The 72,089-nt window shown below is 41.0% G+C and overlaps 1 long non-coding RNA gene and 1 pseudogene across 1 annotated transcript; both read right to left on the bottom strand.

Annotated features, from left to right (window-relative positions):
• Window positions 1-42,689: 42,689 nt before the first annotated feature.
• LOC148189852 (uncharacterized) lies at window positions 42,690-45,649 on the bottom strand (annotated as a pseudogene).
• Window positions 45,650-51,644: 5,995 nt separating this feature from the next.
• LOC148189851 (uncharacterized) lies at window positions 51,645-55,607 on the bottom strand. The gene is made up of 5 exons (XR_015776123.1): window positions 55,590-55,607; window positions 55,085-55,234; window positions 53,180-53,229; window positions 52,932-53,006; window positions 51,645-52,835 (listed from the first exon to the last, which is right to left on the bottom strand). It is a non-coding gene; the product is annotated as an uncharacterized LOC148189851 (long non-coding RNA).
• Window positions 55,608-72,089: the final 16,482 nt, after the last annotated feature.

Below are 72,089 nucleotides of genomic sequence, written 5' to 3'. Positions count from 1 at the left end.
GGAGTCAAAGGCAGGTTCACCCACTTCAGCAGTGCATGTCGATGTCTTTCCACATGATGGGGAGGAGAATATGAAATATACAACCACATAAAAGTCTTTTCTTAAGCAGTAGATTTTTTTAATGCAGTAATACCTACAATAATTGCAAAATGTGTTGTTATTAAGGTCTGTAATTTATGCGTTCATTTTGTAAAATCGCGTCAATAGCCAACCAATAATCCTGTATTCAAGAGGCTGTATGTAGTTTTAAAGCTAGAATGATGATAGTGGTATCATATTAAGCTAGAGGACTAGAGGGGAGGTGTCAAACACATCATGCTCTCTTCTCATTAAGGGGCAGAATAACGGTCCAACTTTAGACTGAACTATTTCACAGAGGTCCTTTGACCTCTGACCTCCAGATATCAGAATAAAAATAGGTTTTATCAGTACCCATGAGTCCCCCCTTTACAGACTTGCTCACTTTATGCTAGTTTCATGCAGTTTTTTTTTGCTGTCATTTTGTTCCTTATGAAGATAATTTGGTAAAAATTGCATTACCTTGTTAATATGGACTTCAAAACTGTTTTGAAATGTGAAATCTCTTGCCTAGAGTTAGTTAGAAAAGACTGACAGGGCATTAAATATAAAGCAGCAGCCAGTTACCTGAATTCACAACATAGTATAATATAAAGTAAAAATAAACACAGTACAATATTAGCAGCAGTGTAATTGAAGACACTTGCTCTCTTTTGCTGACGAGATTAAGTTATCTATGTTATTTCTGTGTGAAATGTATTGGCCTGCAAATTTCTGCTTAATGGAAAGGGTTCAGTGATGGTACGCACAGTGTGAAGGACTTTTCCCTTATTGAGTAAGCTGATGACCCCAGTACAGAATGACTGATTAACTGTACAAATAACTCAAAGAGTGAATGCAAGTTCTGTAAAATGATCAATCTGGATGAGTCTTGATCAAATTTCCTGCAATGAGTTTTCATGATAGTTTGATGAATTTTGTTCACATTTTACTGTCTGTATCACGGTTTTTGCAGCATCTGTAGAGATCGTTTGTCAGCATTTGCTTGGATGCCAAGAGGCACAAGCAATGATTGTTTTCAATTACTCCCTCAGTATGAGACAACTTCAAATACTGTAGGTCAACAACACCTGTTGCAGGGAACTCTGCTGGAATGAGTGACCTTCTGTGTCATGGTATTCATGGATGCATCCCTGATGATGTGGGGAACCTGCCGAGGTCAAACACATCAACTTCCTTGAGCTACAGGGAGTGTTTTTGGTTCATCAACACATCAGGCACTTGACACCTGGAAAGCACATGTTGGGAGGACTGACAACTATACTACAGTGGCCTACATCAACAGGCAGGGCAGAGTTCAGTCTGCTGCTGAGTTGAGGATGGAGGAGAGCCTGTGGTTGTGGGCCTCAGAGCACCTGTTGTCTCTGAAGGCTCCTCACGTTTAAGGGATTTGAAAACACCACACCAGATGTGTGGAGGCTTGACCCTGAGGTGGTGAGGCAGATCTGGATTTGGGTTATCAACTGATGCAACACCCACTGCCTGCTATGGTGCTACAATCCCCCCTGGGACATGTGCCATGGCTAAAAAAGTTGCTCCATGCTTTTTTTGCCCAGACATCTCATTCCTTCCCTGTTGGACAGAGTGAGCAGTTGTTGGTCATTCTGGTAGCCCAGAGTTGCTGCTCAGTGCCAGGGTATGCAGGAATGACTCCACTGGTGGCAGCCCAGTTCTGGACCATCCAACGGTGGTCAGAGTGGTTGGGGTTCTAACCCAATCATGCTAGCTTCTCAGGTTAGGTAGCTAAATAACAGGCTAAATAATGCTCCAAAGTTAACTATATATAACTAACTCTAGAGTGTTATTTAAGCTAGCATGATTATGGAGACAGACTTACAGACATATTGACTGACTGTTCTGTGCATACCCAATGGTTAAAAATGGTGCCTCAGGTATTTTAAATTGAAGTGGCGGACGGCTGTAGTGTGTAATGATCATAAATTCCAGTGGACCAGCATAATGCTGGAATAAACAACTGCTCCATGCAGACCCCTTACAAAAACAGTATGTGCCATTACTATTGCCTAAACCTTATCATCACTGCTCTGCAACATCATTCTGGTAACCACTGCAGTATCAGCCATGCACCTGCTGCGATGCACCAGAACACCAGGAAAGCGGTCATCACTCATTATCACATGCTTTAGTGTTGTTTTTGTTGGCTCAGCTGAATTATGTATTCCATTGTTTTAATATGTTTTTTTAATCTCCCATGACCCTTTCAGCATATCAAGTAACCCTGTAAGGAGTCCAAACCCCAAAGCTTACAAACTCTGACATAACTGTTAAGCATCATCCAGCTCTCACTGACAGTGTTAATGAAAAGAGAGAGAGAGAGCAGCATCCAGTTTCTGTCTTTGTTTCCTCTCACCAGGGTGACACACAGACTCGCACACAGATACCAACCAACAATACTACTGATCCAGACAGTAATTAGAAGTGTTCATGCCTCCCTGAAATGCTGCTGGCCCACCTGCTGTGCCTTCCAGTCTGGTATCAGCGAAGCAGACAAATACACACACACACACACACACACACACACACACAAACTGTGATGCTCCAGTCTGATGCCAAACTAGTCTTTCCTATAGCTTGTGATCAAACTGAGGCAATGATAACCTGCCCATGTTTTTTACTGTGCAGCAAATCTTATGTTAACTAGATAACATATTATAATGAGGCATCATGTGTACACACATAAAAACACACAAACACTGATGACCACAATGACCACTGCAGCCAAATATGTCAACATCTAATTATATTCATCAGTCATTCAGGATTGCCATTTTACGTGTGTGTGTGTGTCTATGCATGTTTATGCAGTGAGGGGTTGTCTCAGGCTGTGATGTGAACCACAGCGGAAGTCAGACTCTGTCAATCACTGCCTCCTGCTGTGGTAAAGACTCACAAGTAAACTTCAATATAACCAGAACTGAATGACATTTAACACACAAGTGTGTGTGTGTGTGCGTGTGCGCGCGTGTGCGTGTATGTGCGTGTTATCATCTTTTCATTTCCGCCTCTCGCCTGCTTTGAAAGTCATATAGATACCAGGCCATGGCCCTAAATCATTACTGGTGTGTGTGTGTGTGTGTGTGTGTGTGTGTGTGTGTGTGTGTGCACGCACACTCACACTGTAATTCTCTTATTCTAAACATGGCCTATCTTTTCCTCCCATCACTCTCGACTCTATTTCCTGTTTTTCTCCATATATCAGCTATTTACAGAGTTGAAAAGCCAGAGCTGCAGATATGCTTGGAATGTTATTATTGTCCTCATATTCCAGCTGCGTTATTCCTACCTCTATCTTCACTCCATCATCTGCTTCACTTTGCTTCAAGGCTTGTTATATTAGAATAAGTGTAAATATGTCAGCAATATGTGTTGTTGTCGCATGAAAGTACATAAGTGGGAGTTGGGGGGGGAGTTGTCCACTGTTGTTGACCTGACCCTTGGAGGGCACGTTAAGTCAGGGTGGACAGGAGGAGAGGAATGGGGACAGCTCTGGTGTTAATGTGGATTTCAAAGGAGATTTGGTAATCAAGGGTTAGGTGACTCAAAGACCTGAGCCTGTGAGATGGATGTGGGTTAAAAAATGGTTAAAAGGAAGAAGTGAAACGGGGTGTGTATGAACCCAGAAGCAGTACGCCAACACTCAAAGTCAGTTGGTATGTTTTTATTATCGCCTAACACAAAATAAAGATCAGCTCACAAATGTTCAGTCCGTTCTTCGGGTGAATTACCCAATTAATGTCTCTGGTAATCCAACGAGGTGAAGACACGAAGCTGGAACTCACTGTGGCTGGAGAGTAGAAACCCCAGAAGCTCGAAGAACCGACAACACGCGGTGGAAACGCTGCCGGGGAAAACGCTGGGTCGTGGTCGGGACAGGCAGGAGATCCAGCCGAGGAAACAGTCCGAGGATGCAACGGTACCGCCGAGGAGCAGGGCTGAAGGATCGCCGTGGTCGAAAGCGGGAGGTCTTTGCCAGTGAAGCCGTCAGAGATGCGGAACGCCAAGCACGTGGTCAGGGACAGAAGGCAGGTAGGTACACCGGGTGGCAGGCACGGAGGGTTGGTCGGGAACAGGCTGAGTCGGCAACAGGAAATCTGGCAAAGGAACGCTGGAAAGTCATGCATGGCAGAGGAACAATCTGGCAAAGAGTGAGTGAACTGGAGAGTCTTAAATACTGCACTGATTGGAGATGAGCTGCAGCTGAGGGGAGAGCAGGCTGCAGCAGTGGGCGTGGCTAGCAGGTAGAGCAGAGCAGAGTGAGGTGAGTGGAAAAGTACTGGCAGTGAAGGAGAGGAGGAGAATGCAGGAATCATGACAGAACCCCCAAGGGACGGCCCACGACGCCCCAAACCCAAAGTCACAGAAGCCGGGCGGGCGGCGGGGCCGGAAGGAGGGTCAAACCTCGGACATGGCGAAGCCCGTCATCGACGCCATCATATCGCCGCCACGTCGCCACCGCCACTGCCGTCGTCACCGTCGTCGTTGCCAGCAGGAGGATCCCTCCCTGGTGGCGGCACGGAACCCTGGAACAGGTCCCCAAACCAGAAGGGCCAGGGGAAACGGAGGATCGGCAGGAACGGACGACTCCACGCATCAGCAGCAGCACGGGACGGCTCATCCGGATGACGCCTATGGAAGTCCTCGATGAGGCGGTGGTCAGGACCTGTCGAGCGGAACCCAGGACCGTTCCCGGACCGCACTCCTCCCAGTCGACAGGTACTGAGACCCTTGCCGCGCGCTTCTGGACCGAAGGAGGCGACGGATCCGTAAGCCGGGTGCCCGTCAATGATCCTAGGTGGAGGAGGCGGCTGAGCGCAGGTTGCAGAGGACTCTCCGGACCGGGTTTGATCCTGGAGACGGAACGGGATGAATTCTCATGGCACGGGTAAAGGCCAGACGGACAGCCACTGGGTTGATGACCTTTTTCAATGGGGAACGGACCGATGAACTTAGGAGCCAGCTTGCGGGAGTCCACCCCTCAGTGGAAGGTCCTTGATGGCCAACCAAACCCGTTGACCCACCTGGTAGGGGGAGAGGTTTGATCGGCGCCGACAGTCAGAAGCGAGAAGTACGCGGGCCCGCAACAACGTGGTCCGGGCTCGGTTCCAGGTCTGGCGGCAACGACGAATGAAGTCCTCCACCGAGGGGTAGGCCGTCTCCCTCTCTTGGGCAGGAAACAGAGGAGGCTGGTACCCATACGCACACTGGAAGGGGGAAAGCCCCGTGGCAGAGCTCCGCAGGGTGTTGTGGGCAAATTCCACCCACAGGAGCTGCGTGATGACCAGGAGGCGGGGTGAGTCGAGGCCATGCAGCGCAGTGCCGCTCTCCATCTCCTGGTTCATCCGCCAGTCTGTCCGTTGGATTGGGGGTGGTAACCGGAGGACAGGCTGGCGGATGCCCCAAAAAGACGTGCAGAACTCCTTCCAAAATGCTGAAGCGAACTGGGGCCCCTCGATCGAGACCACATCAGAAGGGATGCCGTGTAGTCGGATGACATGCTGGAGGAGCAATCCGCTGTCTCCTTGGCAGAGGGAGCTTGGGTAAGGGTACCAGGTGCGCCATCTGTTGAACGAACCGATCTACCACTGTCAGGGATCGTGGTGTTGCCTCCTGACAGTGGCAGACCGGTGACGTAAGTCCAGGGCGATGTGGGACCATGGGCGATGAGGAACAGGAAGTGGATGCAGATGACCGGCAGGAGCCTGGCGAGAGGTCTTACACTGATTACAGACCGGACAGGAGTTCACAAAGTCTTTGGTGTCGGTGATCAATGTGGGCCACCAGAACCGTGCTGCTGCAGGACCTCTCTTGTTCGGTTAATTCCAGGATGGCAGGTGAGGCGAGATGAATGGGCCCACTGCAGCACCTCCGATCTGAACCCCTCCGGGACGAACAGCCGGTTCTGGGGACAGGAACTGGGGCCCGGCTGTTGTTCCAAGGTCGACAGGATTCGCTCCTCAATCCCCATGTGAGGGATCCTAGGAGTTGGGGAGGCAGGAAGGATGCTGTCAGGGAGGCGACCTCCTCCTCCTCCAGGAACTGGCGGGAAAGGGCGCCAGGTTTGACGTTACGGGAACCTGGGCGGTATGAGAGGTGAAGGAAAAGCGGTGAAGAACAGGGCCCAACGGGCCTGGAGAATTGAGTCTCTTTGGCAGTGCGGATGTATTCCAGATTCTTATGATCAGTCCAAACGAGAAATGGGACCCTGGCACCCTCCAGCCAGTGTCGCCACTCCTCCAGCGCCAACTTAACCGCCAGGAGTTCACGGTTGCCGATGTCGTAGTTGCGCCTCCTCGGGCCGGGACAGTCGGGAGAAGAAAGCGCAGGGATGCAGCTTCCCATCCTCACCAGAGCGTTGCGAGAGGACTGCTCCCACTCCCACATCCGAGGCGTCGACCTCCACCACGAACTGCCCATCAGGATCGGGGATGAGGAGAATGGGAGCAGAGCTAGCGCCTTGAGGTGTTCAAGGCTGGCCAGCTTCAGAGGACCAGCGGAACCAAACCTTGAGGAGGTGTAAGGGCTGTGAGGGGGCTGCCACTGTGCTGTAACCCCGGATGAATCTCCTGTAGAAATTACAACCCGAGGAACCGTTGCAGCTGCTTGTGGGAATCAGGTACTGGCCATGAGGTAACGGTAGGGAGACCTTAGCAGGATCCATTTCCATGCTATTGTGACCGATGGTGTAGCCAAGGAAGGAGACTGAGGATGCGTGAAAGTCACACTTCTCCGCCTTTTACATACAGGGAGTTCTTGAGGAGGAGCTGCAACACAGTTTGCACATGATGGACGTGTTCCTGTCTGAACGGAAAATATCAGGATGTCGTCCAGATAGACAAACACAAACTTGTTAAGATAGTCTCTCAGAACGTCGTTAATCAGGGCCTGGAAGACTGCAGGAGCATTGGTGAGCCCGAAAGGCATCACCAAATACCGTAGTGTCCTGTGGGGGGTATTGAAGGCCGCCTTCCACTCATCCCCTCACGGATGCGCACTAAGTGGTAGGCGCTATGCAGATCGAGCCAGAAGATGGTCGCCCCTGAAGTAGCTCAAACGCTGATGCCATGAGAGGGAGGGGTAACGATTCTTGACCGTGATCTCATTCAACCCCTATAGTCGATGCAGGGCCGCAGGAGCCGCCCTTCTTCCCCACAAAGAAGAACCTGCTCCAGCAGGGGATGAGGACGGTCGGATAAGACCGCCAGCCAGGAGTCCCTGATGTAGGTGTCCATGGCCTCCCTCTCTGGTGCGGAGAGAGAGTAGAGCCGACTCCTTGGGAGGAGCCGCTCCAGGAAGAAGGTCGATGGCACAGTGTAGGAGCGGTGAGGCGGAAGAGAGGTGGCCCTGGCTTTTGTTAAACACCTCTCTGTAGTCGTGTGTACTCTGTGGGAACCCCTGAGATCTGGAGTGGTGCAGGAACGGGTGACCCCCTTAGACGAATCATGCCACTGTAGACAGGTCTGTTGGCATGACGGGCTCCATGCCACAATCGAGCCGGTGGACCAGTCAATGTGGGGATTGTGACAACGCAGCCAGGGGTATCCGAGGATCAAAGGCAGTCTAGGGGACTTCAGAACATGGAATTGGATGGTTCCATGATGTTTACCGGACAGGAGCATGGAGACGGGAGTAGTCTGATGGGTCACGGTGCCCAGGGAGATGACCATCCAGAGCGCTTGCCGGAACGGACGTAGGGAGACCAGGGTTAATCCCAGCTGATTTGCAGCCAGTTCCTCGTCGATCAGGTTCACATCGGCACCAGAGTCAATAAACGGGCCAGGTGTGAGTTTTTCACTCAACCGAAGCTGCACGTAACAAGGGGCGGAGACTGTAAGCAGATTTCTGGGATCGGCTCAGCAGTATGCCCCTCTCTACTGCTGAGCCCCCCCTTTTACTGGACAACCGGAAACGAAATGTCCAGCCTGTCCACAGTACAGGCAGAGTCTCGACGCCGCCTCTCTCACGCCTCCTCAGCAGATAATCTGGTGCGGTTAACCTGCATAGGCTCCGGCCCCTCCCAGACTCGAAGTCCGCTTGGAGCGTTGCCGGGGGTGGTGATGCCCGCTGGTGACCTGGGAACCGGTGGGAACCTCCCTCCAGACGCTGCTCCTTCCTCCTCGCCTGAATCCGCCTGTCCAATCTTGTGGTCAATTCGATGAGACCATCGAGGGAATGAGGGAGCTCAAAAGAGACCAGTTCGTCTTTGATGTATGGTGCTAGCCCGCTGAGGAAGGCATCGCACTGGGCCGAGTTCCAGTTACTCTGCCGGGCCTGAGTCCTGAAATCGATGGCGAAGTCGGCGACATCGTCCGACTTCCTTGGCGTTGACTCAGTAGGGCTCCGGAGGCGCCAGGACCCAAGGACACGGGACCAAACACTTTCCGTAGTTCATCGTGAAGGCTTGAAATGAAACGCAGGCTGGTGTACCTCTCCCATTCCGCTGTTCCCCATAATCGTGCTCGGCCAGTGAGATGGTTGATAGAAGGCTACTTTGGCTCCCTCAGTGGCCCGAATGTGCGTGGCTGAAGAGCCGTAACAGGATGGAGCAGTTCGTCAAAAAGCGGATTGCAGCCCTCTGGATCTCCAGCGAAGCGTTTCAGGTGTCCCCACCGGGGTTCGGGTGAACTGGGAGGTGGCGCCCAAGTTGGGAGCCGTCGCAGCAGGACTTCGAACCAGGAACAGCGTGTTGAGTCAACGTGGTGGCCATCTGTTGAACCTGGTTAGCCAGCAGAGTCAAAGCTCGCCCAACGCCGAGGCGGAATGGCGAGCCTCAGCCGCGTTGGAGGAAAGCTGAGCCTCGTGTTGCTGGAGCATTCCTTCAACACGGGCTAGGCGAGACTGCAGAGTGCTAGGGTCTGCTGGGTCCATTGTTGGCCAGATTGTACTGAAACGGGGTGTGTATGAACCCAGAAGCAGTACGCCAACACTCAAAGTCAGTTGGTAATAAGCTTTATTATCGCCAACACAAATAAAGATCAGCTCACAAATGTTCAGTCCGTTCTTCGGGTGAATTACCCAATTAATGTCTCTGGTAATCCAACGAGGTGAAGACACGAAGCTGGAACTCACTGTGGCTGGAGAGTAGGAAACCCTGTAGCTCGAAGAACCGACAACACGTGTGGAAACGTCGTCGGGGAAAACGCTGGGTCGTGGTCGGGGACAGGCAGGAGATCCAGAGTCGGTGAAACAGTCCGAGGATGCAACGGTACCGCCGAGGAGCAGGCTGAAGGATCGCCGTGGTCGCCGGGAGAGGTCTTTTGCCAGTGAAGTCAGAGATGCGGAACGCCGGGCACGTGGTCAGGGACAGAAGGCAGGTAGGTACACCGGGTGGCAGGCACGGAGGGTTGGTCGGGAACAGGCTGAGTCGGCAACAGGAAATCTGGCAAAGGAACGCTGGAAAGTCATGCATGGCAGAGGAACAATCTGGCAAAGAGTGAGTGAACTGGAGAGTCTTAAATACTGCACTGATTGGAGATGAGCTGCAGCTGAGGGGAGAGCAGGCTGCAGCAGTGGGCGTGGCTAGCAGGTAGAGCAGAGCAGAGTGAGGTGAGTGGAAAAGTACTGGCAGTGAAGGAGAGGAGGAGAATGCAGGAATCATGACAAGAAGGAGACAGGATGGATTTTTATGAGGTATGAGGCTGGAGAAAACATACAAATTAAAAGCCCCCTTTGCACCTGCCATTAGCAGTATTCTTGTTTCAAGACCAGATGTAGATGGATGATATTTACAACTCAGATTTAAATCCAATATCTCACAAAAGCACAAATGCCCCGCAAGTCACCTCCACTCAGTGTTATATGTTAGTGCTTTGGAATCTACATTAATACCACATTTCGGCTGCATTATAAGAGTGTTCTTGAAATCCATTGTTCACTGTGTGTAACACTTCTTGTTTCTATTTATGTATACCCCAGTGTGTAGATCTGGGGTGCAGTGGAGTTACTTTGTTCATGAATTTGCCTAATGTGTCTCTGATCATCTCCACAGAAGGTATGAAAAAATGGATCTGAAATTTCTTACGGTGAGTGCACTAACACCAGGGATTTCATTTATAAAGTTGTTCATGGCTTTATGTGAATTTCCCATGATATCTTTAAGTCATGTCAATTTTATTTAAAAGGTCCATTATCACAAAATACAGTTTGCCTCAGATCGCTTTAGAGAATACGGCATCCCTCTGCCCTTAGACCCTCACATCACCTAAGGAAAAACTCCAGAAAAAGAACCCCTGTAACAGGGAAAAAAAAAAAAAAAAAGGAAGAAACCTCAGGAAGAGTGGCAGAGGATGATGAGGGATCCCTCTTCCAGGACGGACAGACGTGCAATAGATGTCGTAAATAACAACTGAATTACAATTATGACAAAAAGGAAAGAGAAAGAGAGAGGGGAAGAGAGGGGGAGAGAGGGGGAGAGATGTATAGCAATAATGGAAACAGATGCATGTTATAATACAACAACAATAGGTGTAACATTTCTAAATGCGCTCTGTCATAATATTGTGGGTGTTGATAAGAGTCCCATGCGTTTATTGATAGTGTGGCTCATAATAATGGCAATAGAAGGCTGCGTCAAGCACTGTGACGACCCCAGAGTTGGGGCCTGGGGTTGTAGAGGGTGTGGTATTCTGGGCATGTATACTGTGTGTGTGCTTTGTGTCTCCAGGTCCTGGGGCCTCCACGTGGAGCCGACTAGGCGCACCTGGCCAGCACTCCTGCTTATTTAAGCCGTGCTGCTGTGGGGCCCATTGTCGTTCCTGCTTTGCTGTTGGCCAGCCACGCCGCCCTATGTTACTTTTCCTTTTGTTACTTTTACACTCTACAACACGCACCACACATGATCATCGCAACCATACACCCGCACTCACTACTGATATTCATGTCCACATCCCACCATCTTTTGCCTCATCTATTTTAATAAATATTGGTTGTTTGCTTTACATCTGCGCGCATCCTTGTTATTTGTTGCGCTGTGCGAACCGGCCGTAACAGCACTAACACAGGCTTAGCTTCAGACAGGACCACAGCAATGGCAAAACCAAGACCACGATCAGGGTGAGCCAGGGGTGCAGTATCAGTGCAGCCACAGCACGAGCACGCCCAAAGGAAGGGTCACAGCACCAGCACAGCTATCACCACAATCAGGTGCAGCCAAGATTGCAGCCAGGATCTGGGAAAACTAGGAAACAAGTGAGCAGGAATGCTCTGGAGAGGCAACGGAGCTAGAATAATGCAGTAAACACACATGAGCGTTTTCAAAAAAAAAAAAAAGGCGCTCAGTGTATTATAGAAAGTCCCCCGACAGATTAACCTGTGTCAGCCTAACTAGGGACTGGGGAAGGCAACCTGAGCCAGCCCTAATTATAAGCTTTATCAAAGAGGAAGGTCTTAAGTCTACCCTTAAAAGTTGAAATGGTGTCTGCCTCCCTGACCAAAACTGGAAGATGGTTCCATAAAGGAGAAGCATGGTAGTTGAAGGCTCTGGCTCCCATCCTACTTTTGGAGACTTTAGGAACCCCAAGTAACCCTGCGTTTTCAGAGCACAGTGATCTTGAGGTTTGTTAAGGAACTATGAACTGCAACTGACAGTATGGAGCCTGACCATTTAGAGCTTTGTAAGTAAGGAGGAGGATTTTAATTCCAATCTTGGATTTTACAGGGAGCCAGTGCAAAGAAGCTAAAACAGGAGAAAAATGAACCCTTTTATTGGTTCCTGTTAGAACACGTGCAGCAGAGTTTTGCACCAGTTGGAGGGACCTAAGAGATTTGTTGGGGCAACTAAATAATAGGGAGTTACAATATTCCAGCCTAGAAGTAACAAATGTGTGTATTAATTTTTCGGCATCTGTTTGGGACAGGATGTGTCTAATTTTTGCGATGTTACACAAGTGAAAGAAAGCAGTCCTAGAAGTTTGTTTTATATGGGAGGCAAAAGATAGATCTTGATCGAATAAAAGTCCAAGGTTCCTTACTGATGTGCTAGAGGCCAAGGTAATGCCATCTAGAAAAATTACATCCTAAGAAAAGGAGTTTCTGAGGTGTTTGGGGCCAAGAACAATAACTTCAGTTTTGTCTAAATTCACCATCAAGAAATTATGGCTCATCCAGGCTTTTATGTCCTTAAGACATGTTTGAAGTCTAGATAACTGATCAGTTTCATCTGGTTTCATAGATAGATACAGTTGCGTTTCATCAGCACAACAATGGATATTTACAGAGTGATTTCTAATTGTGTTGCCTAAGGGAAGCATAGATAAAGTAAAAAGGATTGGTCCAAGCACAGAACCTTGTGGCACTCCGAAGCAGATGTTAGTATGCATGGAGGATTAATCATTGATGTGAACAAACTGGGAACGATCTGATAAGTATGATTTAAACCAGCTTAGTGTCGTTCCTTTAAGGCCAATCAAGTGTTCCAGTCTGTGCAGTAAGATTTGATGGTCAGTGGTGTCAAATGCGGCACTGAGATCTAAAAGGATTAAGACAGAGACCAGACCTTTATCAGAGGCAATCAATAAGTCGTTAGTCATTTTTACTAGTGCCGTCTCTGTACTATAATGAACTCCAAAACCTGTCTGAAAGTCCTCAAATAAACTATTATCTTGGATAAAGTCACAAAGTTGATGAGCAATGACTTTCTCAAGGATTTTAGAAATAAAGGGTATATTAGATATCGGTCTATTGTTAGCTAAAACCTCTGGATCGAGAGTGGGCTTCTGTAGAAGGGGTTTAATGAAAGCTACTTTAAAGGACTGTGGTACATAGCCCATTAATAAAAACACATTGGATTGTATCTAATAAAGAATTGTCTGTTAAGGGTAAAACTTCCTTAAGTAGCCTAGTTGGAATGGGGTCTAACAGGCATGTTGATGGCTTAGAGGCTTAGATGCGGAAATCAAATTAGGGAGTCAGTGAGGTCAATGGGGGAAAAACGGTCCAAATAAATTCCAGGCCATGTTGCCTTATCCAAGCTACCTGTGTCCGAGGTCAGGTCAGTTAAGGGCAAGAGGTGATGCATTTTATCTCGACTAGTTGTAATTTTATCATTACAGAACTAAGAAAGCCTCAGAAAGATTAGGAAAAAGGCTTTCAAATGAACTATAATTTAGCTTAGCTGAAGGATGAATTGCTAAGCTTGAATCAAAAATAGCAGTGACTCCCCCTCTCAGCCAGTGTCTTGAGCAACGTGACTATTTATATGACCAGGAGAAGTGGATTGATTCAGGCTAATGTACTCATCAGGACAAAACCTGGTCTCCATGAGGCAAAATAAATCAAAATGGTTATCCAATATTAAGTCATTGACTAAAAGAGCTTTAATTGATAGGGATCTAATGTTCAAAAGTCTGCAATTAATTCTCCTGTTATCATGCTCTTTGTCAGTAGATGTATTAATTTTATGAGATTTTCTTGTACAACTCCCCTTTTGTTTATTTTAGATCGGGGGACAGACACTGTTTTTATAACATTATGGGTGTGTGACTGTGCTATAGGAAGCTCAGAGAAGCATGTAAGACTGTGACTCTGCACCCTGGTCCCAACTCTGGATCGTCATGGCTTTGGGCCTTTAACCCCCTGAGCCCTGAGCCGTTTTTACCTAGTTTTGGTTCGCCTGGACCTTTTGTGTAATAATGCACCTGTCTCTCAAGGCACAATGAAGTTATATACATCTTTTTTTTTTTTTAGGACAACCTGAACTATCAAAATATTAAGGCTGCAATGATGTCACTTGTATGAACAAATAGTTATGAGACCATAAAGAAAGAAAAATCAAGACAGAAATTGAATTGTACAGGTCTTCAGTGATAAATCACCCAAAAGTATTATGTATAAGTTTTTTTTGCTGTAGAAAACCTTTCTCCTAAGTGTTGGGAATCAGAAAGTGAAAAAATAACCATTAAAACTTTAAAAAAAAAAAAAAAAAATTCTAATGCACGAGGCGCTGCCAAAAACACAGAGCCATAGATACAGCAGGATTAGGCCAATCACAGTGCAGTTTGCTTCAGATGAGGTGTGGCAATAAAAGCGGATACAACACGTCGGCCAGTCTTCCAATTGGACGAACAGACCACAACAAACCTCTGACCTCTCTCCAAAGGAACTTTGGGAAACCAATATGGCATTTAGCATTGATGCTAATAGACTTTTATCAGTGAAATATGATTCAAATATGGACGCAAGACACCTAATATCGGACTATCATCACGGATTTATTGAACAACATCCCGTAAAAACACCCACTTTCCAGGCCTGAATAGAGAGGCTTCTAAAAGAGCTACGATGCATCCCCGTGAAAGGCATAGGAGCTTTACACTGCCAAAGAAAGTAAGACGATCCAACCTACAGTCGCAGAGTTAGGACACTTTACATAAAGTGGAACACATTGTAGTCGCTGGGCTCAGAGGGTCAATAAACTGGGCCCAATTCCTAGAGAGGAGAGCAGCTCCATCCAAAGTGGGATGGATGCTATCCCTCTTGATAAGATCAGGTTTTCCCCAAAAAGAATGCCAATTATCTACGAAACCCACATTGTTTGCTGGACACCCCCTTGACAACCAGCTGTTGAATGATGACATGCAGCTAAACATGTCATCACTGGTCAGACTGCGGAGAGGTCCAGGGAAGATTACAGTGTCCGACATTGTCTTTGCATACTCCACATCGACTCTACATAAATTTTAGTGACCTCTGATTGGCAGAACTGGGCCAATTGCCGCCAACGTGAATAATGATCTTACCAAATTTAGGCTCAGCCTTAGTCAGCAGCTTTAAATTTGACTCGACGTCGCCCGCTCTGGCCCCAGGGATACATTTCACTATGGCAGCTGGTGTCACTCACTTCACATTTCGCAAAACAGAGCTACCAGTTACCAGGGTTGTGTCCTCAGCGGGTGTGTCGCTGAGCGGGAGTACCTATTTGAAGTGTGAAGGGGTGTTGGGTGGTGTACTGTGGGCTTCAGCTTACTATGCTTCACTCGGACAGTCACCCAGCCTCCCAGCTGCATGGGGGTTGCCGGCGACAGCTAGCAGAGGCAAGGCTATGTCGGTCTGCACTGGCTACAGGGGGCTTGCTAACTACCACAGCTACACAGGGATTTTCCTTGTTGCGGAGCCGCGCTTCAAGATTGCTAAGCCTCTCCACCAACACGGAAAATAAACTACATTTATTACAAGTACCACTATGGCTAAATGAGGCAGAGGAGTAACTAAACATCTGGTACACCAAGCAGGAGAGAGCAGAAGAGGGAGAAGAGCATGGAGAAGCCACCGCTAACCAGCGCTAGAGCTAAAGTAGCTAACAAGCTAACAGTGAGTGAACAGCTGTGTGATTAAACAGGAAAAACAGCTGAGAGGAGAAGACAGTGGTTTGTGTTTGTGTAAAACTTAACTGAGTTTCAATCACAGACAAGTAAAAAGCAGCCGAAGTAAGGAGGAAGTTAGAAGACTAGCTGGGAATCGCTCGTAGGATGCTACCAGAGACAAACAAAGGTGCACCAGAAGTGAGGTAGCATGCTTCCCACAGTACGTCAGCACTCAGAAGATAGCTGTGAGACCTGAAATTTACCATTCCCTAAAAATGCAACAGAAAACTAAAACTGTATGTCAGCTATTAAGCACAAAAGAGGCGTCATGAGATGCAGGCCTGGTGCTAGGATAAAGTGACTGAGGGGACTGTTAAAAATTCTGAGGGGGTGATTTTTTGTTTTTTCGTAACAAAAATTAATAATTTTTTTTTAATTTGCCCTTTTATTATCCCCAAAAACACTAACTAAAATTAAAATATAAGGCTATTGTTTGAAAATTGAAAACATTAATTAGGAAAGCACAGAAACCTAGAACAAGCTGAGTGCTGAATATACTATAGTTTGAATTTATGAAGGTGTCCAAATCAGCAATGACAGGCACGTGGAAACAGCTGGAGATTACAGCGGCATTCTCTCACTCCTTCTCTGTTAACTGTCCCTTCCTTGTTGGGTCTGTGAATTAATACAGTGGAAGAAAATTGGAATTAGGGCTGAACATTTTATTCACTACAACAAAAACCGCAGACAAAGCAACTGGTCTCTGTCAGCCGGCCTGTGTGTGTGTGTGTGTGTGTGTGTGTGTGTGTGTGTGTGTGCGTGTGTGCGTGTGTGTGTGAGTTGTCTTGTTTGTGTGACAGGCAGGAAACAGGTACACAGTAGACAGCAGCAGAATCAGAGGTCTTTGAAAACTTCTCTGTGGTTTCATCTCTTTGTATATCTCTATTAATTAAGTCCGCCTTTCAAACTCAGTTCAGACTAATTTGAAACAATGTTTTAGGTGCTTCAGAGTACACAGACAGTATAAAGCGACGGCACGTCATAGCATCACGCCGGTTAAGGTACAAGGTACAAGGTAAATTTATTTATTTATTTTTCTTAAACATGGTTTGAGAAGAAATGAAATTAAAGTTGACCCTTAATCCTGCTACATCTTCTTGTTGTTGAAGGAGGAGTTGAGGAGTCTCACAGCCTGGGGAAAGAAGCTGCTCTGTAGTCTGGTGGTTCTGCAGCAGATTCTTCTATATCTTTTTCCAGTTGGCAGCAGGGTGAACAGACTGTGGGTGGGGTGGCTGCTGTCTTTTGGTATCCTTTGGGCTCTGTGCAGACACCTCACTTCACCGAGGTCGCTGAAGCTGGGGAGAGCAGATGGGAACCAGTGATGTTCCGGGCAGTTTTAATCAGCCACTGTAGAGCCTTCCTGTCCTGGGCCGTGCACAAACCATGCCAGTTTGTGATAGTCAGTATGCTTCCTATTGCTTCTCTGTAAGAAGTTAAATAGGATCTTGCTCTGGAATTTAGCCTTCCAAAGTTTCCGTGGCACACAGAGCCTTTTCTGTGCTTTTGTAACCTGGGTGGTGATGTGCGATGATCAAGATAGGTTCTCAGTGATGGTAATTCCAAGGAATCTATAACTGTTCACCTGCTCCACCTCAGCTCCGCTGATGTAGACAGGGGTGTGTGTCTTTACCTCCTTCTTTCTAAAATCAACAATCAGCTCCTTGGTTTTACTGACGTTGAGCAGTAGGTTGTTCTCTGTGCGCCACTCTGCAAGATTGTTGATTTCCTCCCGGTATGAATTCTCATCATTGTTTTTTAATACGGCCGATGATGGTGGTGTCGTCAGCATACTTCACAGTAGAGTTCTCCTGATGTCTGGGAGTGCAGTCATGGGTGCACAGTGTGAACAGAAGGGAGATGAGCACACAGTCCTGGGAGGCTTCTGTTTTGAGCACTAATGCAGAGGAGGTGTGACTGCCAATTCAAACTCTGTGGTGTGGGTCTGCATGTGAGGAAGTCCAATATCCAGTTGCAGAGTGTTGAAGCCCAGAGTGTAAAGTTTTCCAGTCAGCTTCATGGGAGAGATTGCATCAGCATCCATGTAGCTGTTGTTGTTCTCCAGGTGAGTGAAGACTGAGAGAAGAGCAGTAGATATGGCATCCTCTGTGGATCTGTTGGTTCTGAAAGCATACTGGTGAGGGTCCAGGTTGGCAGGGATGTTGTCTTTGATGTGCTGGAGAGTTGGTTTCTCAAAGCACTTCATGAGGATGGGGGTAAGAGCCACAGAGCGGTAGTCATTAAGACTAAACAGAGCAGACTTTTTAGGTACAGGGACGATGATGGCTATCTTGAGGCAGGAGGGAACAGTCTCTTGTGAAAGTGAGATGTTAAAAATGTCAGGTATAACTTTAACCAGCTGATCAGCACAAGTTTTTAGTACACGTCCAGGAATGTTGTCGGGGCTGGTGTACTCATTTATATTCACTCTAAGCAGGAGTTTTCTCACATCTGCTGTGTTCACTGAGAGTGACCAGTCCTCTGGAGGAGGAGGAGACTTCACAGCTGAGTCCTTATTGAGGAGTTTAAAGCGAGCATAAAATGTGTCCAGCCATGGAAAAACCAGGAACAAGTCGCCAGAGGGGCATTTTGAGTTATTTACAGATTCTGAAAGTATAGTTTCTAAGCTTTCCAATAATGTCTAACACATGGCAATCTGAAAATATTTGAAGGAGATGTGGCCATTTGAATGTAGGCACTCCTCAAACTAGTTTTGTGAGAAATCCAGCCTCAAAGTTTCTGAAAGATACTCACCTGCCTGGGGAGCCAGGTAACAGTGGCTGCTCATCTGCATCACATTTACATAAATCCAACCCCCTACCAGTCTAGCTATCAGTGACATCTGTAAGGCCACAGGACAGTCAATACTTTATTCATGTACCTATGGGTGTGTTATTCACACATTATTCAAGCACATTATCAGGTTGGTGTGTTATTCAAATTAATGTTTGGGAAATTAATGGTTGGGACCAGGTGCTTTCTTTTTGTTGCAGGCTTCTTGGTGGATGTAATCATCTCAGAAGTAACTACTGTACACCTGTTCGCCTCAAGGTGTCCATTTATTCTCATGTCCTGCCACTCTCTTTCGGCCGCTAAAGAATCCATCCGTATGTTGTTCATAAGCTCTGGAGAAAGCTGGCTTTTCCTAAAAAACAACCCAAATTCAAATACAAAGTTTATGGTTTTAAGGCCCCAATACTGTTATTTGAAGCATGGAATGGCTTCATGATTTCAACTTGCATATTCTGCAAAAAAATGAAGATCACTAATTGAAAAAAAATCGATTTTTCTTTGTTTACACAACTTGTGCCAGGCCGACTTGTTGCTGGTTTTCTCATTGCGGGTTACAAATGTGTTCAGCTCGTCCGGAAGCATGGACTCACATATGATGGGGGCGCTCCTGTTTTTGTAGTCTGTGACATCTTGAATCGCCTGCCACATATATTTAGTGCTGTTGCTGTTGAGGCCTCTCTCCAGTCTCTGCTGATGTCTCCTCTTAGCCTCCTTGATGCCAGCTGTCAGTCGTGCTCTGGCAATGATGTATGCCTCCTTGTCCCCTGACTGAAAGGCAGCTTCTTTTAGCTCTGAGAAGAACCTTCACCTCCCCATTTATCCAGACTTCCTGGTTGGGGAATGATCTCACTGTCGTTGTGATCGCCACATCATCAGCACATTTGCTGATATATGATGTCACAGAGGATGCATATTCTTCAAGACTGTTCTTGTTATCTTGAGTGGCAGCATCTTTAAACATTTGCCAATATGTGTGCTCAAAACAGTCCTGTAGAGCTGCTGTGGCTTCATCTGTCCACACTTTAACAGTTTCAACTGTTGGTTCGACTCTTTTTATTAGCTGGCAATATATTGGCAAAAGGAGCAGAGAAATATGGTCTGACAGGCCAAAGTTTGTATACACGTTGTCCAGGATATTTCTTCCTCTGGTGGGGATCTGGACATGCTGGTGGAATTTAGGTAAAACAGATTTGAGGTCTGCTTGAGCTTATAACCAGATCTTTGCCCTGAATTTAGGCTTTATATTAAAAAAAATATGCTGATTTTGTTATTATATTTTATTATGCGTTATGTGTATCTAATATTTGCTATTTACTGTCTTTTCTAAAAGAGTTTCTAGCAAAATTATTTCATATGATTGTGTAGAGAGACAATAAACTTCTCTATAAGATCATCATTATCACATTAACTAGAACATAAGGGGATGATTTTAAGACAGATGATGTTTTTAATTCAACATGTTTTAAACATATGAATAATCATATTACAGCTGTGGTTCTAACACATCGTGCATATCTTGCATATTTATTATTTATATGAAATCATATTGGGATTCATGACGATAAATATGAGGGGAAAGGAGGTTGACTGATCATCTTGTGTGACAACGTTACATTTCACTTCTGTGACTGGGAGCCTATATTACTTTTATTTTAATTCTAACCTTGCGTATTATGTAATGTTTTTCACTGGATTGTCCTTGATAGATGTCGTAAAGAATATATAACGCACCTTTAAAGCTCCACATTAAAACCAGTATAGTGAGGATGTGTTTTTAGTTGTCCATCATGTGAACATTGTAGTTTCATCACAGCAGACCCACGTCAATAACATCCATCGTCGCATTATCATAGAGTCAAGGAGAAGAACAGTCAGATTCTCTAGACACTGTGATCATCTTTTCCTATGTCCTGATGAATTCTCCCTCACATCTTTCCTTGACCTCATGGTGTTTTTTCTGGAGGTCAAGGAAAAGGAAATTGTTTGAACTTTTCGACTACAGCCTAAGGCCCATTTCACACAGCATGTTTCAGCAGTGCGTGAGCAGCGCCGAGCATACTGTTTTTTTTTATTTTGGTGCCCATGTTATCAAGTTAGAGCATCCACACTGCCCGTCTGAGCAGCGCTTCTCAGGCGCGTCTCAGCTGCATGTCAGCTGCAGCACATCAAAAGAAAAGGTGGCTCATCGATTTTTTATTTGTGCAAGCATGTTTGTCAGCAGAAATAGACATTGAAAATGGAGTTTTAATGATTATATTGACTCTATACCAAGTTTCTCTGTCACAGAGATGAGGAAATTACAAATATGACTGTTTTACTCCAACTTCCTTGCTTCCCTTTTAACACAAAAGCCCTCTGACAGTGTCTCTGTGGACAGGATCTCATCAGTTGCTGATACAAGGCATTTTATTTTGAAACATTTACAGGACCGTGTTGTCTGCAAATGCAGGAGCTTGTACAACTTCATAAATGAGTGGAATCTGTGCTTTCAAATGTGAAAATATATTACTATAGCTGCGGACAGTGACACAGCAGCAACGTTGCAACAACGCTGCATGTGTTAACACCATAGGCATGAAACACACTGCAGCTCAGCAAGGCTGCTTTCATGCACAGGTGTCGGGTGCTGTGTGAAATGGGCCTAAGGCTTTACTTGACATGGACTTGTAGCTCAAAACAAAAAGGGGTCTGCCTATTGTTCTGATGATCCAAAAGCCTCTAGTCTGAAAAATGAAAATTGCACCAGAAGCCCACTTGTCCTACAGGCTGGTATCCTCAAAACAAGGCACATTTCTCCAAGAGTATGCTACACACTCTGCCAAGCTGAAGCACATGGCTAACTTACTATGCAGAATGATATCAATGGACCACCCTACTGTGAAGAAAGCATGACTCGCTCTACTCTGCCTCTGATTGGCAAGTATTTGTTTCCCTTGTTTGTTTTTTCAGTTGGCAAGAGGAATGGGATTGGTAGGGGTCAGAGTAAGAATATCATGATAAGTCAGTCAGAGGAAACGTAGGATGGGTCATTTGCCATAGAGGGAATGTCCAATGACTAGCTAATAATTAGCCAAGTGACTCTGTTTGGAAGAGTGTCTGGCCTAATTTTTTTTAGAAATGGGTCTTCAAAGCAATGAACATTTGTTTATCAGGATACCTTTATATCAGATAATGGTCTTTTGGTCAGATGGGACATTCTTCAGACTATGGGGGCTTCACAATTAAAGCCGTCAGAATATTGGCATTTGACCGAAAAAAGACAAAAGTGCTTCAACATATTTTCACCCATGTGAGCTGTTTACAGATATAAACAGCACCAGGAGGCTTTTTCAGTTGCTGGCTCACGAAATCTTCAGAAAACAAGGAGTTGCTGATTTTTAGTCAACCCAATCATTTGGTTTACTAATTAATTTTGTCCTGTAGCTTTGCTGCTCTTCATCTAGCCCATGGTTACCATCAAAAGCAGTTTTCCCACTGTGGGTGTACAGCCCACTCATGACAGCAGGGGAGTACACTGTTGGAAGGCATGCAAAGAAAGAAAGAAAGAAAGTCATATTAAATGTATTTCTGGAGTGCTGCCAGACTTTTGACCCAAACAAAAGTTCAGTGTGAAACTGTCTCACAGACACACATACATGTCTTCATTTCCTATGTTCTCTCTTACCCACTGATGACAGAAAGCTATATGAGAAGATAGTAATATGTGACAAGAGAGAAGAGTGGATGACGGTAGAGAGAAATTAATAATGTCTCCCAGCTGGGCTGGGAACGCCTCGGGGTCCCCCGGGAAGAGCTGGACGAAGTGGCCGGGGAGAGGGAAGTCTGGGCTTCCCTGCTTAGGCTGCTGCCCCCGCGACCTGACCACGGATAAGCGGTAGAAAATGGATGGATGGATGGACTACAGAGACAGAAATGCATTAAATGGCAATTTTCAGTTTATGTAATGGAAGCCCCAAAAGTTCAATGGAAATATAAATCATCATGTGCATGAGCATAAAAGGCAAGGCAAATTTATTTATAAAGCACCTTTCAGACACAATGCAATTCAATGTGCTGCACAGGGGCATAGAAAATCATGAAATATAATACATTAAGGAATCATTAAAATTGTATTTAAACACTTAAAAACAATCAAAGAGCAAAAGAAAGCAAAAATTTTGCGGGTTCACTCATGTTTAAAAAACCTGCATGCACGTGCTAATTTTGGTGGAAAAGGGTATGAGATACCTTTTATGTCTTTCACCCTAAGAGGAGGACAGGGAGGCAAAATTGCATCTGCTCTGCCGACTTTGTGTGTTGACACTGTACGTTGAATGCACAGCTCCAATCAGATGCACTGAATAGCTGTTTTTGTGCTTTGTTGATGGTGCTGCTGTTAAGGCCCTATCCAATACCTCATTCCCACCGCAATTAGAAGGTACACACCGTTTTTTTCAAACACTGGTAAACCCATTAAATGGTAGCATTCCCACTGCCATTGAATGTACCACTCGAAAAGCGAGTCGGCCTTTATGTCAGCTGGGGTGTGTGTGTGTGTGTGTGTGTGTGTGCACTCGCGCATATATATAACAGGGAACATACTCATCGTTACACAGTCACCAACAGGGAACGGCAAAACTAACAGGGGACATTTTTTAAGTCCCCACTTGGACATGCTCTAAATCATCATAAAATCATGTGTTATGGCCTCTGGTGAAATTTTTCAGATTTTGCCAAGAGGGGACCAAAGTGTGTGTGAGTGTTTATATCCATATTCAGAGCTCTCCCTCCTGGTTGGAGCTGGTATTTGAACGACCCATTCACACACGTCGCTTTTAACACTCCTCTCCCCAGCAGCCTTTCAGACTGCAGATGGGCCGTTAAACAGGCTTTAGTAATGTTAATGTGGGTGACATGAAGGCCACAGAATGTAATGTATCAAATATGATACAAATAGCATGATAGGGTTAATAAAGACACCAGTCTCCTGAAAAGTGATTTGTTATTAGTCTTTGCATTAAAATTCAAAACGGCTTTATGTGATTTCATAAGTTTTAAGCTCGATACTGTATTAAAATAAAGGGCTACCCAGAAGGCAGGAGAGAAATCAGTATTTTAGAGCCTTAAAAAAAGCAAGAAAACTATAATCCAAGCAGAATAAACCTTTACATAAAATGATCAGCAGTAAGATTTTTTCTTTTTAGGTTTAATTATGTAAAATGATGTAACATCAGACCTTGACTAGACCTTTAAAGTTGTTCAGTCCCTGACGATACTGACCTGACCAGTTTTCACGAGCACTGAATGTCAATCAGTTTTCAATATACTTCAATATACACTCTCAGTCTGTACGCATAGAAATGTAATTTGTTTGTGGGTGCACATTATAGAAAACATGTCAAACATAGGATAATGCAACAGTCCACTGTTGGCTGGTACATAATGACAATTAGTTCCCTCTTGGATAGCATGGAGTGACGCGTTCACCTCCACCATGTAAAGAATAAATAAAATGAGATAGATAAGACTTACACAAAAGAATCTCACCTAAATAATTCAAAATTATTCCTCAACTATGATTACAATGACTGTGATTATTATAATTATAACTAATATTTTATATAACAAACTATAAAGGCTCAGTTTTAGTGGATGGCTTAACCATCTAGCTTGACACTGTTTTAATACGGCTTCCCCAGAGGGCAAGAAATATTTTTAAATCTAAAGAAAGGAGAAATAACAATAATAATAATAATAATAATAAGGGTAGGAAGAAAATGTGGAGAGAAAATACCAGCAAGATCTTTACTAATTTTAATGAATTGCTTAAATTAGTTTATTATCAAATTAACAACCTTGAGATTAGCTCAATCCTCCAAAACTCCCTTTGAGTTTTAGATGCACTAGAAGCACTAGATTTCTGTCAATCTTACAATGTACATATGTTTTTTCTCTATAATCACAGGAATGCATTTTATTTGCTGATCTACTCTACAGGCAAAGAGGTCCACACTTGTGTAGTATAAAGCAACAGGGTCCACAGTTGGCTGGTACATAATGACACTAAGTTACTTGTAAATATATCTAAACTAAATCATGTAATTTTTTTTTGCTTCTAAAAGGATCTGTAAGTATGTATTTTGTAACTGAATATAAAGGCTCAGCCGTTGTGGATGTCTTTACCATTTTATAGCTTGACACTGTGTTTAAAAAGGAGCTACCCCAGTCCATTCTCATTGTTAACTTTTCAAATACATTCCTCTGTCAGTGCTTTTGGCATACCTGCATCAATCTGGATCATGGCAGGATGATGAGATGAGAACATAACCCGGACAGAGCCAGCGGCATTGTTATTATCGTCAGTAGACAGCCAGACAGCTTTGAGGCACATCTGCATACATCTATGCGTGGCTAGCATCACTTGAGAATATGTATGGACGCACTCAAAACTTCCATTTAACAGTTTTACAAGCAAAAAAAATGCCATGCAAGTTTTAGGTTTTATTTTGAGGATTTAAAGTTTTTTTCTATTGGGAAAAGAATATTAAAACAAAAATGTTATTTTTTTTAAAAAAGGAATAAAGTTTCATCATCATTGAATGATGCCTTTTCAGAGCCAATATTTGCATAAAATGAAGCAAATAATTTAAAAATAGCTTGCTGGTCCAAAAGTCTTCTTGTAAAACATCAGAGCCACTCAGAAATACTTAGAGGCAACTGAGGAACTGAGTGGATTAGTTGTGGGCACTTGACATACAGTGAAAATCAGATTTTAACCGGTTTTAAATAGTTAAGAATTCTGTATAGTTGCAGTGATTTGACAAAATTGCAGGGTCTCTCAGAATTCAGGAATCAACTGAATTTGGCATTTATTGTTATGGTTGAAATCCAATGTATGTGTGCCCATCTATAGAATCCATTTTATTTGTGCTCCACATTACAGAAAAGAGGTCCACACTTGAGTTGTATAAAGTGACAGGTCCACTGTTAGCTGGTATATAATGACAAGTTCCATCTTAGATATATAGTATAGAGTGACATTCCCATTTCAACATGGATAAATGACAAAGAATAGGAAAAAGAAGTTAGATGCATTATTGTTCAAAGAAAATAATTTTACAAAATGTAATAATAAAATTATTTATTTTTAGGAAATTGGAGATAGAAATATCATTTTAGTTTTTAGTACATTGCTTTTTGAATCGTGCACCTGAATAAGTTTTTGAGTTGCTGTTTAAGAGTGTGCTCCTTTTACCTTGTGTTGAAAACACATTGACAACTCCATCATGATATAAATGACTAGAGCAATCTTTAATGGTATTTATAATATGGGAGGTTTTGTGAGCAATCAATTTGTCTCAGTTACAGGGATAAGTCAGTTAGAGGAATGATTAACCTCTGAAACCCTCTGTTCAACTGCTGAGATGAACTATTTCAAATTCTATAGGTTTTGGCTGTACTTTTGGCTGTACTTTAACTTTAAATTCTAAAAGGAAAGTCAGTCCACACTTTGTCCCTCTTGGCCTGTACAAAATGACACTTCTTGTTTTGTTTTGTTTTGTTTGTTTTATATTTTCTCCAATGTTTTAAATTAATCTTAAATCTGCATTAGACAGACAAAATTGTATATACACATTACTAGATCTCAAGAAAACCAAAACAACTACAACTACTAAAACAACTAAAGAAATATAAAACAGCCAACAATACAAAAACTGCAGAACTAGGATCAAAATAGGATTCACTTTCACGTAAAATAAAAAATAACGCTGAGAGATTTGGATTGGATTGTCTGCTGCACGACCTTTAAAGTCTTCTGTTGTGGGAGAGGGAACTGAGAGTTTTAAATGGGTGTACTGGCATGCAAAATTACCAACACATTTATGGATTGTGTCTTTAACAGAGGCTGACTACTCATTTTGTATTGGATTAAATGATTTGCCATCTCTCTGTGTGCATGCTGCAGTGACCAGAGGGACTTATTATTATTCAACACAGTTTTGGTTTATATGAAGAATTTTCAAATTCCTTAAAGGGTTTTTAGTTTATGATGTAAGCATTAAACAATCCTCCACATTGACTGAGTGGAGTGTCCAGCACCCATGTGCCTTTTAAGGTTGCCTCTGAGAAATGGTGACTTGGAGAGGGTGAGGGGTCAGCGTGTGCAGCTCTGTGCCAGGCCTTGATTCTCTGCAGTGTGGGGGTTGGTTTCTTTGTTGTTGACGATGGTCAATAGGCCATTCCACATTAAGCTTCAGAGATGCTAATTTATATTAGCTAGAATGTTACATCCAACTCTGACTGCCTGAGACATGGGTCTGTCCCTGTCCTGGGTTAAGCAAGTGGCACACAGTGCTTATTTTAGCTGGTACAACATCTCTGGATTATTGGGAAGAACATCCTAAAAGTTTACAGATTGGGCATATAATTCTCCCACTCAAATTCCCACTAGCTTGAATACTGATACAAAAGTAGTACTTTTTTTACTGGATAGTTAAATATTTGAACATATTTAATCACCTAATAATTACATGAATTTCATGGCAAACCATTGTGATGTTACATAGTTTATTGTGCCAAGTTAACATTTAATTATTCTAATCATAATAAAAGGTTTGGTTTCAACTATAGGAGTAAAACAAAACTAAAGAGTAAGAGTGATCGTCTGATCATCATGTTAAACATATTCAGGAAACAGAAATAAAATGTCAGAATGCAACATTGAGCCAAAGAAAAACATGGTGGATTATTAGTTTTGTAATATAGGTTTTGTTATTGATCTGTAATGTTGAATTTATGTAGTCCATTTTTTCACCTCCTGAACCCTTTTCATTTGAGCTGCAGTGATATAAATTTAAAAGGTTTGGTCATAAATCAGTTTGAACTTATATATGAAAATAAATAGTTTTCTAACCTATAAAACATTTAATGGAGGCAAACGTGTATGAATGCTTAACACAGCGCTGAGAAAAAAAGCATTTTTTAAGTGACTGGTAAGATTTAAAACAGCAAATGCAACTTTAAATGGCCTCCCAAATAATATGTCAAGATCCACACATGGTATTTTTTAACAGTTTAACAATATACCATCAGTAGTGTATCAGTGTATCAGCGTACCATCAGTAGTTGCAATTTATTTATTAGTTAGTTAAGTAGTATTGACAAAAGTGAAATTAACAGTCTGTTAACAGCCAGCTTAGGAAAGATGACACTGACATGTAAAATTATCAGCACATTTATGGAGCGAAATGCATCCCTAAAGGAGGTTAAATATTCATTTGTTTATTGAAAAAATTGTTGTTCATCTCTAAGATGTTAAACATTTGATTCAGTGGTGCTCTGCATTATTAAGTAAGCAATCACATGGTGTTATAGATATATTGTTAGATTTATGAGCCTTCAGTTGATGAAGCTGACAAAAATATAATTTCCTCTACACTGAAGAGGTGGAGTGACCAGCACCCAAATGATTCTCAGATCCTAACTTTGAATGTTGAACAGTGGAGACTGCTGCCACTGAGAAGTGAGTGACCTGCAGTGAGTGAGGGGTTTGACTCTGTGCAAGTCAGTCTGTGAAAATCTGTCAGGCCTTGATTCCTGCAGTGCGGGGATGGTTTCTTCTAGCTGACGATGGTCGTTAGCACATGACACATTGAGCTAAGGGGTTGCTAACTTCTCATATCCAAGATGCTGTATCTGGTTTAGACTGACTGAAACATTCCCCATCCTGGGTTTAACAAGTAGCACACACTGCTTATCTTGGTTAGTACAACATCCCTGGATTATTGGGAAGAACACCCTGAAATTGTACGGAGTAGGCATACAATTCTCCACTTTAATTCCCATTTTAAATACTGTTTTGTTTTTTTTTCAAAACTTGTACTATTATGGATATTTAAGTAGTTGAACATATTCAGTTACCTAATGATTACATCTGTTATTTCATGACATACCATTTTGATGTTGCACAGGTTATTGCCTCAAGTTTACATTTCATTATTCTAATTATAATAAAAGGTTCTGTTTTAACTAAAGAGGTAAACAATACTACAGAATTAGATACTCTGTAAAGCATCTACAAACATTATTTAGATAGTTAAAATGTTGTCAATGGTTATTGATTGTATGGAGTAAAACTAATTTGGCCCTTTTAAATGTTTTATAGGTGAGCTACATAAAGAGTACATGTTTGTGTCCTGATTGTGTGATTATCATTTAAACACATATATGAACAGAAAGTCAATGTTGACATGCAACTTTGAGCCAAAGATAAATGTAGTGGGTTATTGTTGTTTTGCAACTTTTGTAACCTATTAAAATTTAATGAAGGGCAAACATGTATGTATACCTTACAAAGTGCTTAGAAAGACATTATTTATTAAGTGACTCAAAAGATTTAAATAACTGCAACTTTATAATGGTCTTCCAAATAGTATTTCAAGATCTGCTACATGGTATTTGTTAACAGTTTAACAGTTTATTACCATTAGCAGTTGCAACTTTATAGAAAACCATCCAAACAATGTTTATAAACAGTTTTCAAACCAACTATTAATAGTTAACAAAGTGTTATAAATATTTGGTCTATCTATCCAAGAGATATTTATATTGTATATTTTACTTTTTTTTTTTTACAAAGGTTTACAAATTAGTTGGAAACCATTAATATTAGTTTATGTATTTATACAAGACTGTATAAGTCTTGGTATTTGACTAATAAAATAACAATCTATAACATTACTTATAATGGGTAAAGTTAATTAGTTATCATTTCTTCATTGGTTATCAAGGAGTATTGACAAAAGTATAATTAACAGTCAGTTAACAAATTATTAATGATGCCTATAATACAGTATTGCCAACTTCAGAAAGATGATACCGACACGTAAAATTACCACATTTATGGAGTAAGATGCATCCCTAAAAAGAGGCTGAGTATTCATATGTGTGAAAAATGTTATTCATCTCTGTATGATCTATGTACATTTGATTCAATGGCTTTGTGCATTCTTTTAGAAAGCAATCTGTCTTTATTACATTCACACACAGTTTTATAGATATATTTTTATATTTACTTGGCCTTCAGTTGATGAAGTGGACAAAATATGTAATTTCTTCTACACTGAAGAGAATTGGGTGACCAGCACCCATATGATTCTCAGATCCTAACTTTGAGTGTTGAACAGTGGAGACTGCTGCCACTGAGAAGTGAGTGACCTGCAGTGGGTGAGGGTTTGATTCTCTGCAAGTCAGCCTGTGAAAATCTGTCAGGCCTTGATTCCCTGCAGTGAGGGGATGGTTTCTTCTAACTGACGATGGTCGTTATGGTCGTGAGGACATTACACATTGGGCTTCAGGGTTGCTTACTTCTCATATCCTAGATGTTGTATCTGACTGAAACATGGCTTTTTCCTCTTTCCTGTGTTAAACAAGTGGATGTTGGGTAAGATAATGTTAAACTGTAAAGAGTAGAAATACAAGCAGAATTCCATTTGTCGTCAATTGCACAATTGACTACAAGCTATTCAAAAAGGAGTTAAACATGTTTTTCACGTGAAGAAACATCTGCTGGGAAGTGACATAATAACCACATGTATGTAATATCACTGAAATAATTGAAAGGTAATTATTTATTAAGTGGCCCTCTAAAAGCAGTAGGGCATCTTGGCTCTCAGTGGCTCTGTCTGAATTTTTAACGAATGGCCATCAGAAACACATTAACATTAGTTAAACTTTTAAGTGCTAAAGAGTTGTTTCAGTTGACAACACTGGAATGTAAAGACCTGTAAAGCTGAGTGTCAATGTAAACTTATTTAGCAATCTCATGCCTTCATGCACTCTCTGTGCCGCCCAGTGACAATGCTGTATACCAGCCCTGTATTTGCCAACTAATTTACAACTCTATGTGTTACCAACTATAGTTATCAAAAACAACCAAAAAATAGATATAACAATAATAAAACTTAGTTCTGGGTTAATAAACCTCTTTGAATGGGGTCAACAGAAGATAACTAGTGAAGGCCCATTCATAGATGTGTATCCTGCTGTGATGGTTTTGAGATGAGGTGTTGGTGGCTCATCACCATTTCAATGCCCATCAAAAACACTAACATACCAGTTAAACTTTAAGTGCTAAGAAAGGTTTTAGTTCACAATACTGAATTTAAAGTCCTGTAAAGCTGAGTGTCATTGAACTTATCGTATTATATTATTTATTATGTGCCTTTCACTTCATGCACACTCTTTGTGCACTGTGACAATGCTGCATGCCAGTGTGTAGTATATGTTATATAGACTGTAGTCATTAAAAACAAACATCTTTGAATGGGGTCTAGATTAGATAATGCTAAAATACACTTACAAACACAGGTGTTTCATCCATCACTAAAAACTATTCATTTGAACACAATGGAACACATTACAAAACAAGATATTTGGTGTTCAAATCCATTACCTATCATAATAGCATGAAAAGGAGCCTTGAGAAATACATAAAAGAGACAAGGCTAAAAACCAAAAATGAATGGCCATGACCTTTTGACCCATAAAAGCTGCACTGCATTAAATACCAACATGACTGAAGGATATCACAAAATGAGCTCGGGGACACTAAAAACCACTGACAGTGGACACAGTTTATCACTGTATCTATAAATGCAAATTAAGACTTAACTATGCAAAGTGAAAGCCAGATATCAGCAAAATCCAGAAACACTGCCAACTTCCCGGACCTGAGCTCATCTGTCACGCCACAGTGAATATTAAGACAAGTTATAATTGTGTTCACATTATAGCCTTTATTTTAAAAAGCTACAATGGCAGCATTTCTGGTGCCAATTTACTAAACAATGAGAAGCTTTACTGAATAGATACATTTTGTATTAGATATTTTCTCTCTTACAAAATGCACCTTATTTCTTTTCATTAATCTATGGTGGAGTGTGAATATCACTCTGTCTATCCAAAAGGGAACTTGTGTCATTATGTACCAGCCAACTTGGGACCACGTCCTTTTATTCTATATGTGTGGCCCTTTTTTCTGTAATGTTGATCAACAAAGAAAATGCATTCTTATGCATATAAATTGAAAGCACGCACATACATTGTAAAAGAGATCCTGTGCTTGTAATAACTCTTAATAGAATTTCCAGTAAAGTCTGATAATAAATCTATTTTTTATGATTAATCAGCAAATACTGTTGCTGACCTTTATATCGTTTTGGTCCTTTCTGGGAAACCCTTCATTGTAAAGGTGAACATCTAAAGTAGGGAATTCAGTATGTTTTCCATGGCCAAGGGATCAGCCAGTATGTGTGATATCTCTGATCTAGACACTAGAGAAAGAAGTCTCAGACTTGTAATGTCATGAAGTATAAAGTCTGAGCTGCTCCTTCTGCTCATCGAGAGCCTAATTTTGGGGACCAACAGAATGTTTGTTATCCTTAAAACCCAAATGAACTTTATTATATTGGTGTTGTCAGTTCTGTAACAGAAAATGTTCCCATATACTTATAACATTGTTCTGGCTGTTCTCAGTGTCATCTAGAAAATCTTTCACAATTTCATGTCAATGGGGCAACTCTACACTTTATATCACATGACATCCACAAGCACTCCAGTTTTTGGATATGGGAGGAGTTGCCCATGTTTACTAATGTTTTAGACTGCCTTAGATCATAGAAATAATATGTATGTATTTTAGAAATGGGCATAATTTCCATTAATACAGTATCAAGCCATAAAAGGTTAAGCCAGCCACTAAAGTTGAGCCTTTATATTCTGTTACACACACATACTAACAAATCATATTTGAAGAAGAAATGTAACATTATTCAGATGAGATTTTTTCACAAGTATTATTAAATATGTTTGTATGTGCTTTACATGGTTGAGTGTGAATGTCACTCCGTGCTATCTAAGAAAGGAACTTGACATTATGTACCAGCCAACCAACAGTGGACTCATGTCATTATATCCTACTCAAGGGTGGACCTTCTTCTGTAATGTGCACCAACAAACAAGTTGCATTTCTTTAAGTACAGACTGAGAACACAAGTATATTGAAAACTTGATTGACATTCACTACTTGTGAAAACTGGTCAGGTAAGTATTTTGGAAATTGAACAATTTTAAAGGTCAAGTCAAAGTTTGATGTTACATAATTTTAATTTAAAACTCCTTTTTTAGTTTTCTTACAAAGGAAATGGAGTGTGGACATTTTTTTTTCTTTTTAGAGTGCAAAGTTCAAAGAGTACAAACAGAAGTCGACTTATGAAGGCCCATTCATAGATGTGTATCCTGTTGTGATGGTTTTGAGATGAGTTGTTGGTGGCTCATCACCATTTCAATGCCCATCATAAACACTAACAGACCAGTTAAACTTTAAGTGCTAAAGAAAAGTTTCAGTTTACAATACTGGAATGTAAAGTCCTGTAAAGCTGAGTGTCATTGTGAACTTATCGTAACATTTATTATGTGCCTTTCACTTCACGCACACTCTCTGTGCACTGTGACAATGCTGCATGCCAGTGTGTAGTAGTATGTTACAGACTGTAGTCATTAAAAAACAAACATCTTTGAATGGGGTCTAGATTAGATAATGCTAAAATACACTAACAAACACAGGTGTTTCATCCATCACTGAAAAACTATTGTGAACACAAAGGAATACATTTCAAAACAAGATATTTGCTGTTCAGATCCATTAACTATCTGCCATAATAGCATGAAAAGATTTAGAGAACCTTGAGAAATCTCTGCATAAAAGGGACAAGGCTAAAAACCAAAAATGAATGGCCATGACCTTTGACCCATAAAGCTGCACTGCATTAAATACCAACATGATATCACAAAATGAGCTTGGGGACACTGAAAAACCACTGACAGTGAACACAGTTCATCACTGCATCTATAAATGCAATTTAAGACTCTACTATGCTAAGTGAAAGCCAGATTCAACAAAATCCAGAAACGCCACTGACTTCTCTGGACCTGAGCTCATCTGTCATGTCACAGTTTGATTTCTTTCTTTTGGAAGCAAACAGCTTTTGGATTAGTCACAGACTTGTGTTAAATCATTTTATAGTGATTAACTAATTAAATTAAATATATTATTTATTAAAATAAGTAATTATATTGCTGATCATTTTATGTATAATGTTACTCGTTTATAGATTTATTTTTCTGAATTTTTGGTGATACATTGGTAGTTACAATTGGTCTGGTCTAAATATACATATATATATATATATATATATATATATATATATACATATATAAAACAAAGACAACAATAAAGTTATTAACAGTAAATAGTAAGATAAAACTGAATTCACAGGATTATGGGAGCCTTCTTTAAAAGATATACTTTGCTTTGGCAAGTATTATTTCTGTAATATTTATTATCACAAAAAATGTTGATATATTGCAAGCAATAAAGTTTACATACCCATTTTTAAAGATACAAATGAAGTTTTAGTGAAAAAGAAGCACTCTATAGGTGAGAGAACCAGGATAAACCAGTTTGACTGCAGTATATGGATGTCCCCCTTGATAGGCAGGCGTGGCTCAAGGCTTCAGGTCCCCTCTTGGCAATTTCTTTAAAAATTGTAAAAATCACATTTGCAGTAATATTGTGAAAGAAGACCTCAAAAGTAAATTTTCAATTCTAGTTTTGTATTTTTAAAATGACTGCTAATAAAGGTTCCCTCTTGGATAGTACACTTAGATAGTCCCCTATTATTCATGTTCGCATGTATGTGTGTGTGTGTGTGTGTGTGTGTGTGTGTGTTGTCTTGTTGGTGTGCAATGTCTCGGACAGGCAGGAAAACAGGTAAACAGTGGACAGGAACAGAGGTATTTTAAAACTTTTCAGAGGTTTCTTCATGTTATTTCTCTCTTTCTTATTAAGTCCCCCTTTTAAACCAGCAGGTTTTAGAGCTGCTTTGGAGGAGACGGAGGGTATCTAGTCACGGCTCGTCATTGCATCTCACTGGTTAAGGAGCTGAAATGACCACATTTACCCGGGTGTTGTGTTCCCATCAATGCCGATTGGAGACGAAGGCGATAAAAACCCATGTCTACTGCAGAGTCATTTCACATGGGTGTGGATGCTGATTGTACACGTTCCCGATTGCATTAAAAAGCCAGATGTTAGCTTGTGTTAGCAGGTTTTTGTGCAGTGGGAATGATGCTCAAGAAACAGGAGACAAGAGACGAGGACGTTTTGTAAGCAAGTTTCTTGTAAACCTACAGGCAGACCCCAAACCCCCATTTTAAATGTGTCCAAAACCAAAATTCAAAACATCCTGAAGAGTTTTTTATTTCTTGTTGCCTGGAGCACTTACTAATGGTGTAAGAGTAACACAAGAGGCTAATATTCAAGTCCAGAAGCAAAGATCATTTATATTCAGTCCGTTCTCATTCTGAAGTTGTCAAATAATGCTGCTTCAATAATTTTTTCAACATATAATCCTGTGCTTCTTATATTACTTTGTTACCAGCAGTGTTTTAACTAGATGCTGTCCTACTACGTATCAGGCAGATGTGGCAGGTGCCATCTGCTAGCTTATAATCACATGGCGACTGGTTCTGTTTGGCCTGGTTCTCATCTGATGCCATCCAGTGGCATTTCATTAGGATGCGAAAGGCAGCTTTATAGCCTAAGATCTTGATGCCAAAAGCCCCCTTTTGCATTGACATGAAGGATCCGCACTGTCAAAGTGGCAATATTTACGACTTTGGAATGAGAATGGGCTGGCCATATGTGCGTTGTCATGTTTTTAGACTTAGACTTAGACTTAGACACGTTTATTTATCCCACTTGTGGGAAATTAGCTTGTCACAGCAGTGTACAGAAAAAATATATAAAATATCAATATATACAAAATATAAAATATACAACAGTGCACAAATAGGCATGTATCAAAGAAGAAGAAAAAATGTACAGGTTTGAAATACAAAAATCAAAGATATACCAGAAAAAAATCAAAGATATACAGATTAAAACAAGATGCAGGTAAGAATGTGGGAGAATGAGGGAGCACTGTTGTTGTATTGTAATAAATAGTAATAAGGATAATTAAGCAGGGGCAATTTTTAAAATACAACTGAAAGAGAAAAAAGTGACATGTGCAAGATGCAACTGGCAGAAACTTTTGATTGTAGTGAGTCCAGGTTATTGTTGGCTCAGGCTGGTGTTGTATAGCCTGATGGCCGATGGAAGGAAGGACCTGCGGTAGCATTCCTTCCTGCAGCGTGGGTACCGCAGTCTGCTGCTGAAGGAGCTGCACAGGTCTCCCACAGTCTCATGAAGGGGGTGAGAGGGGTTGTCCATGATGGATGTCAGCTTAGCCAACATCCTCCTCTCACCCACCTCCTCGATGGAGTCCAGGGGACAGTCCAAGACTGAGCCGGCCCTCCTGACCAGCTTGTTCAGCCTCTTCCTGTCCCGCTCTGTGCTTCCACTGCCCCAGCAGACCACAGCATAGGAGATGGCTGATGCCACCACCGAGTCATAAAATGTCCTTAACAGAGTCCTGCTCACACCGAAGGACCTCAGTCTCCTCAACAGGTGGAGACGACTCTGGCCCTTCCTGTACAGGACATCTGTATTGTGTGCCCAGTCCAGTTTGTTGTTGAGGTGAACACCCAGGTACCTGTACTTCTCCACGATCTCAATGTCCAGGCCCTGGATGTTCACCGGTGCAGGCTGAGGTGGTTTCCTCCTGAAGTCAATCACCACCTCCTTTGTCTTGCTGGCGTTGATGCTCAGGTGATTCTGTTCGCACCAGCAGACAAAGGAGGTGATGACCTCCTTGTACTCCAGCTCGTCCCCCTCTGACACACATCCAACGATGGCTGTGTCATCAGAGAACTTCTGGATGTGGCAGCTGTCAGTATTGTGGGTGAAGTCTGATGTGTACAGTGTAAACAGGAACGGGGAGAGCACTGTACCCTGTGGAGCCCCCGTGCTGCAGACTACCACATCAGACACACAGTCGCTGAGCCTCACGTACTGCGGTCTGTTGGTGAGGTAGTCGATGGTCCATGCAGGCAGGTGACGGTCGACCCCGGCTCCCTCCAGCTTACCCCTGAGCAGGGCAGGCTGGATGGTGTTGAAAGCACTGGAGAAGTCAAAGAACATGACTCTCACAGTGCTCCCGGGGCCCTCCAGGTGCGAAAGTGACCGGTGCAGCAGGTAGATGACGGCGTCGTCCACACCGATACCCGGCCTGCGAAATGCCCGGCCTGTATGCGAAATGTACGTCCATGTTTCATAACAAAATGTAATTTCTCAATATCTAGAAAAGAACAAATATAATAAAATAATGAAATAACGCAGACAAGTCTTAAGTCATGAATATCGAGTCAATGTCAAGTGGAGTCTTTATCAGCAAGTCTCAAGTCCTTAAATTTCTGACTTGAGTTGGACTCGACTCTGGTCTTGTGACTCAAGTACCCCTCCTCTGCATAGCAGAGCATTTAACTCTTTCCTCACAAGAGTATTTTTATTAAGTTGCCAACCAGCGCCATTTTTGGTCATATTTACGAATCTTTCAAGGCCTCCAGAATATTTGGTGTTTTGAATATATAAACAATGAATACATCAACATATCTTCAGCTTTCATACACACACACAAAAAATATAAAAGCAAAATAAAAAGCCTCTTTCGTTTCTTTTATATCAACATCTGAATCTTTGTTGCACATTGCATATTTACATATTGTACTGCGTGTTGTGAGGTGAGTTGGAGGTAATCAAACATCAGATATCACTTTATTTTTTCAACATAACCGAGCTGGAACCTCATTACACCTGAACTCACACCGTGGACAGCGTCTTCTCTTGTCCTGCCTGTCACTCTGTCACACACACACCTAGTGCAGCAGGAGTTAAGGGGGAAGGTGCTGGCCTGACAACCGCTGACAGCGGTGTTCTGCGGTCAGGCTACTGTGAAGGATGAGCATGATAATAAATGACAGTATATATCCTCCTTGTTCCCTGATGATCTAAAGCTAAATCTGTCTCTTGTTGCTTTTTCAATATAATGTTGCTGAGAGGGTCCGAAAAATGGCTAAATAGCGATAAAGTCAGCATGTTAGCTTAGGACCTGAGGTCGTCTTGTTCGCTTGTTTTCGGACATGGAAATGTTTCATTGCACCACATCCGTAACAGTGCCCCCTATACTATAACAGTGAAAACACTGATTGACGGAAAATCTTGTCAGTGGCAGGAAAGCATTGTGTTGTAAATGTCAGAAAATCTTGTCAGTGGCAGGAAAGCATTGTGTTGTAAATGTCAGAAAATCTTGTCAGTGGCGGGGGAAGAGTTAAATAGAAAATGGACTGCACTTTTATAGCGCTTTTTGACCACTTAAAGTGCTTTCACACTACATGTCACATTCACCCATTCACACACACATTTACACAATGGTGGCCTAGGCTACCACACCATTCACACGCACTCACACTCTGATGATGCAGCACTGAAAGCAATTTGGAGTTCAATATTTTGTCCAAGGATACTTCAACATGCTGACTGGAGGAGCTGAGTATTGAACCACCAATCTTCCGATTACAGGATGACCCGCACAGCTGCCCAAAATGAATGCATAAAGCCATAAGCCTCACAAATATGTGGCTGTTCAGATAATATGATCAGGGCAAAATAAGTGCGGAGTTCAGCATCTTGCCCAAGGATACTTTGACATGTTGCCTGGAGCAGAGAATCGAGCCACTGACCTTCTGCTCTACCTCTGAGTCACGGCCGCTCCCAGCTTTTTTTTAGAATTTGCTAGGAACCAAAACAGAGTTGAAATAGATTGAACATTGGTCTTTTATCGCAGATGACCAGAAATACTCTGTTGCTCCAAATCTACCTAATGTGTAAACAGGCCAGCTGTTTGCTAACCTTGTTACCACAGAAACATTATATTGTGTTACGATGTGAATGTCATGTTGACAGCTTGTGCTGCTGTCCCAAAGTAGCTGAAAACATTTATTTCAGCTTTAAAACAACTTCTAAATTTCATTCAGCTTAAAATATTGAACTTTACCTTGATGTGTAGAGTGAGTTGGGCCTGGTTCACTCTTCTCTACATCCCTGATTCTCACTGTCTCTCCTCCCACCACTGAGCATGTGATGGTTGCCACAGAAAAGAGAAACCACAGATGTTTGACCTCTTGAATCCTTTCCCTGTTTTCCTTGCTATCTTCCTCTCGATTCCCTCGCTCCCCGGTGGGCCCGCTGAACTGTTACATAGTACTGGAGCGTGTCCTTAACTCTGTTTTGTCATCTTGTCATCCTGTCTTCTCTTCTACCATCCATCCATCCATCCATCCATCCGTTCTTCACCCAGCTCCCAAGTCTCTATGTCCTCATGGGATTTCTGGATGGCCAAAGCATAGACTCTTATCTCCCTCCATGTGTGTCTGTGTGTATATGTATTTGTGTGTGCGTGTTTCGCAACAGTAGCAAATGCCAGTTTGGGATTTACAGGTGAGCAGTCATGGAGCAGTTGCAGATGTTGTCAGGACTCTGCAGCTCTCACAGTCTGTCTCTCTTTGTCTCTGCTCTTTCTTCTTAGCTCACTCTGTACTCGAGTTACTCTCACACATGTTAACATGAGTGGTTCGAGATGATCCTGAGCTCAAACACTGGTCAGCCTTCTCATAGTCTCTCTGTTTGTATGTGACTCTGTGTGTGTGTGTGTGTGTGTGTGTGTGTGTGTGTGATGAATGAGCCAGTGCCAGGCTGCGTTCCCTCGGTGGCCTTGGATCAATCTGCTTATCTGTTAGCTGCCAGCACTGCCAGTGATTAACGACCAGCTCCACACATAGCACATCCTTATTCATTACCACACACGTCACACACATGCGTGTGTACGTGCACACAAGCAAACACACACATACACACACAAGACATCCTTTTTCATTATGGTAGACGTCCACATTGAGGACAGTCTGGAGTTGGAAGGCAGAAAGGTGAGATATAGAGACGGTGAGAGAGAGACGAATGGGTGCAGCATAAACACTGAACTACACATGCATCTCCAACTGCTCTTTGCATTCCACAATATCAACCCACCATTATATATCACTGAACATCTTTTTTCATGTTTCTCCTTCATATTCTTGACTGTTCTTTCCTCTGTCGACAGCAACAGGGGTGGCTCAGTAACTGAATGTGTCACAAGACAGGAACAATCCTAGAGGTGGACTCAGTAAAGAATTTTTTAGAAAAACAAATGGGTGCTGCTTAATTTTAGTTTGGCAACATAATTTTATCCTAAGGTCCAAAGAGTCAAATTTCAAACACTGTCAACCACATTTCATGATCTACTTTAGTGAAAAGAATTATAATGATCTGTAGTTCTAACAGTGTGTTTCAAAATGGTAAACAAATGCAATGCACTTGTATAGTGCTTTTCTAGTCTTTTGACCATTCAAAGTACTTTTACACTACATGCCTCATTCACTCAAACATTCACACACTGGTGGCCGAGGCTACCGTACAAGGTGCCACCTGTGACCTCAGTAACCATTCGCATGCACCTACACTCTGATGACGCAGCATCTGGAGCAATTTGGTGTTCAGCATTTTGCCCAAGGATACTTTGACATGCTGACTGCAGGAGCTGGGTGTCAAAACGCTGACCTTTCAATCAGAGAACGGATCGTCACAGCTGCCATTGGCAAAGCTGGAGTGCTGAGTGCTCATTTTTTTAAAATCACAATTAATCAGTCATTTCAATAGTATGTCGCGATTAATCAGGTTTTGTTTGTTTGTTTGTTTGTTTTTGTTCTTAGTGATGAGGAAGGTGTGCTGTAATGAAAATTTGAGCATGTTCTTAATGTCTTGAGGACCAATCAGATTGCTTAGTTGGAACTACTTGTATAATTCTTCATTGTCAGTTCCCTGTTAGTTTTATTTTGTTTATCTCTGATGCAAAGTATTGAGAGTGCAAGTTAATCCTTTAACTTAAGACAGTAATTGACAAAACATCACAAAATCTCACCACAAGGTACATTTAGTAGCTTAGTTTTTGCACAAGTTTTGTCACCAGATGGAGTTCACCCAGTTATCTTTTAGATGTTTAGAATTTCAATTTAACATCTCACAATGAACAGTTTAAAGGAACCATGACTGCCTAGTACTGGTAATGGCCACACACAGACATCAGGAGTGAGTTACAGAGGCTCACTTTAACTTGTGCAGTCATACTTATTAGGGTGAAATTGAAAGCTTAAGCTTGGAAACAGTAAGGAAAAATGTTCCTCCACTCTTAAATTGAGGACTCTTGACAAGCCCTTGAAGAAATGAGTAAGGAAACATAAATGTGAAGGTTCTCAGGGCACAAAACATTTATAAAGGGTATTTAAGGATTTCTTGTCATTATGCAATACAGAATTGCACAATGAAGAATCACTTCTGTGAAACCCTCTGTCTTTGAATCACTTCACAGAAACAAGGTTTCAGGTTCAAACCCAGGTTCGGACAAAGTTCAGACCTTGAGTTGGGGGGCCCTTGTGTGTAGAGTTTGCATGCTCTCCCCGTGTCACCACGGGTTTTCTCCGGGTACTCCGTCTTTCTCCCACGTTCCAAAGACATTCAGGTCAATTGGTGACTCTAACTCACTTGTCGGTGTGAATGAGAATGTGAATGGTTGTCTGCCTCTGTGTGTCAGTCTTGCAATAATCTGGCGACCTGTCCTGACGGGCTGACTGACGGGCTCCCCTTGACCCTTCAGAGGAGAAGTGGTTATGGACAATAAATAAATGAATGAATTAATTAATGTTTTGCAAGTTTACAATTCTATTATTTTGCATCTCAAAATAGTTTTGAAGTCCATATTAACAAAGGTGAGGCAAGTCTTACCAGATTGTCTTGATTGAGAATAAACTGGCTGCATTGTCACATTTCAGGAGTCCCAGTTTAGTTCTCTGATTCCTACAGGTGCTGTATGCAAGCAACTAGTGTTCCCTGTGACAGTAATTTCATTTTATTAATATAATTTATTTGATAGGGACAATGTGGCTTAATAAAGTACAACTTCCACCTGTTATAAACAAGCTGTAGTAACTGATGTTTCAAGGAAAGAAGAGAAATGATCAAGGTTGCATACAATGTGTACAATAACAGCAACTGTAAAAACAAGACAAAAATGTAAATATTTACATCAAGATTACATGGAATTACAACAAACTGTAAATAAAATATTCAACTAAAACACAAGAATTTGTGCTCCAGAAAAGGATAAGCACTCAATGAGGATCCTAGGGTCACTGATCAGCAATTATGACTTAAATATGACTATCAGGGAGCAGTAATAGAAAAAGAAAGAAGAAAAAAATTCAGCTGAGCACAAGTAACTTGTGCTCCAGAAATATACACACTAAAGAAACTAGGGTCACCAATCGGCTATTATGGCTTAATATAAAGGTTTCATCGGTGTTTCACCTAATTGGTCTCACAACACCTCCAGGAGGCTAATCAGTGAACTCTGGCGTCCCAAAGCCACTCCCCTAGTGCCAGCCCTCACTGCTCCTATACAGCCCAAACAACCCTGCCACCTTCAACAGACCCAGGCTCCTGGCTATCACAGATACAAGGCTAAGCTACTACAAAGCTCTCACAGATGCAAGCTAAGCTACTATACAGCTGTCACAGTTACAAGGCCAAGCTACATTATAACATGGCTATCACAGATAGCTAGCAGGCTAAGCTATGCTAGCCATGCTAGCTAGGCCAGTTAGCACATAGCTATCACAGCCTACAGACAGATACCACAGGCTACCACAGATACAAAGCTAACTTAAGCTAACACATGGCTATTCCCCAGGAGGCTAAACTGAGTTAACTAAGCTAGCTAGGCTGGCTATCACATGGCTTTCACAGCCCAAACAGCAATGCCACCTTCAACAGACCCAGGCTCTATTTACACTCAAAAAGTTAAAACATTGAGTTTAATTAAATTTAATATGTAAACTTTTTCCATCCAATTGTAGGTTAGTTGAGCGTAAAAAAAATAAGTAATATTAAATTAAAAAAATTGTGTTACAGCAACTTAATGATTTTAATTTTTTTTTTACTTTGGATAAACACATGATATTTAAGTTTACCTAAACTATATCTATTATGTTAGACTAACTAAAATAAATACTTTATACCAACATATATAACATGTGTCTGTTAAATTATATTATTTTTGTACTTCTTAAATAACAAAATCTTGTTAATTCAACTTGAATAAAATAACTTCTTCCAGCATATATTTTACACACTAATTTAACAAAACATTATTTTTTAAACTTTTTCCACATAAATGAATTACGTTTACCCAACATAATTCTTTTCTTTTTACTTTATTTACCAGAACTTGCTGTAGAAAACCAGTACAGATAGGGTACAACTCTAAAATTATACAATTTTACAAAAATCAGGTTTCTTTAAAGGTCCAACAACTTGTCACTTAAGTGAAATTATGACCTACTGCTTTACTCAGCAAGTATTGAAAAATAAAACAGTTGCTTAATGCAGCCTTTACATATTATTAACTACACCAAATACATTTTTTTATGAACAACCTGGATTTACAGTTTCTTGTAAGCATACTGAAACATAGAAAACTTTAAACATAGTTATTGTAGTGTAAAATACCGTAAAGCTAGAAGGTTCACAAACCACTAAACCTTGTAAGTCAGTAACAAAAACATTAATTAAAAAAAAAAAAAAAAAGAAAGAAACTTTTGGTGTGAACACTTGACAAATGCTGTGATTAGAACATTAAATTTTATGTCTTTTCTATAAACATATACAAGTTACAATATTCTTCTATTTTATCATCCTTTTCCTATATTCTCATTAGCAGAATTATTAAACCACCAACCCCACTTTTGTTTTTGTCAATATTTTTAGATGCTACAATTCTACAATTTCATTTAGCAGACGCTTTTATCCAAAGCGACGTACAACACAAGCAAGAATTTAGACTTAAGGAAAAAACCCTTAGTAAGTGCAAAAAGTGCTTCAGGTGTGATTGGTCACAGGTATTGCCGTCTAGTGGCAGAAGAATCAGCCAGACACGCTAATATCTGAGCTGAGACCGTTCTGTCATCAGGTGGAAAGGAGAGGAAGAGCTGAGTGTCATCAGCATAGCAGTGGTAGAAGAAACCATGGGAGCGGATCACTGCACCGAGTGAGGTGGTGTACAGAGAGAAGAGTAGGGGACCAAGCACCGACCCTTGAGCAACCCCTGTCGATAGGCCATGTGACCTAGACACCTCTCCTCGCCATGACACTCTGAAGGATCTGCCTGTGAGGTAGGACTTGAACCTCAATGGGACAGAACCTGAGATGCCGAGCTCAGAGAGTGTGGAGAGGAGGATTTGATGGTTCACCGTGTCAAAGGCAGCAGACAGGTCCAGCAGCAGTAGGACAGAGGATTGACCAGCAGCTCGAGCCAGTCTCAGTGACTCAGTGACTGACAGGAGTGCAGTCTCAGTGGAGTGGTCACACCTGAAGCCAGACTGAAAGGAGTCAAGTAGGTTGTTGTTCCGCAAGTGTTCAGAGACCTGGTTAAATACTGCGCGCTCCAGTATTTGACAGAAATGGTAGAAGTGAGACTGGCCTGTAGTTTTCAACCTGGGCGGGGTTGAGATTAGGCTTTTTGAGCAGTGGGGTGACACGGGCTTGCTTAAAAGTAGCAGGAAAAGTGCCAGTTTTAGGGAGGAATTGACAATGTGTGTGACTGCAGGTTTGATAGTGGGTAGGATGGTCTGCAGGATGCGGGTGGGTATTGGATCGAGAGGACATGTTGTAGGTTTTGAGCTCAGAAGAAGTCTGGAGACCTCATCCTCGGTCAGAGGAGCAAAAGAGCAGAGTGAAGCAGCAGTAGAGGGGTTGAGCTGACTGGGCTGGTCAGGCTCAGAGAACTGGTTGCTGATTGCAGCCACCTTTTCAGTGAAAAAGGAGGCAAACATGTCTGGAGTCAGTGTAGTGGAAGGCTGAGCAGCTGGAGGAGAAAGCAAGGAGTTAAACACCATAAACAGTTTTCTGGAATCAGTAGCAGCACAGATCTTGTTCTGATAGAAGGCTTTCTTAGCGGACTGCAAGGAAGAGGTAAAGGAAGCAAGTTTCTGTTTGTATGAGGACAAATCTTGGGATTTACGCCACTTTCTTTCTGCTGCCCTGAGTCCAGTTCTTCGTTCTCTCAGAACTTCAGAGAGCCATGGACTTGGTTGTTTTTGGACACCAGGGGGCAGAGTTTGTCCAGAGAGGATGCCAGAGAGGAACAGAGTGTTTCTGTAGCCTCATTAACAGAAAGTGAGAAGTGTGAGTGGTCAGGCATGGCAGAGCTCACCTCATCAGACAGCTGTGCTGCTGTGAGGGACTTATGGTTTCTGCGGAGGGAAATTGTCTGAGTGGGTGTCTGCAATTGCGGAAAGGCAGCTGCAAATTTTACCAAGAAATGGTCTGACAGGTGTAGAGGGGTAACTGTCACATCTGCTATGGAGCAGTTACGAGTCAGCACCAAGTCAAGGACTTTACCAGCTTTGTGGGTGTGAGGAGAAGGAGCTAGTACAAGTGCAAAGGAGGAGAGGAGTGCCAGAAAGTTGTTTGCCAGAGTACTGTCAATGTGAATGTTCATGTCTCCCATGACAATCAGTGGTGTGCCATCATCAGGGATGTCAGAGAGTAACATGTCCATTTCAGAGACAAAGCCATCCAGGTTACCCCCTGGTGGGCGGTACACAACCAGAATATATGCTTTGATGGGAGCAGTGACATTTAGAGCATGATATTCAAATGTTGTGTTGCTGCTCAACGGACGCAGTGTGGAAAAAGACCAGTTGTCAGGAATTAGCACGCCAGCACCGCCGCCTCGTCTAGTGGAGCGAGGGGTGTGGCTTAGCGTAGCGGACTCGGAGTGAGCAGCTGGTGTAGCTGAGTTTTCTGGGCGGATCCATGTCTCAGTCAGGGCTAGGACCTGAATGTCTGAGAGTTTCACCAGTGAACTGATGAATTCTGTCTTGTTAACTGCGGACTGACAGTTCCAAAGACCAAAGGTAACTTAGTGTGGGCTGGGACCACTTTCTGGGAGAGCGGACAGGTTTTGCGGATTGCGTGTACGGCAGACTGTGCGTCTTTTCCGGATGCCAACAATGACCGGGATGCGTGAGAGACACCTTGTGCGTTAGACTGAAAACAGACAGGCGGCAGCGGTAGTCGGTGTCCTTGCTTGGTGGACTCGCGCAGGTAGACTCGCAGGTCTTCACACTGTGTGGGCAGTCTGTGCCCTTTTAGGTACCTGAACACAGTCACAGCTGTTTCCAACTTGACTGATTGCGCCCAGCTGAACCACCCCTGTCTGGTTTCACTTGGGCAATCAATAGAGGGTGTGACCCGCGTCAGCTGACCTCATCTATTGTTGCAGAGAGAAACTGAAAGTCCAGTGCTAAGCACTTAACAACCCCCCAACACAAAAACAAACCCAAGCAAGATTCACCTTACCTAAGCTGGCTCAACCTTCTTCTGTCTAAGATTCAGTGCTTGTTGAAAAGCTAGTCCTTGGATGTCAATGTTAAACATTTGCTTTTACTGTAATAATCTTGTCTTTAACACCATAATGCAGCAGTATTTATTTTTAAGGGATACTTCAGATTGTTTGAAGTGGGGTTGAATGAGACACATTTCAACAGAAGACTCATCAGCTAAGTGCTGTCAATCAAATTAGCTGCTTTACAAGAACACCAGAACTGAAGTTAAGCTTTACACTGCTGCAGATGGGTACGGAAGTTCCATGAAATTTTCTCAAATTTTAGGAGGGAATAAGCTACCCTGAAGATATTTCCTCTACTATTGAATATACATATGCTTTATTTTTATGCTAGCAAGCCCCTTGGGTCAGTGGACATCAAAAAGAGCAGGGGCACAAGTACATATGGTTAACACTGTGAGACCAAGTAGATAAGTACCAAAAACAGAGAGTTTGCCAACATAAAAGTAAAGCATTGTGAAGAAATACATCTTTATAGCATATATAACTCAATTGTTGTTTTAGCTCAACCAGCTCTAAAAAATTCCAAAAAAATGTGTGTAATTTCAAGCAGCTGATTTGACTGACAGCACTTAGACTGATACACCTACCATTGACATGTCTTAAAAAACCCCACTTAAAAAATCTGAAATATCACTTTAATGTAAGGGCTGTGGTTTTAAAACATATTTTAAACATTTCTTTAAACATATTTTTAAAAATGTGGCCTGTAAAAATGTAATGGTATCAAAATTCAACTAATTATTTTCTGCCGTAAACAAATTTTATCACACAGGTGATAATCTTGAGCTGCCAAAATTTAAACATGCAAAGAATCACATTTCACATACTTACAATATGACCAAACAAAGTATGTCTTGTAGTTGCCTTTTGGTGCTGCCTGGTTGACAAAAATGTCAATATACATGTCATCAAACTGTAATAAAGAGTGGTCTCAGAGTTCACATCCTTTTGTCACTTGGCACTGAAGATACCACCTTAGTTGAGGAGGTTGGTTGACTTATTCATACAGTTTGTTTTTAAGCATCTGTACCTTGTTTGAGAGTTGGGAAGCATCCAACTGAAGAAAGATCTTCTGAAGTGCTTCAAAGAAAGATTTCAGCTCCTTAGGATAACTGAGGTTCAGTGCGTATATAACACCCATCAGGAGAGCACAAGCACTGGCAACATTTCCCAAGTCATGCAGGACTTCAACACCTTCAATGACGATGCCCACATCAGCTGGACGAGTGGTGGCATCCCCTCCCTCGACATTGACACAGTAGATCCCAAGGACAACTTCTCCAAGGTCCCTTTCAACAGCCACACCGTCAGAGTCCCACACAGAGACCAGAAAAACAAAAAATATTAAACAGTGAAACCATTTAAAAATACCCCCCCCCCCAAAAAAAAAGTTACTTTCTCTTCAAGGTTTCACACATAAAATATTAAAAAGGAGTATATTTTAATGAACTCATTGTAGTTGCACTGGGTGACTCCACGGATCATAACTTACAATCAACACTTTTTAAATATATACCAGCTTATGAAATTTCATACTACAGGCCTTTTAAAATTGAAGTCCTGTGAACATCCTGCCAAAAAAATCCAAATACCCCTACTGTTGAGTTATGTAGAAGACAAATTTTGAACAGTGCCAGCCATAAATGTTGAAATCCACAAGCAAGTTAAAATATAAATCATTATTTGGTCTAAATTATAGCCATTTTATATTGAGTATTTACAGTGTTGGTTGCTACATTTCCACCATTGAAAAATATTAAAACAACTCCCACAACAAAAACAAAAAAGACCATTTTTGGAAGAACTCAAAAATGATCTGCATAAAGAGCATGCTATTTGTATGTCAGCATGTTAGACTTCCCACCAAGTTTAACACAGCAAGAAGAAAGTCAATTTCATATTTTAATTGAAACACTTTGACACTGATCTATTTCAGTTACCATGAATTCCTTGAAGAGGCCATGCAGATCTTCATTAAGGAAGATGCAAAGTGCTTGCAGGTGGCACTCCCTCCTCTTTTCAATGCTGTCATTCTAGATAGAGAAAGTAATATCAGTTTGTATTGTAGAAATCCAGATGAACACATTATACATCCAACATAAAAAAGACATGTACAATTAAACTCACCAGTCAAGCCATTGCATAAGTCATCCACCTCTTTTTAACAATAATTTTGAGGGAATGAATAAGTAGGCAGCTAAGGCACTATAACTATTAGGTATACATTCATATTATTTTTTCATAAAATAAAAAATAAACTGTTAAATTGATTAACTTAAAACACACAGGCCCCAAAATCTAGTGTTAATCAGATGGGAAAAAATACAGTATATTTAAAGGCAAAAACTCTTCTCATTACTTTAAATATAAGTACATCTTATCCCAAAATAACAGTATCTGTTTTTTCCACTAAAATTGTGAAACTTAAAAAACATATTTTTTAAAACAGTTTTATATTTTGACTTGAAACCAAATAATCCAGAAATTTATCACAATCCATCTACAGTTTTAATGTTTTCTCTGAACTGGAACTGTCAGAATTGATTTGTTAACGTCACCGTTAAATATATGCTTTACTAATGACAAAACCAACCTGTGCCATTAGACCCAAAGTCTGTTGAATCTTCCTTCCAGCTGAGCCCCCTTTGTTGTTAAAAACTTGGATGAGCAGGCAGTATGTTGGTCCAGTTGTGCCAGGAACTTGGAGACAAGAGGAACAGTCATGATCCTCACAAATTCTGCTTCAATCTTTAAAAAAAAAAAAAGTGCAAGAAAATGTTAAGGGTAACTACTGAAATCTTTACATTTAACTTTAAACGTTTAACAGTCAATGTAGAATTGGCAAAATTTCCTAATTTACTTTACCCTCTGCCAAATGCTAATGTAGTTCAAAAAAGTGATTAAGAATTGTGCTATAAACTTTAAATTGATTCTTGTATCAAAGCATGTTCACAGTATGCAGAGAATGCCCATATGCTGTTACACTTTTCTTCACAATTTATAAGCTTTATGTTATTTGATGCATTAATTAAATGCCAAACTATAACTAAACCATTTCAGAATTTTTTCAAACCTCTGCTACACAGAACAATCCCGGCCATCTGGTTTTGAACTCGGCAATCACGGGCTTGTCTCTGACAACCTCCTGTCTTCTGTATGCGAATGTCTTTGTCATCTTCTCTTTGACAACTCTTTCATTGTTTCTCTTCTTGACCTCGGATAACAATGCCAATCTTTCACCTTCAAGGCTGTCCTGGCTCTCTCCAGAAGGAAAAGAGGGGCAAAAATTTACTTCTGCCTTTCTGGGTTTTTTGACATCATAAGCAGGCTGACATCTGTCAGCAGGTTTGTGCTTGAGAGAGTTCATGTTTAGTTCTGGACACCCCAACGTTCAAAGCTTTGTCCTGTAGTTGGCCATCTTGTACTTAAGACTTATTTTCCAACCATAATAACCACTGAAGTTTCCTTGTTCCCTTAAGCATGGATGGGCCTGAATTAAAGCTCCAGCAACAGACTATTTCTAAATTCGAAGGCTATGCCTTGTACTGAATAATCTGTTCAGCAAGACTTTCCAAGATGTCAGACTTCAGTTTGTGATTTGGGGTGAGAAGAACTCCTTTTGATATGAAGTCCTGGTTTGCTCTCTGAAGTTGCATCTCCACATCATATGGAAACTTTGGAATTGGGAATTCTGAGAGCCACTGTGCTCGAGAAGTTTCTGAATCAGACGAGGAGAGTATTAGTGTGTCGGAAGAAGACAGGGAGGATTCTACTCCAATCTGGCTCTCGTTGGTTAGGTTTTGTTTTGAAACATCCATCAAACAGATTACTTTCACTGTGCCTTTATCTTGAATATCGCTGATTTGATTTAGGTTAACAAACTCATTGTCAAAGTCACTGTCCATGTACTGAAGTCTTATGTCCCCTTCTATATCAAACTGATGTTTAATCTCATTTGAAAGATCCTCCACTGACTCTGGCATTACTCTTTCTATGGTCAGTTTTTCAACATTGTTGGCACCAAGATTAATCCTTAGTTTCACAGGCCCAGCCATTTCTTCAATGATTCAGCCTGAAAAAGATTTTAAAAATGGTATTAAGGCTCATGACAACTGCATGACAAAAACTGGCTTTAAAAAATTTGTAAACCCAACCACACACCAAAGTAAATAGACACAAAAAATATATACACCAATAAAAGCCCATTCATACATGTTAATAATAATAAATCCAAAATACAAATATTGCATCAATACATACACAGAGACCAGCATAGAACAGAGAGAGAGGGAATACAAAGTGCACATAAATCAAGCTATCATTTACAGTTTTCTACTTACACATTCAGATTGTGCTTTTAATGTAGGGATATCTTTTAAAAGTAACTAGTCGAAGTGGCCCAACGAAGTAGTCATGAAGAGGGTACTTCTCTGCCAGTTGTTCGTGTTATCATGGACATGTTGCCAGTTGGACAGGGTTGCAGTTCAAAAGCCCGGTAATGTGCCCTATACCAAGCTGAGTACATCTTGACAAAAAATGTCAGTGTATCCTCCAGTATACACATTTTCACTATCTGGCCAAATTCAGGAAGGCCATCTGTAAAATCGACAGATGACTGTCATTCCCTGTCGATAGCTGACCCCTTTAAAATCTGCACTTTTAGCCATGTTTACCTCTGAGATGTTTGGATACATCTGATGAATAGGCAATGATATTTCATCTTTCAGCATTTCAAGTGGAACTCTTGATACACTTGAAACTTCAGCCCCCTGTTTCTGTGGTTTTAACAAGTTAAGGTAATAGGCAATCATTAGCTGATGTTTCCTTGACAACGTCAGAGCCACATTCTTAAAACATTTGGTATGATTAGCAACTCCCTTAAAAAAACCGTGTTTACCCTCAAAACGCATGGTCCAGACTCCAACTAAAGGACCAAAACATTGAATCATTTGAGGGTAATGTTCCAAGTAGTGATGCTTTGGGAGAAGTTTTCTGTGTGGAAATGCTTCTTGATATTTTTGTCTGTGATCTGAAATTTTGCACTGAAGATATCCAATGGATTCTTCTGTATGAATCTGGGCAACAGCAAGTTCTACTATCTCTTTCAAATCCAAAATTATCTGCCACACTTGTTCATCTTCAGGTATAACATCTCCAATCATGAAAGGCAGCAATCTTAAAAGAGTCCAGTTTTCTGCTGCATTGCCACCTATTGTGTTTTTTCTTGCAAATGTTTGAGGCACAATATGGGGCTTGTTTTTTTTTGTCATCCCCTTTATAGTGAAAATTGAGGATCGCCTTATTCAAAGTGTCTAATGAGATGTATTTCTTGGATATTAAAACACCAAGACACTGAGCAAGTTCCACTGGGACAACACCCTCAAGGAGATCATGAAGTATGTCAGGGGGATATCCAGTTGTCACATCAAAATGAGAAAGATTTTCTGTCAGAACACAAGGTCCCTTTACTCCAATACATGGCTTTCCACTCTCCACTGCGTGTTTGACATGTTCTTTGTGGCCCTCTTTGAAACGAAGATAAAAGTCACCTGACTGAACCTGCCTGGTCTGAAAGTCACTTGACTGTCCTGTGCAAAATCGACAAACAAAATCACCTGAAAAGCTCTCTACAAAGCCTGCTATACCATGAGCACCCAGATTGTCTGCAGCTACACACTGCACTGTGCCTCTTACATTTTTTCCAATCATTTGAACAAACACCCCATGCTCTTCTAAGATGACCAAAGAAGAGGTTGAAGGGGTTCAAGCACTTTTCTATATCCATATTCCTTTATGTAACTACTTTTACACAGTAGTGCCAAGTAGATGGATGACAAGCTTGAGTGCTGGCCTGGGGGTAAGTTGCTTAAAATCCAGTAAACTGCAGAGAGTTTGTGCTTCTTGCGGGAAGTGCCCAATGGATTGCAGACTTCAAACTCATCAATATAAAAGGTAAGACATATTCTGAGTTCTTCTGCTGGAGAAGAAGGGGTTCTGTTTGTAAAACAACCCATCTTGAAACAAGCTGTATTCTTGTTTTGGAGTTTGATTTGAATGAGTGCTATAGTTTTCTACAACCTCATGAATCACAGCATCTTTGCTAAGAAGCTGCTGCAATGACTGTAACAATGGTATGTATTGGTAGCTTTGGTTGTGTTCTTGATCCAAGACATACTCCACAGGCTCAATAACTTGGAAATTCTTTTTAAAATACTGTTTACGTTTAAAAGCAGTATTAAGGGAGCCTTGATCTCCAATTATTTTTGTCAAGGGATTTGAGACACAATCAGTAGAGGCCAAATTTTCAAAGTCCTTCACATTAAGGTCAAGATTATGTTTTGTGCAAAAGTCTGAAAAAATGGCAGCTGATGTTGTCAGGGAAGCTGAACTCATCAGGAAGTGAAGGTCCTGTAACAGCTCGTCCACTGCACTACTAGGGAGATGGAGTATGTTTTCCAGCTTCAGCAACAATGCTGCAAATTTCTGTTCAATAAGTTTTTCATCACTTTTAATGTTGTCTGTCTGAAAATCACTCTGTACCTCTCCCTGAAATGCTCCCAAAAAGTCACCTTCTTCATGTTCAACTGCATGATCTGGGCTGTCCAAAATGTGTCTAAGCACAATTATATCTGGTTTAAAATCACTGTAAGAATAGCCACGGTGCTTTCTATTTTATGGGAATGAAATGTTCCAAAGATGTTTGTCTGAAATGTACAACCCCTAAACACACAGGAAACTGTTTCATTGGCTTTGAGATGTACATTTATATGCCTAAAATATTCCTTTTCAGAGGCAACTTCAGTGAACTTACAAAAATGGCACTTAAATGTGGCAGGTGAAGATTTTTGATGCGTTGTCTCTCTGTAATGCATTTTACTGAGATGGCACTTGAGTCAATTCCATGATTTAAATGTACATGGACATTTAACATGGGGGCAGGGATATGGTTGCCTTCGCCCATATTGTGGATGTTTTAACCTATAATGTTTAAGAAAGTGGACCCTAGTTGCGGTCTTTGAACTGCACCCTTTACACTGCCACATTCGTTCTGGGAAGAAAAAAAAAAAACAACAATAACTTAAGAAAAAGGACACTTACGTAATGATACCTTTCTTGTTATTACACAGTCTAATTGTAAACTTACTGCGCAATACTCAGCAAGGGGGCCTTCACCACTTCAGTTATGCACGGAGCAGATGGAGTTTATCACTGCCAGAATCTGAAATTCAATACGTAAACCAAAACCATCAAATAAAATAAATTACTTTCTTTTAAACTGTAACATTGGGTAAAAATACAATATTCTCAACAAACAGCTCAACTATGAAAGATAGGAGAAGGAGAACAAAGCCAATGTATTTACAGAAAATGAGTAGCTTCACTTGAACATACCTGTTGTGGAAGCAGCACCTTGGCCAGGGGAATGGCACACAATTCAGAAGCTACAACAGAGGTGAGGTGATAGAGGTTTTAACAATAAAAAATAAATAAATCTTTTGTGATTTACTATTTGCTCTGGTTTTTGTAACACAGCAAGTTTGAAAATTCATGGAAAACACATAATTATATTTTGTCATGAAAATATAATTTCAGTTAGAGTTTCTACATATAAACTATTACAGAAACTTGAAATAAAAATATTTTTGGTAATTACCAAAGCTGTTAATTTTGGACAGCTGTGCCATAAATCCTTCATTGGGTGATGGTATATATATATATATATATATATATATATATATATATATATATATATATATATATATATATATATATATATATATATATATATATATATATATGTACACACACACACACACACACACACACACACACACGGAAAAGTACAAAAAATGTTTACATCTAGAGATCCTTTCAGAGGTCCATTTTAAATTACAGTTGTACCAGTTAATATTTAGACATATCATAAATGCATATTGACCATGCAACATTTTGTCCGCATTTTGTATTATACTCTGACCTGAATAGTGACTGGTATAAAAACGTATCTTAATGAAATCATTTAAAGAGAGAAAAAAGATGACTTAAACAAAGTAAAGGCAGTCTTTTATAATTTGTGAAGAAGAACTGATTAACATAATTTTAAATTACAGGTTTTTACAGTTTAAACATAATTTAAATTATGTAGGTACTGGTGTTTTTCTCTGACACAATGTATTTTGATTTTTTTTGTCTGTGGCTTTAGAAAACCAAACTATCCAGGAAATCCAGGATAGCATTTTTAGATTATCTTTCTTTGATTAGAGCATCAAACAAATCAATCAAGATTGCCAAGCCTGTTTGAGTATGTTGAGGGGGGGAGGGGTAAAAATGCAATGTTTTTAAGGCTGCATGCTATTTACAGTACAGAACCAACGAACTTAGTCGTTTAAAATACTCCTTTCAATGATTCTTCTTTTAAACAGTAATATTTTATCTAATAAGCCGTACTTGCCTCCACTTGGGCGAGCTATATGCTAATACTACCTTTCGGTTACTAAACACAACATGCAAAAAACACCGTAAGTAATAAACATACAGGTTATTTCTGGCAGTGAGACTTCGGTCGCTTACCATTGCTTTATTTAGAAATATGTGAGACAAACGGTGAAGAGTGAGTCTGAAGTGTGCTGCCAACCGTAAAACTATACAAACTACTGTCAGTTACAGGATGTGGCTAATGTTAACACTTCCTGTCCCCTTCACAATAAAAGTCATCCACTCATGTTAGGGGACAAAGCTTTTAGTGTGGAGAAGGAATAGGAAAACGGTACGGATAACCCAGCGAACAACTTCACAGGCTCCCCGACAATAAAAAAACAAAGTTTAAGTGAAGCACAACTGAAGGAAGCACAGAGGCTCGTTTATATCACAAAAATACATATTTTCAACTAAATAGGCACAAAAAAAAACAGATACGTTATTGTGTTGGCCCATTATGGACCATAGTAGCATGCTAGTGTCCGGTTGTGGACACATATACATTACTACACACCTTTTTTACCCATCACATTCAGTTTTAAATATGTACGTAGATAGTACATTCCTGATATTTTCGTTAAAATAAAGAATTAAAAAAATCACGTAAGGTATGTGACAGATTGGGTGCTGCTTCACAGACTGGCCTATAGTTATAGCATATTTTAATGAAATGCAAGTCAAGCTGCATACCTTTTTCAGGCCGAACTAAATACAGAAATAGAAGTTGAAGCTCCAAAGACACAAATATAATATAGAAACTGTGCCCCAAGACAACTGAGTGCAAATATAAGATAATATTGGGAAAGAAATTTCTCCTACCTTCTCTGAACCAACAGTGCAAGGCGCCAAAAACGAGTTCAGGAGCAAATGGCGGTTGGAAATGACCGAGCGGAAAGTTGCACCACGCATGTGCAGCTCAGTATTCTTCTTCCTTGGAGTGCAGCACAGTCGTGGTTGAACTAGTGTCACCTAGTGGATAGCAGGAGTATTTCAACTGTATTTGAGTTAATGCGAATACTTTACGTTAGCAGGGCACATTCATATTATGTATTGACAACAACTGACAAATTAACATGGGCTTAATTCAAAAACAGTATTTTAACCCAACAAATGCATGTATTTTAAGTTAACTCAAAATAATATGTATTTATAAAGTTAACAACCCACCTAGTTCAGTTTTTTGAGTGTATGCAGACTCCAGGTAGTGATTGTGCTGATGCTACCTTCCCTAGCACATGCATCACAATTGCCAATATACTACAACTCACATACAAGACTCAAGCTAAGGGAAATAAGGATGAATTGAATCAACCAACACACTTACTTGGATGGCAGCATGGTCTCACACAAAGAGACTGAAACAGGCCACTCCCACTCCTAAATACCCTCACACTTCCTGGATTTTCTCCTGAGAGTACTGATTGGTGGATCTCTCCACCTGATCTCAAGGAGTTGTCCGTTCAGTGGATCCTCCTGCTGGTCCCCAACTACCATTGTTTCTCCTAATACAAATCCACTGACTGGATTTAAGTGCCTCATCTGACATTTTCCTTACTGTCTTCCACCATGTTGACTGGTCTGCAGTCATTTTCCACCCATTACACAGCCCTGTAGTTAACTTGTTGGATTTAGTTTTATCCACAGCTGTGTGGTGATTCTTTGCTTTGGTAATGCGGCTGCACGCTGACATCAGTCTGATTAGCTGCACCTGTGTGCCCAGCTCATTGGTGGGAGAAATTTCAAGACTGTTTAGGGAAACCAACATGCAGACATATTCAAATACAAAAGAAAAAAATAACACATTTGTACCACATGCAAAAAAACTGCATGTTTTTTTCATTTTCCCTCTGGAAAACTCCACAGCTCAACCTTCCCTGCAAGTGGGGGACACATCAAGAGAGACTGTTCTGTGAGCCCAGAGAATTTAACAGCGTTTAAAATTAACTTTGTTAAGAGACTTCCAGTGGACATCTGCAAACAGGTTCTGGTTTCAAGCCAGCCTTTGACACTTTCCTGCTCAAGATGTGATGAGAGATGAATGTTTTTGGGGGTCTCATCTAGTTCAAAACAGGGTGTTAAGACATCCAAATGACCTCCTGGGTCACTCAGACATGCAATAACAGTTGTCCATCACCCTTCTTTGACACAAGGACTGAAGTTTGGTTTAGAGGACTGCAGACACATTTCTACCCATAATTTGAGAAGGGAAACAAGATTAAATGATGATCCTCATTCTGAAATGTAATCCTCTGTCTGCCTCTCTCTCTCTCTCTCTCTCTCTCTCTCTCTCTCTCTCTATCTATCTTGGCCTTAGTTATCAGTAATTTTGTAATCAGCTTTATAGTTTATATCAAGATATTATTTATATCTTGTTTTGCATTAACTGTATAATATTAAACAGTAATCCTATATCTAAGTAATTACCAAGTTCTTTATAGTTCATTGGATAACTTTACATTACGTGTGATTACTTAATAAGATCAAACCAAGGATCTACAAAGTTGTGTGTTACATTCATAATTGCCTTTAGGTCTGTAAAAAAAAAAAAATGTTATTTTTACAGTAAAATACCGTCAGCTGTGGTTGCCGAAACTCTGACGTTAAATTACGGTAAAACATTTTCTACATTTACGGTAAAAAATGTACTAATGCTGTTGATTTTACAGTTAAAAAATGCACTTAATTCAAGATTTTACTGTAAAAAAAAAAAGTTTTTACATTTTAAAAAAACAATGTTTTACCTGAAAATTTACATAAAAAAAATGTTATTTCTATGGTAAAATACTGGCAGCTGTGGTTGCCAGAACTCTACCATTAAATTACGGTAAAACTTTTTCTTCATTTACAGTAAAAATAATATATATTGATACTGTTGATTTTATGGTTAAAACGTGCTCAATTCGATATTTTACGATGAAAAATGCTTACACTTAATTTGAGAACATTTTGAGAACATTCAAGTGCATGTTTTGGTACAAATCTAACCATAAAGTGATATCAGTGTACATACAGTGTATCATTTTCACATTATCAAAATAAAATCATCCCTGAAGGGGAGCAAAAGTTTCAAAACTTGCATCATAAATCTAAAGAAATACTTTTCCCAATGACTGCAAGTAATCTTTAAAAGATAACACTTCACTTGAGAGATATAAGTCATATACTTAAGGAATGCTTAATTATGCATAATTCATGATGAATTACTACATACACTAGCAAAAGATGGACAATTAATTATGAAGTCACTATAATTTTGTTCATACTTAATAGATCATCAACTAAGGATTATAAGTCATGCATACTTAATATGTTAATTGATATTTGACAAGATCAGCTTGATTTCTTTAATATAAAAATTCATGAACAACACCGGAATCATTATGGCATTATGCCTATAGAATTTGTTGGTCACCTGATGGTATTATTTTGTTAGCGAGTGTCCTTTACACTCAATTGACCATTTATTGGCACGGCCTGTGGCACACTGCTGAGCTTAAAAATATCTGATCATATCATATTCCACCCACTGTGTTGAAAATCTATCCAGGAATACCATTCAGTCTATTCCCTTAAAAGTTTTAAGGAAAATGAAGGTGTTGTCCATAAACTTTTATACTAAAAAAAGACAAAATCAAGCTAATTTAGTCAAATATCAATTAACATATGAAGTAACTGTGAACTAACAATCCTTGATTGATGATCTATTAAAGTCGAGCTGAAATAGCAATTCTGCAAAATGCATCCTTCATTAGTGCATGCAGTAATTTATTATAAATTATACATTATGTAAGTATTACTTAAAGGAATAGTTCACTTTAAAAGAGAATTAATTCATTATCTATTCACACTCATGCTGATGACAAGTCCAGAGTAGTTTTTTTGATCCACAAAACACTAACAGCTTTCAGGATTTTTCCAAAACAATGGAAGTCTATAGAGATCTGCAGTAAAAAGCAGATGAGCAGTTTGGAGACATATAATTATTTTTATCATGTTTTATCACTAATCTATATAGACTTCTGTTGTTTTGGAAGAAATGCTGAAAGCTGTTTTGCTCTGTAACTCCATTAGTGTTTTATGGATTAAAAAACGACACTAGACCTCTCATCTGCATGAGGGTGAGTAGATGATGTCTGAATTTAACTTTAAAGGGAACTATTCCTTTAAGTATATGAATCGTATACCTCCAGTTAAGTGTTGCCATTTTAATCTAAGATATTCCTGGAACTAGCAAATTTACCTAAACTTGTATAAAGTACAAAACCAGTGCAGTAAAGCTGAACATGTACAAACTGTACCAGACAATTTATCTAGTAAAACTATGTATCTTATAAAACTTGTAAAAGCCATTTTAATCTCAGACATTCCTGGAACTAGCAAATTTACCTCAACTTGTTTGAAGTACAAAACCAGTGTAGTAAAGCTGAACATGTACGAACTGTACAAGACAATTTATCTAGTAAAACTATACATCTTGTTAAACTTTCAGAGGTGTTACTAACACAGTATCTGCAGTGTATATAACATCCAGTGTACCTTTTATCATATCATCCCTCAACATCACTGGAAGGTCCACTCATGGTCAGCAAGGTCTGAGATCAGAGAGAAGACTCTGGGATTGACTGAGAACACTTTTTTCTTCTTCTTCCACTCAACTTTGGTGCCTTTCTCGGGATTTATTGAAAAGAAACACCTTTATGAAAGACAGAGAGAGAACAACTTCAGGTGGGATATCAAATGCCTTGCATTTTCTAATATTATAAAAAGAAAGAAATTTTACCATTGGAGGAACTCCAGTGTAGACCGTAGTTCCACTGGGTAGTGTACGTTGAAGCAGTAGTAACTGCCAAACATCAGGCAGATGGCAGATGTGAAGGAAGTGATGTGGTCGTTGACAACCTCTTTGTCGATGCTCAACATAAATGTCTCAGTGGCAAAGCAGGAGGACCCTAAGAATAAACAACATGAAAAAAAAACATCAACTTTAATGACAAGAGCTTCAGTATCAACTATGAATAGAAATTCAATGGTACTTATTTCAATATAGGATGAGCGTCATACAGTCTACTGTTGGCAGAACTTGTAATCAGGTAAAATGTTAGCCAGTGTCTCAAAGTGGGCTGCAAGTTAACATGAAAGTAAACAAGCCAAGAGTACAAGTGGGTGTATACTGGTGGAGAAAGCTTGCAGGTTTGGTTCAATTTACTTACCACACACAATAAGGCAGGGTGTTGGTGGCACACTCTCCATCTGAACCTCCTCAGCAAGGCTTGTCTTCTCGACAAAATGGAACAGATGCGCTTCCTTCTCACCAAAATGATTGGCACATTGGCAAGGAAGGACTCAATCAAACTCACGCCAGTCAGTTCTTGGAAGTGTGCTGCCATACCGACTTCCTTAAACAAAAAAGGCCATTCCTGGCGTAATTTCTGGATGCTTGCACCATTATTGATCTCTTTATGCTGTGTGAAATAGGTGGACTTCATTAATTCTTTCACAGCATCTGAATTGAAGTTCATCTCTTCAAACGTCTTCATTTTTCTTTTTTTTCTAGCTGACTCTCCACAGTCTCAGGGAGTGGCAAATGTTTCGGCATCCAGTTGACACAGCCATATGTGTCTTGAACAGTTGCTCTTTGTTCGGCAGACACTTCAACGGTGTCATCATCTGATGCTGCTTTGCGTTTCTTTATCTTTGGTGTGTCAGGTCGTTTGACATTTTCAACTCTTGACTGGAGTTGCTTTGCCAGGGAATGATATCCAAGTCCAATAACATCACCATCAATCACATCTTGAAGAGACTTTGGATACCTAGCCACCATCCTTTTTGCTATCTCTGTGGTGTTGTGTTTGGTTGGATTCTTACAAATCTTCATTATCTCGGAGACCACAATCCTTATCATTTCTCATCGTAGTCAGGCACTTGGCCTTTTCTGTCTTTCCAAACTCTGTACTAGCTCCTCAGGGAGTTTCTGCCATGGTATCTGAAAAGTGTCTACCCAGTTTTGCGCACGTGAATAACAGCTTCCTGAGGATGATGATGTAGCTGTGGATGATGCTGGTGAGGGAGTGACCGGGGAGAGCAAGGGAGAGGAAAGTAGAGACCCTGGAGAGGAACATGCCGGGGCTGGAGTTGGAGTGGACGACTCTGTAAAAGTACAACAAAAGAGATTTGAAATCATTAAACCTTTAATGTTTTTCTACTCTGTAACAGAATGTAGCACACTGATAAATTTCTAGATAGTAGGGCTGCAAAATATTCTCAAAAATTATTGCCTTTATATTGACCGATTGCATTTAGATATGATTAAAAAAAATTTTAATTAAAAAGGAAATTACTTATTCAGCCCTATAAGAGAAGTGTGCTGTGTTGTGGTGGCAATGTTTTACACTCACTGTTTTGGGCCCAGGCAGCAATCAGTCTTCTGGCTTGTATGGGCTTTAATACTGGCAATAACTCCCTCTGTAATGTATTGTTAATCATCTGTTGTTACAGCACCAAGCGCCTTCAAAGTATCTTCTACTGACTTGACAACTTGATCAGGAAGATCCGGAAGCGCCGCTGCTACAGCATCGCTTATCATCTGTGATTCAGCCATATCTGTTAAGACACAAAAGAGACAGTTCAACATCTAACCTACTGGTTTAGTGTGACAAGAGACTGTGCTTCAATGGGACAATCTGGTATCCATTGTTTATGTAATATGATAAAGGCCACATGTCAATCAGTTCACTGACAAGTCTGCATTCTAATCTTCCAGTGTTCTTCTTTACAGCGTACATGTGGTAGTGTGAAAGAAATTCCCAATCATACACTCTCATCAGAAAATGAAGTGCAAAATCTTCTTTCACGAGAATGAGGATGATTTCACCAAACTCCACTGAATCATCATTCTTAGTGACAACAAACTGGCCCTTCCTGTAAATTATCCCATTATACTGCACATCAACAGGAATTTTTCTTTCAGTGAAGCCAAAATGGAGGATTGTGCCTTTAATTTGTTCACTGTAAAGTTCTGAGTAAAATGGTGAGGCATCTTCTATTTGCAAGGGTGGAGGACTCACGGACCCAGCAGAAAGAAAGGCCTGAAACATCTGATGTCTCTCTGAAAGAGTCGAACACAGATTTTTGAAATTCTTCAGATGCCTTGTACATCTTTTGAAGTAACTATGTTTGCTCTCAAAACGCAGAGTCCATACCCTGATTAGTGGGCCAAATTTCAGGATCAGTCCTGGATAATGCCGCAAATAATGGTGTTCAGGTCTCAAGTTGATATCTGGAAATAGTGCCTTCCTGGTTTCCAAATATTCTTGGATGAGAACATCCAGGTAGGCGACCTGAGCCTTGGAAATCTGCTGAGCACAAATCAGGTCAACAATGTCCTTAAGCTGCAAAATTAACTGCCATGCATTATCTTGGGGGTCCTGCACTTTGTCTCCAATTATCAGAGGCAACAATCTCAAGATGTTCCAATTTTGGACAGCATGTCCACTCAGTTTCAATGTTTGAGGACTGACCTGTTGAATAGAGAGAAGTACACAGCCAAAACCTTGTGCTTCTTTTTTGCAGACCCCAATGGGTTCACAACTTCGAATGCATCCTGGTATAAAACCAGCTTGAGACAGCTTGGGTTTTCCTGAAAAAATGTGTTCGACATAAACACCTTACCATCACAACTGTCAGAGAACATCTGTTTTGGAAACATTATTAGGATCCACTGACATGAGCCCCTGCCAAAAACCGGACTCCAGCATACCCTTTAAACTTTTTAGCACAGGAACATAATAGGCACACCTCTCTGTCCTGTTCTCATCTCTGCCCAACACAATTTTTTAGGGCTCCAAAAATTTAAACATGTATTTAAAGCACTGGGTTCTTGAGTAAACAGTTCTCATGGGCCCTGTGTGGCAAGCTGTAAACAGGTCAGATTGTTTAATTGTGTCACTGATTTTTACAATGTCTTCATCTGAAACCGACATATCTTTTAGAAGTAAGTTCAGTCGATTCAAAGTATATGTCTGTCCCAACTCATGTATATTCTGCATTTCTTCAACAATGTTTTGAATGGTAGACACTGGAAGAAGATGCTGTCCCTGTAGTTTCATGTAAAACATACATATATTTCTCAGATACAGGTCGCTGAAATTAGACTCATCCCCTACAGTGTCTTCACCATCTGACACACTGACAGGTTCCTGTATGGTGGCACTTGTAGTAGGACTCTCACAGTGTGTATCTGAGATTGATGCACAAATCACATTTTCTGGCCACTGTCTGTGCTTTCTGGACATGTGAGAAGTAAAAGATGTTTTTGCAGTGAACACACTTTTGCATCCTCTCACTGGGCAAGCTACCTGACGCCCCTCTGCTATGTGCTCCTTTAAGTGAGCAACCGATGGTTTTGTTCCCTCACACTGGCGTTCACAAAGTGAGACGGTGCATTTTAATGGCGTTAAGGTCACATCCTGAGTAACAGTTGGTGTACTGTTGTGGTGACGATAGAAGTGCGACTTTAAAGCTGTATAGCCTGAAAACACCTGCTTACAACTTGTTCCAACACATTTAAAAATATGTCGGGGTTCACTGCGGTGCAGTTTGCAATGCAAAACGTATGCTTTTACAGACTGAACGTTTTCTCCACATATGTTACAAGAATACATGTCCGACAGTCAAATACACTGAGGTTATATCCACAATAAAGACGAGCAGTGCGGTTAGCTAACCAGAAGCTTCAGCACAGAGACGGATCCCGCTTTAGCCCGACAGGCGGGGGTAAACCCACACCGCATTTTTCTAAACCAGTCAAACTAATGAAACGATTACTAATAATACACTCTGTCTCCTAAATACGTCTGAACATGTATTATACACATTTCCAGGCTGTTATAAAAGCCTAATGTAGCTAGATGTAAAGCTATAGGGACATTTGCGCATTGTTAGCTGTCTGTAATGCAACCCTCTTCACAAGCCAAATAAACCCAATTCAGCTAAAGCCTTTAACTTGTGTTGATTTACTTACCGAGGTAACTTAAGACAGGTTCAACTTCTGGCTGAGACAAAGTCCTAAAAATCCAGACCGCTGATGATGAAGCTCCTCAGGCCTGAGGACTGTGGACTTTAACGGGTGAAGTCGGAAACTAAACTAACCCGGTCCGGCGCTGGTCGGAGGTTAACAGGTCACAGGAGTCAGATACAATGCGCTGATTGGCCTATTTAAAATTAGGCGCATTAATATCAACAAATTAACAATCCCAAACTGTAGGGGAGAAATACTCAGTTTCGAGGTGCTTTTAAAATCATTTCCATAATTTGATATGCTTTTAAATTTAGCAGGTATGGGATGCTTCTAAAATCATTCAGATGTTTTGAGATGCTTTTAAAATCATTCAAATGGTTTTCATTATATAAATTGAATTTACTTCTGGATGGTAACTAAAGAGGGACTGTAGGCCTACAGAAAGAACAGACCACAGAGTAATGTTTTAATATTTTTAATATTTTGACATAAAAATGTAATTGATCACAACACCCAACATTTCACTTTATGATGTAGTATCACAATAGCCTAAAGGGTGTATATGGAGGCCTTGCTCTACTTAAAGCTCCTTTTTGGGCTGTTTTAAATAAACCTGGCAAAAAAGTTTGGAAACTTGTGACTGATCAATTATTTCTCTGTTGTTATAATGCTAATTGGCATTGTATTTTATATTGTTGGAAAGCCTGTTCATTAATGATGTCCAACTTGCAGTGGCGATTCTAGAGTCTGTTCGAGCCGTGGGAAAAAATTAAAAGGGGACCCCTCGATCCAGCGTTAGTCACCATTATATTATAAATATCTTGACACCAACAAAAATTGCAAAATATATGCATGTTTTAATTCCAGAGGTTCATATGAGAGTTATTTCCAAGAATGAATTTAAATAACATTTAAAAACAGCATTTAAAGGTAATATTTTTTTCTTAAGATTGAAATTGTTATGGTAATTCATTGTAAATAGTGGGGCGGCATAGCTAAACTATTGTTCATTTTGTGATTAGCATTGTAACAAACAGAGAAATAATCTACCAAACAGAAAATTTCAGACCATTTTTGCTGAGTTTATTACAGCATAGTTCTGTTAATAGTTCATAGATAATATCTATAGATGCATAGGACCCTATATAAAATAACAGCAAGTAGTATTATTTAAACATGTTTTTCATTGAAATCAACATTACTTTACAAACATACCATATTTTTAACATATTCTTCCTGTAGAAATGAAGGTATGATTTTGCAGAATGTTTAACAGTTTTATACTGTAAATTCAAACATACACATCAGCAAAATCTTTAATTTAGGCAGAATAATGCCGTTAATTTTAGGGTAATTACTCTTTTGTGACTTTACGGTATTTTCCCATTAATTTTTACCTTTTTTTTATTTTTACAGAAAAAATATGTGTTTTCTACATATTACCGTAGTAAAAATTAAAGTTATGTATTATTTCTTGATTTACAGTAATTCAATGTATTTACTATGGTGATATACTATTTTAGATTTTACAGCTTTTGACTGTTGCTATTTGACAGTTTTTTACCGTAATTTCTATGGACTTTTTTTTACAGTGTAGCATGCGTTTGAAATTATTATAATGGGACCATAGCGGTGATGAGATATATATATGTAACAGGTCAAATTGAGTAATTCATCACAAAGTAGCAATGAGAAATAAATGTCTCCTAAATCACGTAAGGTCCTCTAAACTAAATGCCAGATGTGCGATCGTTTGGCGCGAATGCTGTCTACCCCACCTCCCATTCACACCCCAAAATTCATAGATTAAACCCGTTGGTGGACACTGGCAACACTGAAGAAGGAGTCCTGTCGGGCCTTCTTGTCCTGTGGGACTCAGGAGGCAGCAGACAGGAACCGGCAGGCCAAGCGGAGTGTAGCTACGGCGGTGCAGCTGAGGCAAAAACCCAGGCATGGGAGGAGTTAAGTGAGGCCATGGAGAAGGACTTCTGGATGGCTTCGAAGAGGTTCTGGACCACCATCCAGTGTCTCAAGAGGGGGAAGCAGTGCTCTGTCAACACTGTGTATGGTGGGGAGGGTGCGCTGCTGACCTCGACTTGGGACGTTGTGGATCGGTAGAAGGAATACTTCAAAGACCTCCTCAATTCCACCGACATGCCTGGTGAGGAAGCAAAGCCTGGGGACTCGTGAATGGGCTCTCCTGTCTCTGGGACTGAGGTTGCCAAGGTGGTCAAAAGCTCCTCGGTGGCAGGGCCCCGGTGAGTCCTGTGGGCGATTCTCCGGGAGTATGGAGTATCCCGACCCCCTGATATGGGCTGTCTGTTTCCTGTACGACCGGTGCCAGAGCTTGGTCCACATTGCTGGTAGTAAGTCAGACTCATTTCCAGTGATGGTTGGACTCTGCCAGGGCTGTCCTTTGTCACCAATTCTGTTCATAACTTTCATGGACAGAATTTCTAGGCGCAGCGAGGGTGTTGAGAGGGTCCGGTTCGGTGACCTCAGGATTTTTGCAGATGATGTGGTCCTGTTGGCTTCATCAGGCTGTGACCTTCAGCTCTCACTGGATCAGTTCGCAGCTGGTTGTGAAGCGGCCCGGGATGAGAATCACCACCTCCAAATCTGAGGCCATGTTTCTCAGCCGGAAAATGGTGGAGTGCCCTATCCAGATCAGGAAGGAGATCCTGCCCCAAGTGGAGGAGTTTAAGTAGCTCGTGTCGAGTCTGCACCAGTCTGTTTTGGTGAAGAGGGAGCTGTGCCGAATGGCAAAGCTCTTGATTTACCGGTTGATCTTCGTTCATACCCTCACCGATGGTCATGAGCTTTGGGTAGTGACCAACAAAACAAGATTGCAGGTACAAGCAGCCGAAATGAGCTTCCTCCACATTGAGAAGAGCCAGATGAGGTGGCTCGGCATCTAATTAGGATGCCTCCCAGACGCCTCCCTGGTGAGGTGTTCAGGGCATGTCCCACCGGTAGGAGGCCCCGGGGAAAACCTAGGACACGCTGGAGAGACTATGTCTCTTGACTGACCTGGGAACGCCTCAGGATCCCCCGGGAAGAGCTGGACGAAGTGGCCGGGGAGAGGGAAGTCTGGGTTTCCCTGCTTACGCAGCTGCCCCTGCAACCCGACTCTGGAAAAGCGGAGAAGAAGGTGAATATTTTCACCCACTATCATCCATTATTAATAATTTACATCACTTGAATATACATTACCTTCATTCCCTTCCATTTATTTTAACTTGATTTATACGCCATATTCCTTCCTCTATTTACTCACCATTAGTTAGTCTAAATAAAAGGTTTTATTTATCGCCAAGTCGTTGTCTGTGGATATTATTTCATGAGAGAACCAAGATCCATGTATACAGGATAAATGCTACAGATTGTGAGATTAATTAAAGTGATAATATGTTTTGAAATGGTTATAATTTTTATTTGTATTTTTCTCCTAAATAGAGAATGCTGCCCCTTTTACTTTAACTAGTGCAAAACCCAAATTCTAATGTACCTACAGAACATAGTGACTTTTTGCTAATATGATAGTACAGGCCATTGCCAAAACATGTGAAAAATAATTCAATGCAGTTCTGTGCACAAAAAATACAAAGTGGAGAATTTATTTTGTTCATTGAATGATGCTTTTTTGGTGTTAAATAACTTAAAATGGATGAGATGGTGGTTTGGGTTTTTTAAGGCCAGTTTTATGTTGGCAAAAATATGATTTCATGACAGTTCACTTGAGGATAAGTCTTTTTGCCAACTGGTCTGAAGCACAATAGGTCTTTAGGGGTAGGCAACCTGTGGCTCTGGCGCCACATCTGGCTGTTTAGCTCCTCTCCAGTGGCTCCTGTGTCTTTGACCAAAAATTATATGGAAATGAATAACGATTAAAATTACTCTTGCCTGTACAATGAATATGAAAATGTATTAGCATTTCATCAACCAGAATGTGCATCATGTTTCTGTGGCCTTGCTGACTTTTCTGCTGAATTTTGCCGAATTTCAAAAGTGGCGGCTGGTCCTGATCACAAAAGCTAGGCTAGCTATGGATTCCAAATCCAAGATAGGATAAGTCGATAAGTTGATAGGCTAATTTTGACAAAAATGACTGATGATAGTAAAGGTTGCCAACCCCTGGTCTATTTGATAACTCAAGAAGAAATCTGTATAATAGATGAAGCTAAGCCTCTAGTTTTGTCTGCATTAACTATAACAGAGTAAAGATGCAAAAAGTCCAGTTTTCTCTTCCAGAGCACTCCATGAGTTTTCACTGAAGCTCTCTGTCTCAAATAAAAGAGGAAAGGAGTGCCAGGTAAATCATACCGCTGCTTTAAATCTTGGAGCATTATTTCCTGACAAGCTAGCATGGCTTGGTTGGTATCATTCATTAGGTCTAAATTCCAGATCTCAGTACATCACCCTTAAATCTAAACTTGAGCTCAAGTACAATAAAAAAAATAGACCAAGAGCAGACTTTAAAGCAGCATGATTTTTAAATTTTTTTTTCCTCCGTAGAGGGGCAGCAGAATCAGCCAGGCATAAATTTCTTGACATACCATGTTCTTTACAAAATAAAGTTACCACTGCATGAATATCAGTGAATGGCAATACACTGATGTGAAGGTATAAAGCTGCATCAAATTATTTGTTTTTGTAATTAGATAGATAGCTAGATAGATAGATAGATAGATAGATATACTTTATTGATCTCAAAACTGAGAAATTGGGGTGCAGCAGCGCCATACAGACAGACCAGAGTAAGACCAGAGTTTAAAGAGCAGACAGAGGTGAGTTATTGTACAGATGAATGGCTTGTGGCAGGAAAGATTTCCTGTATCTGTCCTTTCAACAGCGAAGCTGAATCAGTCTGTTGGAGAAGGTGCTCCGCTGTCGGTCCAGTGTGTGGTGGAGGGGGTGCTCAGCATTGTTAATGATGGCGAGCAGTTTTTTAAGTGTTCTCCTCTCCACCACAGTCTCCACGGTCTCCAGCCTGAAACCCACCACAGAGCCAGCTTTCTTTATGATTTTATTAAGTCTGTTGGTGTCACTGGCTCTGATGCTGCTACCCCAACAAACAGCAGCGAAGAAGATGGCACTGGAGACAACAGACTGGTAGAAGATCTCCAACATCTTGCTGCACACGTTGAAGGATCGTAGCTTCCTCAGGAAGTAGAGTCTGCTCATCCCCTTCTTGTACACAGTGTCAGTGTTAGATTTCCAGTCCAGTCTGTTGTTGATCACTACACCCAGATATTTGTAGGCCTCCACCTCCTCCACAGTCTCCCCCCGGATCTGTAAAGGCTGTGAAGACGTCCTCTTCTTCCTGAAGTCGATCACCATCTCTCTGGTCTTGTTAACATTCAGCCTCAGGTGATTTTGTTCAGACCACTCCACAAAGTTGTCCACCAGAGACCTGTACTCCCCCTCCTCTCCCTCTCTCATACACCCAACAACCACCGAGTCATCAGAAAATTTCTGCAGGTGGCATGACTCGGAGTCGTACTGGAAATCAGTGGTGTATAACGTGAAGAGGAAAGGCGAGAGCACAGTCCCCTGCGGAGCTCCTGTATCACTGACCACCACATCAGACACCACACTGCCCAGACGGACAAACTGTGGCCTGCCTGTCAAGTAGTCAGTAATCCAGGAGATCACAGAGCCACTAACACCCATCCCCCGCAGCTTCTCACCCAGCAGCACTGGCTGGATGGTGTTGAAAGCACTGGAGAAATCAAAGAATGTGATCCTCACAGTGCCTCCTCCACCATCCAGATGCAAATGAGCTCGTTGCAGCAGGTAGATGATGGCATCATCGACTCCAACATGGGGCTGATAGGCAATTGCAGAGGGTCCAACAAAGTCCTCACGTGTGGCCTCAGCTTGGCTAAGACCAGTCTCTCCAGTACCTTCATCACGTGAGACGTGAGAGCCACTGGTCGATGGTCTGACAGGTCAGGTGAAGTCGACTTCTTGGGGACAGGAACCAGGCATGACGTCTTCTACAGCAGCGGGACTCTCTGCTGACTCAGGCTCAGGTTGTAGATGTAGCTCAGCACAGGTGACAGTTGGCTGGCGCAGGTCCTCAGGATCCTGGGGGTGATGCCATCAGGGCCTGCAGCCTTCCGCAGGTGAAGTCTCTCCAGCTGTCTCTGAACCTGGCCTGTAGTCACAGTCATGCAGGTGCTGTCCTCTATGGAGGAGGAGGAGGAGGAGGAGAGGAGCTGAGCTGGAGAGTGAGGGGGGAGGGGCTGAGGCAATTGGGACAGTGTAGGTATGTGGGGGCCTGAGTGTGAAGGGGGCGACAGACGGTGAGCTGAACCGGTTAAATTGGCCACATAATTGGCACACATTGAAAACATAGCATTAATAATAATCATGTGTGTGTTTGTCACTCCAAGCAACACCTATCACATTACAGTCATTGGATCAATTGACAGTAGAAAATAAATAAATAAATATGTATATTATGGAATGTTGTTCAGGAAATTATATATATGTATTGATCGACAGTTTGAGAATATATATTAAAACCTGAGAATATATGTATAAATATATATATATAAAACCTTACCATATATGGAAGTTTGAGAATATATATATTCAAACCTGACAATATATATACTCAAACTATAAGTTTGAGTATAAATATATATATATATATATATATATATATATATATATAGTCCTGAATATATCTGAGAGTTTGAGAATATATATTAAAACCTGACAATACATATGAAAGTTGAGAATAAATATAAAAACCTGAGAAAAAAACCTGAGAATAAATATTAAAACCTGAGAATATATATTAAAACCTTAGAATATATATGACAGTTTAACAAGATATATGAAAACCTGAGAATATATATGACAACCTGAGAATATATATGACAGTTTGAGAATATATATTAAAACCTGAGATTATATTTACAGTATTAAAACCTGAGAATATATATAAAAGTTTGAGAACATATATTAAAACCTGAGAATATACACAAAATGCATTTGACGTCATCAGTGGTGGCGTCATCTTGTATTTTCGCTGTGATACAGAAGTTGTGGCAAGATGAGCGAGTCAGCAAGAAAGCTGATCTCAGCCATTTTCACGAATGAAGATATCATTAATAGCCTAGTAAATGCATGTACGGGCCAAATTAATACAGGTAACCGTACTCAACAGTACCACTGTACCGACAAAGAAATTCCTTTGCTTTTTAATTGCAGAAGACCGAAAGACAGTGAACGTCCAAAGCCAAGCAGTCCCCCCTCATCAGGCAAACACAGAGAGAAGTCGCACTTAAACTCGCTGGTGCAGCCGCCAGCAACCAACTTATTTCTTTCTTTATATTTTTTCTTTCAAAGTAGTCTTGAGTTTCACAAATGATGTTCAAAAAATAAAGAATCTTTTATTACAAATAAAAAATAATCAAAAGGCTCAGGATGCCATGACTTAATATAGTAAGGATTGTAAAGATAACTAAAATATTCTTTTGAGAGGAGAGTGAGTGAGGTCAAAGGACTGTCCTCCTGCTTCAGCCACACCCTTCAGGCTACATCCTGGGCCTTTATGCCTTTTTTCCTCCCATCTCAGACTTCAGCCACAGCCACTAGATGGGGTCAATTCAGACACAAAAGTGGAAGATAAAACAATACCACTATTTGATCCTCTGTGTCATTAGAAATGGCCATTATCCCCCTCTGAAAAGTAGCCAACAGTCATTTTTTACCGCTGCCAGGTTATTGTGTCTTTGGTGTGTTTTAAAAAGTTAGTTCAGATCCTAATCAAAGTTACACAACATCAGTCATTCTTTTGAACACCAGATTTTACCTTCACATCTGCATAAAAGAAGGAACTAGATACCAACTTACAAACCAATTTTCAGGTTACCATGGTAACTGACCCTGGATTAAATTTACCCTTTAGAACAGAAAAACAATTTTCCTCATCTCATTTTTACAAACTCAGTGTTTCACAAAACCTGCTTTCTGGAATACAGCTCCATTTCTTTGTGTTGTGTGACTTTTTTTAAGGATCTGAACTAACTATTTAAAAAACACACCGAAGTCACACAATAACCTGGCAGGGAGGAAGCCTGGCTACTTTTAAGAGGGGCATAACAGCTGTTTCTGGTGAGAGGAAGGATCTTACTCTTTAACAACAATTCAGATACCCTACATTCAACATTCTTACCTGCTGTTTTTTGGGCCTTTTCGAGTGAACGGGCGAAGATTGTAGTTAGGGGCTGGTGGCGGCACCAGCGAGGTTAAGTGCGACTTTCTCCCTGTGTTTGCCTGATGAGGGGGGACTGCTTGGCTTTGGACTTTCACTGCATTCGGTCTTCCACAATTAAAAAGCAAATGAATTTCTTTGTTGGTAGTTAGTTGAGGGTTGAGTACCTCTATTATTTTGGTATATGAATTTGTGAGGCTGTTACTGATATCTTCATTCTTGAGAATATGGTGTAAGATAGCTGTCAAAAAGATGTATCCATAATTAATCATTCTTATTTTTAATTCTAACAATTTCTATGCCTTTGGGGCATGCGCATGCGCAGTTGGAGGAATCGCGGATTGATTACTCTCTCTGCGACCTGACTGTGACCTCAGTTACGTCATTTCAGCACTTCAGGATTCATACTCACAGTGAAGACTTCGTAGTCATAGAAACAAGAGTTGTATTCATAAGACTTTGCACTTACAGATTTTACACTCATACTCATATAAAAACAATCCAAACTCGAACCCAATTTCACAGACTCACGTACATGACAGCAGAATTTTGTGTAAAACAACTTTTTTGACATAGAA

This window comes from Plectropomus leopardus, chromosome 3 (genome assembly GCF_026936395.1).
Source record: "Plectropomus leopardus strain MGB_pleo_1.0 chromosome 3, ASM2693639v1, whole genome shotgun sequence".
NCBI classification, from domain to species: Eukaryota; Metazoa; Chordata; class Actinopteri; order Perciformes; family Serranidae; genus Plectropomus; species Plectropomus leopardus.
The sequence above is the reverse complement of the archived record's forward strand: the minus strand, read 5'-3'. Positions and strand labels throughout refer to the sequence as shown.